Here is a 62,500-nt window from a genome sequence, read left to right as displayed (position 1 = left end):
CCCTCGGTTCCAGGACATTTATGTGCAAATTGGCCTTGAGGGGGGTCCAGGTGCCTTGGTTGGTCTTTCCCTGTAAATGTCCTCCCCACCCTAATAGTGAACCATCTGTGGTCACCATGTCTCTGTCTAACTGCAGTTATTTCCCCACCCCTCCTTGTTTCTTGTTGTGGTGTTAATCTTGGTGGCTTTGGAATTACCCTCCCCTGCTGTAAATCTGTTTTTGCACACTCCTCCTGGACCCATCTCATTTGCTCACTCAACTGAGTAGAGTGAGATCATATTTTGATTTCACATACTTCTACCAGTCCCATCTCCTCTGCTGTGTACAGAGAGAGCACTTGGGAAGGACATTGCCCTATAGTATCTTAATCTGCTCTGTTTCCTCCCTCTACAAAAAAAAAATAAAAATCCACTTAATCTGCTTTACTGTATTTGTGTTTCTTCCTACTTTATTACCTTATTTTGCTTTTGCCTCTTCTTAAAAGTACTCAATTGAATTTATTCTGCTGTCTTTATTACTGCTTGTTAGTAGCCTGATTCAATTGTAACGGTTATTCTAAGGCCTTTGGTTTAAGCACTTGGGCTTCAAGCAATTGTTTTACATTAAGGTTTGTGGCCTGCACTATTGTGGTAGGGCAGGTAGCGTACATCTTTCTAAGTTGGGAACTGCTGATTGAAGGCTCAGTGTCTGTTATTCTAAAAGTGTATTAGTTCTGGGTTAAGCACTTGGTCTTCAGGCCAGTTATTTTACATTAAGAAGGTTTGTAGTCTGCACTCTTGCGGGAGGAGAGGTTAGATTCTGCCCTTCTGAGCTGGGAATTTCTGGTTAAAGGCTTATTGCGCATGCTTAGTTGAACAGTTTCTTTATAAAATCGGTATGCCTTGTTTGCTGTAGCATAGACTAGATTCAGGCCTGCTGGAGCTAGCTTTATTTGTATAACTTGTGCACTGATCCAGGCCGTCTTTTTTGGAGAAGGTTTCTATGTACCCTAGTGGCAGACGTCTGCAGTTAGAACTTGTCTGACTGAAGACTGCTGGAACAGGGCTCAGTTTTGAGCTTTTTAACTGGTTAATTGGGTAAAGTGTTGTTTTGATTGTATCTGCTCTATTTTCTGAAAAGAAAAAAAAATATATATATATATATATATATATATATATATATATATATATATATATATATATGCTTGTTTCCCACTTTTCTGAACTAGTACAGTCCAGTTTTCAGGCCGCTGCTGAATCAAGGGCTGTGTTACAAGTTTCTGTGTTGCCCATACCTTACTTGTATAGAAGGAAGTTTCATTGTTCACCTGTGAGAGAGGGGAGCTTTGAGCAGCCTATCTGTCCCTGGAGGAGTGGTTTCAGCTCAGAAGTTAGTAGTTTATCAACCATTTTGGGCTAATTTCTATCTCTTTCACTTCCCTGGTATAAAAACTGCATTTGCACAGTTTTTTTGTGCTTGTATTCCACTCAACAAGTGTCTTCCAGGTGTTCTGCAGAGTCTATAGCAGCAGAGAGACAAAGAAGAGACTTTGGAGTGATTAAGTATCATTTTTCTGCTTTTCCTGCTGTCTTAACTAATTCCGCCTAAAATGCCAGTTTTTTAGCGAATCTCTGATTTAAAAAGTTTGTTATCGCTACATATTGTACTGCCTGCACTTGAATTAAGTCATTTTTGTATTTAAATAATCTGTTTAACTGTTGTAGGCTACACACTAAAGTGCAATAGCCTTTTCTGTGCATTTAAAGTGCTGTGATGATTGTATCTGCTCTATTTTCTGAAAAAAACAAAACAAAACAAAAGAAATACTTGTTTCCCAACTTTCTGAACTAGTATAGTCCAGTTTTCAGGTTATTGCTGAATCCAGGGCTGTGTTACAAGTTTCTGTGTTGCCCATACCTTACTTGGATAGAAGGAAGTTTCTATGTTCACCTGTGAGAGACGGGAGCTTTGAGCAGCCTATCTGTCCCTGGAGGAGTGGTTTCAGCCCAGAAGTTAGTAGTTTATTGGCCATTTTGGGCTAATTTTGATTGTATCTGCTCTATTTTCTGAAAAAAAAATATATATATATACTTTTTCCTACCTTTCTGAACTAGTATAGTCCAGTTTTCAGGTTATTGCAGAATCCAGGGCTGTGTTACAAGTTTCTGTGTTGCCCATACCTTACTTGGATAGAAGGAAATTTCTCTGTTCACCTGTGAGAGAGGGGAGCTTTGAGCAGCCTATCTGTCCCTGGAGGAGTGGTTTCAGCCTACACGTTAGTAGTTTATTGGCCATTTTGGCCTAATTTCTCTCTCTTTCACTTCCCTGCTTTAAAAACCGCATTTGTGCTGTTTTGCGCACTGGGTAGTGCCAGTTAGCTAGAGTTAAACTATTCTCGGCTCCACGAAGTGTACTCTTCAAATTTTCCCTTGAAACTAGACAAACCTTCAACTTTAGCACTCAAACCATTCATTTCACAGTCAAGCACTTGCTTAAAACTCATAGCAAGCACTAATTAACCCTAGCACTAGACCCCCGTATACTGTCCAGAAAGACAAGGCTGTCTATTCGTCCCCACCAGCCAATCAGAAAAACAGCTTACTCTACCTACTCAAGCATGTCCAAAGGGCAGTTTCTGGTGTATTCTCCAGTCCAACTGGTGAATCTGGGCATTTTGAGGCAAATGTTACAACTGCCTCATGTACACAGACAACCCTCTCCTCCTACCACCAAACACTAATATATGCGAGAGATGCAATTATACAGCTAAACTGGAGGCAAAGCTCTCTCAACCCAAGACTGGAACTGATAGTCAAGAGGAGAAGGGTAATACTTGCAACACACCACCAGTTTCATACAGACCTAATAAACCAACACCGGCAAATAACACACATAAATACATGAAAACATACTCTGAGGCTCTAAATAAAAATCTGCAAAAGCAACAGAGACCTCCAAAGCAGACAACTAAGCAAGCTCCACATCCCATCACCAACCATGAAACACATACTTCGCATAATCAGTGTGCCACGCAATCACAGCCCTTAAGGCAAAATAACATACCCAACACACTAGTAATAGGCGACTCTATAGTCAAGCACACTGATGTCCCACTAACTACGCTTACAAGGAGAAGGTTACAGTTAGCTGCCTGTCGGGCGCCAAGACCCGCCACATAACACAAGCACTCAGGTCACTCCAGAACAAATACAAATACGACTCTGTCATTCTCCATGTTGGTGTGAATGACCTCAGATGTACCTCCCTGGACTACATGAAAAGAGACATGGAAGAGCTCTCTGATCATGTAGCCCAGGCCGGTATGACCCCGAGTAGCATCCTGCCCTCACCAAGAATGATGCCACAGTATAAAGAAAAAATTATCAATTTCAACAATTGGCTAAGTTTCTGGTGTCATTCAAAGGGGATCCAGTATCTGTCCACCTGGGATGACATGCTCAACAAGCCACGTTGCTTCGCAAGAGATGGCTTGCACCTGTCACCCTTAGGCTTTTGAATACTGGCCAAGGCTCTTGCCGCCCACATAGTGCCTTTTTTAGGCAAGGCTAAAAAGCCAAACACACCACCATAAATAGCACAAGTAACCAAAAACTGCGGGTAATGCTACTCAACGCCAGAAGTCTAAACCTCAAAATGCACGCACTCGAGGCACTCCTCAGTATGGAGAACATCGACATCTGTGCAGTAACAGAAACCTGGTTTAAGGCTCCTGAGACACCCCAGCACTACTAGGCTATAACTGATACCATACCTTTTGGCCACAGAACCAGGACCGAAACACAAAAGGCGGGGGTGTATCCATATTCATCAAGGATACCCACACCTCCAGGTTAGTGGTGCAGCACAATGCATCAGAGATCATCCATGTGCAACTAACAACGGGCAAAACTGCAATCCAAATTGTACCTTGCTACAGATCACCCACCAAGACCCAGCACCCCCATTTCGCATTTCTGGAGACACTGGGAAATATGAAGGTCCTACCAAACACCCTAATACTGGGTGATTTCAATTACCCAAACATAAACTGGGAGAACTACTCAAGTACTAACTCCCTTTCCCAATGCTTCCTAGAATTTATATACTCGAATGCCCTAGATAAACTGGTCAACACCCCCACCAGAGGGAACAACATATTGGACCTGGTCATCACCAACATGGGCGACCGGTGTTCCACACCGGAGGTCAACCCCTCGCTGGATAGATCAGACCATAGACTAATCACTCTGGATATCCACATTCTGCCCCCACCCCAATCAAGGAAACCACAGTAAAAAACTTTTCAAAAGCAAACTTCACGTTACTTAAGACTGAGGAGGAAAGGTTCATAGCCCCCATGCTAAAGGGCAATGCTGTCCAAGCTGCTGAAACCTTTACAAAGGCACTCTATGAGCATCTGCAGGAATGCATGAATCGTGCTATCCCAAGTAAAACCAAGACTCACTCCTCCAAGAAAAGGAAACCAGTCTGGTGGACCCCTGCCATAAACAAGCTATACAACAGAAGGAGGAAACTAGTACAGAAAAGAGTAAAATCCCAAGAGGGAAAGACATCCCTAATCAGTATCAGCAAGAAACTATGATTCCTCATTAAATCATCCTAGGCTAGTTTCGAAAGAAAAATTGCCAATGACTCCAAAGATAACCATAAAGCATTCCTTAGCTATGTCAAGAACCTAAGTGGAAACTCTCAGATCTGCTCCGAGTTAGTGCAGAATGGCACAAAATACACTGAACCGACTGATATTGCCAACATTCTGGCAGACAGGTTTAGTGCAAACTTCACCCACCTCTCACCCCCTAAAGGGTCCATAGCCATACCAGAAGAATGTAGGCCCCATCAATCACCGACACACAGGTTAAAACAGCCCTAATCAAAGCCAAAAACACAGCTTCAATGGGACTGGACGGTTTCCCAGGCTGTGTCTTACAAGAGCTCCAAAATGAACTAACCCCTCACCTAAACACACTGTTCAAACTTAGCCTCTCTACAGGCTATGTACCCACAGAGTGGCACACAGCAACAGTTATCCCCCTCCACAAAGGTGGAGCCACAACGGACTCCGGGAACTATCGCCCTATAAGCCTGACTAGCCTGGTCTGCAAGGCTATGGAGCACATCATCATGGAACTCATTAACAGAGACATTGGGAACCTCCAAACCTTGGACCCTACTCAGTTTGTCTTTGTTAAGGGCAGATCATGCCTCCTAAACCTGGAGGACTTCTTTGAGACAGTTACCAAGGCATTAGACGAGGGAATGGAGGTCCACACAGCCTACCTAGACCTTGCAAAGGCTTTTGACACCATTCCCCATTCTAGTATTATAGACAAGCTCACCAGCTTGAACATAAACCCCTACGTCACGAGATGGGTTGCCAACTGGCTCATGGATAGAACCCACATGGTGAGAGTTGCAAGCTCTACGACCAACTCTAAACTGGTTACAAGTGGTATTCCCCAGGGCTTAGTCCTAGGACCCCTCCTGTTCGGTATATACTTCTCAGAGGTACAGGCAAGCATAGCAGGACTATGGCTGATCAAGTTCGCAGACGACTGCAAACTAGGGGCCATAATTGATTCTCCGGCTGATACAGACACCCACCAGAAGGCGCTCACTGAGACGGATAGCTGGTGCCAAAATCATGGCCTCAAGCTAAATGCAAAAAAGTGCATAGTCATCCCCTCTGGAAAAAATAAAGTACCCGCGAACTACCACATAGGTGGTAGTCCCCTAAATACAGAAAATATAATAAGGGATCTGGGGACCCAAGTAGATAGCAATCTCTCCTTTGATAATCATATTGCCAAGGTGGCTAGAAAATCCTTCTATGTGGCCCACCTAATCACAAAAGGGTTCACATCTAGAACAAAAGAGGTTATTATGCCCCTCTATTTATCACTCATTAGACCCATCATAGAATATAACGCTCCATTTGGGATGTACCTTACAAGACATCTGCAACAGCTGGAAAGACCACAAAAGTACCTCAACAAGAGGATTACTAGCCTCAAACAGATGCCCTATGCAGCCCGACTCAAGAAACTCCAGCTGTACTCGGTTGCATACCGCTTATTCAGAGGTGGTCTCTGCCTGACATACAAGGCCATGTCCAACCCAGAACTGATGGACATGCTCCACCTACAAAAATCAAATCCAGGAGAGCCACACACTCTAGAGATATAAACCTCACCCACAACGATAAATAGGACGTGCTGGAGGGATAGATTCCTGTCCCAGAGACTCCCCATGCTTTGGAACAGGATTCCAGTATACATCAGGCAGAGCCCCTCACTAACACTCTTCAAGAGAAACCTTGACGAGTGGATGGGAAACAGAAAATTTACCCTGGGGAACTAATGGCTCTGCTGGACAGAGGCACAGGGGACTAATCTAAGGGGGTGGCGAAAGCCAACACCTTCTGGCAAGGCTTATAAATGCCCTTGGGCAGATAGCCTAGTACTTACCTATGAACCTATGACAACACCAGATGTGGCAGCTTGAGCTGCCCCCTCGGCAGAGTGAGATATCAAACGCATCGAGGAGTTTGAGATGGATTCAAGGGTAGCTAGCTGTGAGGCGACAATGTCACGCACCTCATCAGGCAGTACCCCCACCAAAGAGGAAGACATTTCAGAAATTAGGTCACTTTGGAGGCAAGTAAAGTGTGCCAGATAATTCAGCGTCTGAATAGCGAAGGTCGCTGAAGCATAGGTCCGCTTCTCTAGTCTGTCCATGGACCAAGACTTCCTGTTTGCAGGCTGGACAGTGGAACTATCTTCTGCCAGTTCCCTCTTGGTGGCCACCGCCATGACCATAGAATCAACTGTCAGCTGCTTGGACCAGTGGGGCTGGTCTTCAGGTGTAGATAAAATTTTGTCCAGCCTCCAGGGGAGAGGTTCTACATTGTCCGGGGCATTCCAGGCACGCTGCACAATTAGTTTAATAAGATCTTCTGCTAGTGGGGTTACCCAGGAAATAGATGGCCGGGCACGGAAGGCCTGCAGAAACACCGATTCCTCAGAAGAAGGGATAGAGGGCTTCCATTCCCCCAGCTGTTTGAGGAGTTCAAGAATGTCTCCGGATAAAATGTCGTCTAGGGGTGAATGAGGGGCTCCTTCCCCTTTCACAATCAGTGTCTTCTGTGATAGATTCCTCCGGGGAGTCAAGGTGCTTCCTCTTGCACCATTTCTTCCTGGGTGGCTCTCCAGTGGGATCTTCTGCGGAGGACTCCGGAGAAGGGGTTCCCTTCACAGAGGGTTCTGATACTGGTGTCCTAGGGGTTGGTTGTGAGCCTTCTGAGTGAAGGGCCCTATCATCACCTGTAGAGCAGGCCCACCCGAGCCCACTTCCAGTTGAGGGGTTATGAGAGAACTGGGAGCCGTCAGAACCATGGACATAAACGGTGCCAGTGAGAAAATAGGTGACGGATTAGGTAACAAGGTACGGACAGTCCAAACACTGCTCTGAGAAAACATTGGCTCCATCCTAGCCGATGCGGCAAGGGTGGTGGGTGCCGACAGGGGATGCAGTGCTGTCAGAGCCGAGACAATATATATCGAAGCGGGTGTTGGGGGAGGATAAGCGGGGGAAGATGAGATAGAAGATTCCGAGCCAGGAGGGATGGAAGGTCTAGCTGGAATGGGCAATCCCCTAGCTACCAGAAGCTGGTCCACAACCCGCACTAGGTCTAGCTCAGAAAAACTCCTAGTGGATCTAAAAAGAGGCTGCAGGAGGGTAATCAGGTCTTTCTAGAAAGGGACTAAACCTCTGCCCCAAGAAAGGGTCATAAGTAGGAGAATATCTTGTCCTTGGCAGGTAATCGAATTTTGGAGCCAATGGAGCCAAAGAAGCTGGTAGCACCATGAATGGGGATGGTGCCAAGGCATGTACAGTCATTGGAGCCCATGGAGCCGAGAAAACTGTCGGCACCATTGAAGGGGATGGTGCCGAGTTATGTACAGTCATCGGAGCCCATGGAGCCGAGGAAATTGTCGGCACCATGGACAGGGATGGAGCCAAGGCATGAACAGTCATGGGAGCCGATGTAGGAACCAAATACGGCACCAAAGTCAGTGGTGCTGTGTTTGGAACCGAGATAGGAGTGAATACCATGGTCAGCACCGAGGGAGAGGACACAGATCCTGATGCCGAATAGGTCTGCGCCAAGGGTGCCGGTGAAGCATGGAGCCAGCTCGGTTCCAAAACAGATGGAGATGCAGGAACTGAGCAACTCCGTTTTTCCTTATATTTTTTGGTCTTGGGAGGGGGCGAGACCTCCAACCCAGACAGAGCCTTCGAGAAAGGTGTCTTGAGTAAACCTTTTAAAATAAGTTTATTCTTATGTTCTGCTAGTGTCCAATTAGAAAAACCAGCACAAAGGACACAATCAGCTTTCAAATGATGCACGCCCAAACAGTAGACACAATGAACATATATATCTGAGTTAGGCATCTTACATCCACACTTGTCACACTGTTTAAAACCCAACTTAGCTTTGACTGACATGGCAAGTGAAACAATGCTATCCTGTAGAAAAAATTAAGGAAGAAATACCAGTGGAGTTATGTTAAGGAATACCACTAGTAAAAGGGGCCTATCAAAGACAGGAGGGAGGGACAGTCAAAAGAGGTAAAAAAAAAAAAAAAAGTTATGTCCTACCATAACGTTCCATCTGAATTGTTGATCTTCTTCTAGTCATCACTGATGGGGTTCGGTTCTGAGCCCTCAGAACAGAGTCAGCCTTATACCAAACATGCGTGCACCAAAACCTCTCGCGCTAAGCTGCTACCCACAATGCCCTTCACTCAGTTACCTCAGATCGAGTTTGCATGCAACATATAGAAGAACCAGAAAGTCAGAGGCCATCTCTGTGCAGAAATCCAGAAACACCACAAAGACCCGCCAGGAGCCTTTGGTGGGGGTCAGTGGGAGGGTGTGATGACTAAAAGAAGATCAACAACTCAGATGGAATGTTATGGTAGGACATAACTTCTTTATCTGAAGTTGTTAATCTTCTTCCTATTCATTACTGATGGGACAGAATCCCAAGCTACTTGGAGAGCCTGGGTGGCCCTAATGGAAGAACATTCCTGAGAACCACTGAACCAAAAGCTGCTCTTCCCCTGGAGATCAAATACAATTTGTAATGCTTGATAAAGGTATGGGATTTAGCCCAAATGGCAGCTGCACAGATGTCATCCATGGAGGCCCTAGAATGGAAGGCAACCGATGCTGCAATAGCTCTAGTTGAGTGAGCCTTGAATTCACCAGGCCTAGATTCATTCGTAAGTGAATATGAAAAACTAATGCAATCTCTGAGCCATTTTGACAAGGTAACTTTCGATGCTACACCCCCCATTCTAGGGCCCACAAAGGAAACAAAAAGTTGGTCCGACTTGTGAAAGGACTTAGTTCTGTATAGGTAGAAACATAATTGTCTATGAACATCCAATGAATGTAGGCAGTATTCTCCCTTGTTTGAATAATTTGGAAAGAATACAGGGAGCTCAATGGATTGATTAATAGAAAAGTCGGAAAACACCTTGAGAAGAAAGGATGGGTTAGTACGACGTGATACCCTGTCCTTATGGAAGATCAGATTAGGGGCTCTTGATACATAAGGCTTGCAACTCAGATATTCGTCTGGCTGAAGTGACCACCACCAGAAATAAGGATTTCCATGACAGGAATTTCAGATCACATGTTGCTGCAGGCTCAAAAGGGGGTAGAGAGAGAGGGACTGGAGAACCCGGGAGAGATTCCATGCCTCCACTAGCTGCCTGATGGGAGGTCTGCTGTGGAATAATCCCTTAAGGAAGGTCTTGCAAAGTCAGGTGGAAATAAGTGGAATTCCATCTGACCCATTATGGAAGTTGGAAACAGCTGCTAAATGGACTTGAATGGTGGAAGCTGATGCACCATTGTCAAACAGCTCAGCAAGATAATGAAAAATAGTAGCTACAGGAGCTGAGAACGGATCTAGCTTCCAATTATGTGACCAAATAGAGAATCTTTTCCATTCGTCCCTGTAAAGTTTTCTGGTGGATGGTTTATGTGAGGCCAAGATAACATCACGAACGGATGAAGAAAGGGTTTCCTGCCTGGCAACTAATGGAAGTGGAGAAACCAAGCAGTCAGCTTGAGTGGACAGATTCAGGGGAGTCAGCCCTTGTGGGTGAGATATGAGGTCCTGATAAGTGTCTAGGATCCAAGGAGGTTGTAACAGATGAGGTCGGAGGAAGGGAAACCACACTTGACGAAGCCAGAACAGGGCAATGAGGATCACTTTGCTTCTCAACCGAATAGCTTTCTTTAGAAAAAGGGGACTCAAGGGAATCGGAGGATAAGCATAAAGGAGACCCATGGGCCAATCGTGAATCAAAGCGTCTCTCGGTGACTCCCCGTGAGGGGGAAAGAGGGCAAAGTAGCTGCTGCATTTTGTATTTGAGGGGCAGGCGAAAAGATCGCAGCATAGCTGGCCCCAACGGCTGAAGATTTCTGCCGTCACACTCGGATTGAGAGACCACTTGTGAGGACGGAGGAAGCATCTGCTTAGTCTCTTCGCAATCACGTTGGAGCTCCCCGGGATATGTGTTGTGATCAGAAAGCGGTTGGAAGCTAACGCCCACTGCCAGATTTTCATGGCTTTGCGACATAAGTGGTATGATTTGGTACCTCCCTGTTTGTTTATGTACCAGACAACGGACATGTTGTCCGACTGGATAGCAATCGTTCCGGATGGAAGGAGCGGGTGGAAAGCTTGCAACGCCAATAGCACCGCTCTTAACTCCAGGACATTGATATGCAAGTTGACCTCTATACTGGACCTCGTGCCCTGGACTGACCTTCCCCGGAAGTGGCCCCCCCACCCTATCAAGGAAGTGTCTGTGGTCACCGCAGCGCTGGGTTGGTAATCCTGGAAGGGGCGACACCAATGATTTTCATTTGTACCCATCCACCAGAGGAGATCTTGTTTGCAGTTGTTGGTGATGAGGATCTGTGAGCTTAGGGAGTGAAGACTGGATATCCACTGAGACTGAAGAAGCCATTGTAGCAGTCTCTTGTGTAATCTGGCTAGGGGAGCAATTGGGATGGCTGCAGCCATAGACCCCAGAGCCTGGAGAACTTCCCTTGCAGGCACCTTTCTTTGACAGAGTATCACTTGAACTTGTGCCCTTAATCTCTGAAGCCTGTGAGGAGGAAGAGATACCAAACTTGATTGAGTGTTGAATATTGAACAAGACTGTCCTTAACAAACTCTCAATTTGCTACAACCACATTGCCAGGTTTGCCACTGGGCTGCCTTTTAGGACACATCATTGCATCAATCTAAATCAGCTTGGTTGGCTTGAACTACCTAGCCTAATCCAGTATAACCAACTGATTATGGCCTATAAAATCCTCTATAATCCGGACAATACTCCTGCACTTAAAAATATTATCACCCCCTATAACAATCCTAGACCGCTTCGATCCTCTAACAAACTACTAATTCAGACTAGCAAAATTAATAACACAGCCGGTGATTCTCTCTTTGCAAACTCTGTAAGTAGATCCTGGAACTCTCTTCCAGCTGATATTACTTTACTTTCCACCTTAGGTCAATTTAAAACTAGACTCAAACAACATTTGTCACTTAACTGGCTATGTCAATGTATCAAGCCAGGCTAACTCGAATGTGTAAAAATCTGTTAACCAGTTTACTGTGTAATTTAATTTAATCCTGACTTGTGCTCAGGACTAACTGTAACCTGTGGAATTTGTTTAACTTGCTTACTTATGTAATCTCTGTAAATACTCTGTTTGTAATATGTAATGCTGGTATTATGTAATGCTGTATCTGCTTACCCTTGGAGCTTTTCTCCCCGGGCCTCTGCTGAAAATGGACATGCATCCAGTCGGACTATCCCGGTCAACAAATGTAAAATAGAAATAAATAAATAAAATAAAATATTGCCCCTATGAATTCCAATTGTTGTGAGGGCTGAAGGTTGGATTTTTCCCAATGGATGGTGATGCCCAGTGACTCCGCTAGTACTAGAGTGTAGCGGAGCACCCTGACCAGAAGGCACTTGGTGGGGGCAGAGAGGAGCCAATCGTCTAGATATGGAAATACCTGGAATCCCTGAAGTCTCAGATGAGCTGTGACCACTGCTAGGCATTTCGTGAACACCCTGGGGGCCGTCTTGAGACCGAATGGCAGGGCTCTGAATTGGTATTGATTGGCTTCCAGCCAGAAGTGAAGGAGACTCCTGGAATGCTTGTCCATCTTGATGTGGTAATATGCATCCCAGAGGTCCAACGAGCACATCCACACACCCTCCCACAGAAAGGGAAGGATGGATTGGATCATGACCATGAGGAACTTGGTCTGAACTACTGATTTGTTTAGCTGGCTGAGATCCAAAACAGGCCTCCAGTCCCTGGTCTTCTTTGGTACCAAAAAGAATCTTGAGTAGAATCCTGATCCGCACTGGTCTGGGGAGACCTGTTAGATGACTCGTTTTTGACATAGCTTTCGTATCTTACAAGCTGCCTCCTCCCTTTGACTGGATGGAACATCGGGAAGGGACTTCGTAGGTCTTGGATAAGATATTAGGGGAATGTGGTAGCCTCTGGTAATGATTCTCTGCACCCAGAGAGCCAGGCAGCTTAGTGCAGAGAGAAATATGCCACGTCTGCTTCCAGAGGAAAGCAATCGGGCAGCGCTTCAGGAGCGCTGATATGGTCTTCCCGAAAAGGAATCTCTAGAATCCTGATTCCTGGGATCCCTTCTGCCCCGAAAGAGGCATCTTCCATTACTGGAACCCCCTCTGCCTCTGGGGGAGTTCTCACCACGTGCTTCATGGAAAGGACCTTGAGACTTCTTGTGCCACATCTTCCCACTCCTCTGGTTCCTGGAGAAGGAATGCTGAGGTTTGGAAAAGCATAGGCCCACGGCAGATAAGGTCTTCCCATCCTACTCGCACTTGACTAATGTATCTTTGACCTTAGCACCGAACAGAGCTGATGGTTCGATAGGAGCATTTAAAAAGGAAGACATGAAGGAGTTTGTGAGGTCACAAATAGGCATCCAGGCGTGGCGTCTCATGACTATGCCTGCACCCGCAGCTCTAGCTGCTCCTTCGGTTGCGTAGGACAGCAATCTCATGGACGAATTGGATATTGACTCTAGAGTGGCAAGTTGGGAAGCAACTTTATCTCGTGCCCCATCCGAAACTTGACCAGCAAGGGTTCCAGACAGTTCGGTGACGAGATCTCTCTGTAGCCTTGTAAAATGTGCCAAAAAGTTCAGAGACCTGACTGCAAAAGTCGCTGATGCATAAACTCACTTCCCTAACCTGTCCACCGCCCGGGACTCACTATTGGGGTGGGTGAACAGCAGGACTTTCCTCTGCAAGGTCCTTTTTCATGGCTGCCGCCACCACCATAGCGTCTACTGGCAAACCTCTAGACCAATGGTGTTGATCCTCTGGAGGGGAGAGTAATTTATCTGATCTCCTAGGGATGGCCTCAATGGTGTCAGGGTACTTCCACGCCCGCTGCACGATGAGCTTGACCAACTCATCGGCAGTGGGGAGTCACCCAAGAAGTACAGGGCCAAGAGCAGAAGGCCTGCAGGAATACGAATTTCTCTGAGGAAGGATTGGTGGGCTTCCAGTAACCCCTGTTTCAAGATTTCCAGGATGTCTCCAAATGAGACATCATCAGGGGGTGACTGTGGGGATCCTTAACCATCATCATAGTCCATATCTTCCATGAGGGACTCCTCAGGAGAGTCCATGTGTTTCCTCTTACACAACCATTTCTGAGGGGGTTCTTCAGTGGGAGCATCCGAAGAGGACTCAGAAAGGGAAATACCCTGAACAGGGGTTTCCTGGGCCCTGTGGTCTTGGAGTCCTGGGGGTTGATCTTTGAAAGCTGCAGCTCTGAGGGAACTGGTGGGTTGACCGACGTAGGAGGATTGCTAGAAGCAAGCACCCTCTCCATCACCTGGAAAGCAGGCTCGCCTGAAGAGGAATGGGAGCCTGGAACCAAAGAAGACAATTTCGGAACCAGGGTCACACCCCGCTCCACACGGTCAGCCCCCAGGAATGGTGCCTCAAGCAAACTCGGGGCAGGAGTCACCCTCGAACCCAAAGACAGAATCGGCAACACAGCCAGAACCGTGGTCGGAACTGAGGGTTCCACCTCCCAAGCATGAGATTGAGGAAGGGTGGGTTCTTGCAGAACCGACACCCAAAGGGGCCTCGGAGCCTCAGACACTGTCATTTTCGGTGCCGAGGAAAAGGGTCCTCTCGGAACCGAGGGATCCAAGGGAGGAGAGTATGTAGGAGTAACCAGTGTAATAGACCCAAAGCCCAGAGTGGGATGGGGTCTAGGAAAATTTGTAATCTCCCTGGCGATCAGCAGATGGATCAAAAAGGCGCACCACATCCAATTCTGAAAGGCTCCTGGTGGACCTTACTGATGCCCCTGAGGGGGAATCAGGCCGGTCCAAAAATGGACTGAAGGCTTGTCCAACAAATGGATCCACAGACGGACAGTACTGGGTTTGTGGTGTATCACAGAATGGCATCAACGATTCCAATTTGGAAACCAGCAACAAAGGAATGATCGGAGCCGAGAACGGGCCCAGAGCAGAGGTCACAGCTGGGGTGGAGGTCAATAACGGCTCCAAAGTTGTTGTCGGAACTGATGTCGGGACAGAGATGGGGGCAGACAAAATGGTCAGACACCGAGGTTGTAGTTGGTGCCATAGTTGTTGGAGCCGGGGCAGGCGTCAACGATGCGACCTCGATATGAATCACTGGAGCCAAACTCAGAGCCAAGGTGGTCGGAACTAAGGAGGCAGTACGGTGCTCAGTCAAAATCTTATGAGCCTTGTGCTTATGGCTTTTGCCCCTATCACCGGCCGGTGAAGAGGGGTCTGAGCGAGGACATTTCTTGTCCATAGAAGGAGGGGATGATACCTCCGAAGCAGAAATAGCCTCCGAAAAAGGCGAAGGAAGCAGGCCCTTAAGGATCAATTTATTTCATTGCTCATTCAGCGTCCGCTGACTGAAGCTGGCACAAATATCACTTGGGAGGTTTCGCCGATAAATGCAGAACCCTCAAACAATACACACACTCTTCATGAAGGTCACTATTCAGGAGTTTACAAACCCTGTAGTCCCTTTCTTCTTGGACATAATAGGAAACACTCACACACACAAAAATTGAAGAAAGTGAAGAAAGAAGGAAAGAGGGAAATACCAACAATGGTATTGGGAATACCACAAGGGTAGAAGGGCCAATACCAACAATGGTAAGAAAGGAAATACCTGTGGGTAGAGCTGAGTCTAGAAAGATACTAGAAATTAGCAAACTAACAGGAAAAATCCACAAAAAACTTGTAAAATTTAGAAAAATATAACAGCTGGAGAGCTCGGTGAAACGCTGCTATACGGCTGTGTGGCAAACGAGATCTGAGGAGTAAAGGGCATTGTGGGTAGCAGCTTAGCTCGAGAGTTTTTGGTGCACGCAAGCTTGGTATGGCCGACTCTGTTCCGAGGGCTCAGAACCGAACCCCATCAGTGATGAATAGGAAGAAGATTAACAACTTCAGATATTAAATTACCAAGAAAAAGGGTAGGAAATAGGCCTAGGTTATAGGCGACAGTGATAAAAGGCTAACTTGACTAAAAATTTTGAAATTCAGAAAAAAAACTGTCATAAAAACAACAAAATTACTACTTAGCTTGACAGACATGGCTAATAGTCTGGCTAGGAACGCGGCAAACGAGATCTGAAGTATCTAGGAGAGGGGCATTGTGGGTAGATTCCTAGCTGAGAGTTTTTGGCTTGCGCGAGCTGGGAAACGGCCATATCGGTTCCGAGGACAGAACCGAGGTCCTTAGGGTTGCCACCTTTTTAAATGCCCAAAGTGGGACATTTTTGGTACAAACATCAGATTTTGCAAGCCAAAACATACCCACGGCCAGCAGTGGCGGATTTAGGCTTTGGCGCAGGGGCGCGTGCCTCCCCCTTTTTAAACTAATTGTATAGCTTTGGCTAGGGCATCGGAATACATAAAGTAGCTTTAAAAAAAAAAAAAAAGTACGTACATATTTGGTGTTGGCTCCTTTAAGGAGGATACCAGCCACTCGGAAGTGAGCTCACGGCATGTCCGGCTGGCTGCGAGCGGGAAATGTACAGTAATGGCCGAGCGAGTGGAAAACGACAGTTGCAAATTATTTAATGGATTATCGCTGCGAGCGGGAAATGTAGTTGGACTTGAATCACTTGATCAGGTAAGTTATTTAGATTAAAAATACTGTAGTACCCTTCTGCTTATGTAATTATATCTTTATAACAATGTAATATTGAGGAACTTTGTCCCCGAGGCCTTTGCTGATACCAGGTCCATTCTTTTAGCTACTGCTGATGTTTATGCTTTGTCAAAGTGCAAATTGTGAATTACAAATTTAAAATCATGTAAGTTTGGCTTTTATGTTCAAAATGTGATCAGTTATCATGAAGGTTAAGGAGAAAAATTACACTAAAGTGATGTGAAGAATTGGAGGAGTAAAGTTTGTGCAACAATATACATTAAACAAGAGGCAGCAAAGAAGACAGCCAAATTAGAAAGATTCATTCAGATGAAAACATAGCCAGCTCTGGGTCAAGCAGAAGGGTAGATCTTTTTGTTTTTTTAACATGCCTTGGAGAAACAGTAAAAACTAATGGGGTGTCTGCAAGATTAACACAGAGGGGATAAAGTGGGCCAACAATGTAAAAATGACATATGTGGAATATTTTGGTTTAGCATTTACTACTGAAGGAGGAATATGTGTGCTCAGACTGGATTTCAAAACCCCATGCACACAGCAGATTATTTCTACTATTTTATAGAAGAAAGATATGTGATTGAACTCCTAAAACGCTAAGAAAAACAGTGAGCCTTTGATACTCTTCTCATGGTCTGATAAGTAGAATTGGAGCAGGATAGTGTTATTTGTCCTTCAAAGAAACAGGGATTGAAAAAAAGGCAGAAAATTACAGGTGGTAACTTAACCAAAAGATGGTATAAATACTTCTGAAAGAAACAAAAATCAAATATCCAGAAGTCACTGTGATAAATAATAGCAAATAAGACACTGATTCACAAGTAGGACATACTGAATCAGTCTAGATTTATTTCAGAAAGTAAGCAATGTAGTAAACTAGGAACTCTGGGTTTGGCAATATATCTGATACAATCCAGTATGAATACATAGCAAGCTTTTCTTGCTAGACATGGAATACTGTGGTAACGTGACTGGTTGACAGGATGAAAAGTCATTAATAATGGGGTATATTTATTTTATTTATTTTATTTTACATTTGTTGACCGGGCTAGTCTAGCTGGATATATGTCCATTTTCAGTAGAGGCCCGGGGAGAAAAGCTCCACACAGTTTCAACAATGTTAACATAAACAACATAATAGAAAAAAAAACATATTTATACATTTTATACATTTACTAACAGGGAGTCTGTCACTTATGAGTACATAATAAGTAATGTATAATTTTAATAGGCTTAGAATAGTTAATAAGACGGTACATTTATGTGTTGCTAAAAAAGTATTAGTTGCAGGAAAGAAGTTAGTAAAAGTGTTGATATAGATAAAAGAGGAAGATAATGAAAATATATGGAGGGGTTGTTAGGTAGAGTGTGTAGTAATGATATGAGTCAGTTTAAAAGATGTAGTAGTAGTACGGAGTGTGAGGAGAGGAAGCATGGTAGTATCTAGAAAAAAAAAATAGAAATAAAGAAATATGGATAAGATAAGTTAGTGAAAGAGTAGGTTCAGAGATGAGAAATTTTAGATGAGTAAGTCAACAGTAGATAGGTTGGTCAGTCTGGTATATACTCGTTATCAGTGAGATACGCAAGGATTCAGTACTAAGACAATTTATTTTAATACAGTTGATGCTGCAGGGAGCTAGAAGGGATACAATGCATCTCTGCAGGTGATCCAAAGATGAGAAACTGGAGTAAAACCCATACTAGGCTGAAAATAGTATATCTGTATATGGCAAAACAAAGCCATAGTTAGCTATTTCTGGAAGCACAGATTCAGTGCAGTATCATATTCAGAAAGCTTAGATTGTCTTAAAGTATGCATGCAGGATGCAGGCACATAAATAAGAGCCAGAGATACATAGGGCTATCAACAGGAACATTTTATGGAGAAAAGCAAGATGTTCCCATCCTGCTGGCAGCATTCTGGTTCAGTCCCTAGCTAGAGTACGTTATTTATTTATTTTACATTTGTTTACTGGGAAAGTCAGACTGGACACCAGTCCCCTTTCAGTGGAGGCCCTGTACTGTGCACATCTGAAGTAATTTGTTACAAGAATACAGACTGAGTTGTAGAATTTGCACACAGTGAAACTGCCCTGTAGGACTGTGATAGAGCTGGAAATACATGTAAATGTCTGGGTACCCCAGTAAGATGCAGATGCTCAGGTGCTTCAGTCATAGAGCACTGGAAAAAGAAATGAACAAGAAGAAAGGCTTACTCAAATGGGTATGGGCGCTGATAGCCTAGGGAAAATGAAAGGATACCATTGCCTTTTTTTCCAAATTAATAACAGCATGAAAGAAATTATTTCTTCAGGCACTGCTGAAAATATGCAATTTCACTAATAAGTGAGACACAGAGTTGACTCCTGTGGTCAGGGACAGTATAAATTAGGTTACCATTTACTTATTACTGAGAGTTTGGTAGTGTTTTCTCATTAAATGAGTTTAGGAAATGATAAATGCTGTTATGGGCTCTTTTCTACTGGATGTCTGTTCATAAGCTCCATCTGAAAGGTGACATCTATTTTCTTAATCTGATCTATCATTCTTGTCGTCAAATGCCTCCTTTTACTTTCCCTTTTTCTGCTGATCTTACTGATTAACTCACAGATTTTGCCAACAGTCAACAGTTTTAGGAAGGGCAGTCCTAAATTTTGAGTCAAAAATACAGAAAAGTTGAGAGGTATTAGTGGCTGAAATGATTCTTTACACACTCACTCCACCAAAAAATAGTACTAGTCCGCTATTACTTTCTTAGTTTCACTTTCTGTTGCTCATTTTGTGGGTCTTAGCTTTTGCTAAACAAGTTACAGATTGTTTCCTTTGTTACTCATTCCCACTTCTGTTCTTGGGAGATGCAGTCGACACCGGACTAATAACACATCAGAAAAGCTGGTGCCCTGGCTTTTGGGCGATGCATTGATTAGCGTTTACATTTGTCAATTTGTATTGCATTCGAATTGACTTGGTCAACCTCGTATCTTTTGATTGTTAAACAATTTACTAGGACAAATCCTTGCATACACCCCCCAAACGGATCTGCCTTTTTCTTATGATTTTTTTTTTATTTAGTTTACTGTATGCTACCGAACGGAGGAGACTCCAACTGTGTTGATTACTACATAAGCCATCTTTACATCCTAATATCTGCATTCCATTGTACAATACTGTAGCTTCTCACTTACTTATTGTTTAGCCAAGGCCAGTCAACCTGTGGGAGGTAAATCGTTATGGAGTTTCGCACAAAGGTCTGGTAGACAAACTTACAAAGTGCAAACTTCCTCAGAGTAGAAGACTGAGTTGAAAGTGGCGCACAATTATTAAAGGTTGTTACGTGAAGGAACTGATGCACGTGCACCCCTCACAATGATCCTGTTCTGTACTACAAGTATTTACAGCAGTGCTGTTGTCAGCATAGCTTTCAACCAATCACGGACAAATCTGGAAATGCTTTTTGTGGTTACTAGTGACTTTTTGCACCTTCCGTTTGCATTTGGTTACAAATCTAGAAGTAGTTTGGCGACGATAAGGGACACTTTAATGTGAACAATCCACAACACTGTGAATGTAGCTTAAAACCTAAGGCATATATACACTTTAAAACAATGGATTATATGTATGCCATGCTTTAAGACATTCCTTTCACAAAGTTAGTAAAATAGAGTAATGCACACCAATTTTATGAGTAAGTCTGCCGCCCTTGCAGAAAATGTTTCTACCCTCACATTCATTAATCATTATCATCTTCATGTGGCCAATACTCCCAGTAACACAATTGTACCATATAAGGAAAAATAAAAACAAAGTCTGATACCATCACTATAGTGAAACAAGAAACATAAGTGCTCATTTCAGACGTACAATGATCTGAAAATGTAGTTGACTTTCTGCTTTTTGCTTAACTATTTATGTGGAGCACCATGTTCCTGATGGCAGTTCCAATGAAATGTTGTAGGTGCAGTGTTCAAATCTTGTGAAGGTGTTGATAAACTGGAAGTATGAATAATTAGTATACTTTTTTGTTAAAACCCACAAACTTAATAAATCAGAAAAGACTGATTTATCAGTTTTATTTGCTTCATCCTTTGTGCATTAGGCATTGCAGTTTGGTGCCAGTTATCAGTGTCCTTTATTGAGTGACATTTCTCATCCTATGGGGAAAAAAAATGATTCTACATGGGCAAAGACCTGGCCTTCAGTCACATAAATGAGACTTAACAGAAGTACACACTACAAAGCATACTGAACATTAATGAATGCAGAAAATTACTTTTATCTTTAACTGCCTAAATTGTGCTATGTGTTAATGAAGTACGTACTGAATGACAGTGTAATAGATGCAAGGTTTTAATCCACATAATGGATACTGCACCTATATATTTCTATGTGTCATAATAATGTGATGTAATGTATCCTGCACTTTCTAGACACACGTGCAATTTATAATGGTGATGTTGAAATATATTTGACTGTGGGTAATAAACCTGAAAATGTTACTTGTATATCTCCTGTAGTGGTCGCCTCACTAATAATAGTAATAACAAATTTCTGTGTGCATGTACAAAAATGAGAAAACATAAGTATCAAGGTACATATGAAGAACACATCAAAACAACTTTGAAAATATGCATTCACACTGCTTCCCCTCATGTACAGTCTGTATGGTCCTTTCCTCAATATTTGTCTCTCATAAAATAATGATGTCAGTTAAAACAGAAGCACATCACACGTGGAAAAGAACAGCAAATGCTATGTTTGTGTTCAGTCTTTGTACTGCAATTGGCAAACAGCAGTACCAGTAGTCAGCAATGGCTAAATCTACCATAAACACATAATGTTGTGAATGCTAGTTCACTAAAGGTGACACATGCGATTGATAGCAATCAAATTTCCTAGCTTTTAAAATATATGGCTGTTGAAAGTTGGAGTGTGAATGTTATTTTGCAAGTTCAGACTATCTTGTGATTCGGTATTACATGTTGGGTGTTAAAGTATAAGTGAATAACTGTCTGACTATATTGGTTCCTTTTGAATTATTCTATATGTCACTGTTCAATCTTGTGTCAGTATGTATAAATGATGCATGCAGAGTCATTGCCCTTCTTGCAAAAATGCCTGGTGACTTATTTCTTTGTAGTATGTTGTGCTTTTTTGTTTATGTTTTACTGTGCTCTGTTAGAAATTAAGCAGGACTTGTGGTGCAGTTTTGACATCATGTATAACTTTTGAATATGGTTGGTGCATAACTTTTTCCTGACTGGCCACACGTTTCAGCCAATAGTATGAAGATTACCACCCTGGCCTTTTACTTTCAAGATTCTGCATCAGAAAACAGTAGCCAAACAGACCAAAAGCAAATTAGTTGCATCCTAGTTAAGACAGCTATCCCATATCATGTTGAATTTTATGTTCCAAACTATACCAATGTAAGTGCAAAGTTGTAATATACACGCCAGCATGCTTCACACAACCAGGCATTCACTGTTTTATTTCCCTGGTGTTAACATGTTAAATATTGGGCCCTTACAAATGTCTGATGAAAAATTAAAAGGTAGTTTTGATTTCATTAGTCAGATTCATTGTTTAGACCAGATTAATCCCTCTTGTCCCAAAAACCTTTTGTGGCGAACATCTACATAAGGATACAAACATCTAAATACTATTTGTGAAATGACAAACCTTTATAAGATATAAGGCTTAGAGTTGCTGAATAACAGATCTGGGAATTTTTGTGTCAGTCGCAGACAGTGAACTGAATATGAAGTTATTGCAAGTGAAAAAAAACATTCTGTTTCTGCAAATGATGTACACACAAAAGGTGTCCATGCCCTTTTGCAGCAGTCATTATTCAATATTCCTGAAAATATGGCAACAACAAATTGTCAGGCCTTAGCCTTTGACTTCTTATATTCTGATATTTTGATTCTAGCTTTCATTTTTATGCTTTATTTTAATTTTGCTGTTTTGCTTTTATTTTTTTTTTCTGATCTAAATTAGTCAGATGTATTTGTTATTATGGGTGATCAATTTTGCTGACTTAACTTTTTCCTCTAGTTTATGGTCATACACCTCTTTTCTTGCTTTCGCTGTGTTGCTACCTGCTGGATAAGTGTCTTTCAGAAAGGTAAAGCTTCAAGAAATTTGTTCTCTTGAGTTTTGACTGCTTCCTGGAGTGAACACTTACATTATGCAAACCTTTGGCTCTCTGGATGTTGTTTATAAAAATATTTTATTTGCCAGTAGCTGAATTGGCAATCATTGTACTCTGTCACTTATTTCTGGACTTGGACCACAGTTTCAAAGCAGAACTGTTCCTGTCAAAAATTCCATATTTTGGTTTGGAGAATACATTCAGACTAGATGTACCTCGTTTTCTTAATACTGTATACTGGATTTTACAGCTATGATTTTTTTTCTTTTGTTACCAGTTACCAGTCTTGAATTATGTGACAGACCTTGGGGGTTTGCATTTTTGCCTTTGCATCTGCCTGTTCAGCTGCAGAGATATGTGGTGGTGTTTGTCTTCGTCTCACTTGGGAAATGTTTGCTTATTTTTTTTTTTTTTGCTGAGAATGTTACTGTTTTCAACAAGTTTTTAGTCTGGGTTGCTTTCTCACACCCTAAAAAAATAACTTTTTTTAAAATGTATTGCAGTACTTTAATATCATAACTTATACTTTATTAAATTGACTAGATAACACAAATGAACTATGATGATTGGATCAGATGCTGCTAAATAAGCCTAGAGTGGCACAGTGGTGCAGTGTATAGCATTGTCCCCTCATAGCAAGAGATTCGCCAGTTCGATTCTTGCCTGTGGTGCCTTCTTAGTGGAGTCTGCATGTTCTCCCTTTAGTCTGTGTAGGACATATTGTTTAGCCCTAGTATCCTTTTAGTAAGGCTTCTTTGTGGGCATTCCAGTTGCATGTGTCTGGACAGATACAGGCCAAAGGGGGCATTATGCTCGATGACTGGCCTAAGGAGTGCTGAGTAAAGGAGGGCAGTGACATCCTAGATCTAGACATAACCCATTTCTTTAAGCTGTTTAATACAGAAGCACTTTCTTACATAAGTAGACATACTGGTCAAAATTTAGGTCACTGTCCAGATAAGTTCCGAAAACCCAAACAAGGTCTTATTGTCATCATAGTTCTGAGGTAGATGACTTCCAAAGGATACAATAATGCATTTACTGGCATTTCATTTTGTTCCATGATTGTGGCACCAGTTGTTTGGGACAAACTGTCCCGCAGGATGGCTGTGCAATTTGGGGTTCAGTGACTGCTCCTAACTTGTAGTCATGCGCAAACTTAGTCATTCAGAGCCCTTTGGTATTGGCTTTTACTTCAGAAAAGTAGATGTTAAACAGGAGAGGCCCCAGCACAGAACCCTGGGGACTCCACCAGTAGCTCATCTCTTTCTGGAGGTAACTGTCAGTTTTGCTTTACTGCATCTCATCTGTGAGCCATGTGGCAATCCAGTAGGTGACCATAGTTTATTCCTAGTTTATTTAGCTGTTCTGCAATGCCTGAGTGGGGGATTGTGTCAAAAGCTTTAACTAGGTCGAGGTATGCAATGTGTACCATTTTGCTTTCCTATATTGCATTGGTGACCTTTGCAAAAAAGTACATTAGATTTGGTAAGCATGACCTGCCATTGACAAATCCAAACTAAAATGGAAATAGTATTCTGAGGGTTGCTGTTTCCTAATAAGGCTTTCCATGGCTTTGCATATTAGGCTGGCCAGACAAAATAGATTTTGTGTTGCTGTCCTTTGGGAAATGCTATAGTACTTAAATTTGGTTTTATACATTGCATATAATTTAACTGACTTTTTTAGGAATTTTTTCATAAAACGTGTATATCCTTAACTTGCAATGTTCTTTAACTGAACTTCACTTGCACACACAAAATTAATTACATAAATTAACTTTGCTGGTTTCACATAAATCATTATTTACTTAAATTGCTTACATTTGCTGTGGGTCTTGGGGTGATATCACCTTCACTGGGATTCTTTGCAATGTTATCATAATGCTTATGTCAGGTATGCCATATAAAAGAACTATGACTTCATATGGGCAACCAAACATATCCTCTAGGTATGTCTTGAAACAACTGGTAATGTCTGCTAATATGCTGTGTGCTGGATAGGAGTTATGTACCTCCACTAACACAACCACACCAGGTTCACTGGATCATACGAGAATATTAGGCTAACTGCCATGAATGGTAATTATAAGGCTAGCTAATAAGCTGAGATCAGAATCGAACACAATACTTTGTGTCTGAGGTGAAAACCTTAACCATTGTGCTCAATCGACCCGCCACCCCCAATGTTTTGCAAATGACTGTATGTTGCTGTGTTTTCACACATGCTGATACAGTATCATAAGGTGATCCTTCACATCCCCCTTCCCCAGTGTTTTGCTTTCCTGCCTCCCCACCTCACTTGTCGACTTTCCAGACTGCCCCCCCCCCCCCTTCGTAAAATCCTGGATCCGCCACTGGCCAGTACAAAGGACAGAACTTACCTTTTTTGCCTAAATAAAAGGTTATTATTGTAGCATTTTAGTTGCTTATTCTGTTTCTTATAGCATTTAGGTGTTTCAGATACAGAATAACTGTTTTATGCAACTATTGCATAAAATATAGGAAATAATTTTGTCCTAAAATCTCAGGACAATTCCCATTTTTACACTTTTTTAGCAGGACACAACTGCCCGAAGAGGGACTGTCCCTCGCAAAGTGGGACAGGTGGTAACCCTAGGTCCTAACAGTAAAGAATAAAGATTTACAACTTCAGATTATGTTTTCCATGTAACCCCTAACAGATTGAGAAAAATGCACACTTCAATTAGAAACTAGAATCTGATAAAAGTATCTGTCCTCTTGTCAGAACATTGCTTCATTAAAGTAAAACTTTCATACTCCACCTGTTGTCAGAAATGGAATGTAAAACGAAACAGTACCCATAAAAATAAAAATTCAGCACAGCAACGTCATATTAAATATAATTTACTCTCGTTTCAAGGTCCCTGAGGTATTACTCGGAGAGCTTTGACAGCTAGAGAAAGGTATTCCATTTTGCCGAGAAAGGTAAATAGTCCTGAAAATTGCTATCGGAAATTTTATTACACAGAATCTACACACATCTATACACTGTTAGTATGATAATACCCAAACTTGAACAGCATTTTAAATATAGACCTCATGAAAACGTAAAAAAATAACAAAAGTAACAGTAAACTGAATTATTATATTGTTAAAGAGAACTGATGAGACAAGATGCCGCTGCTTACTCTGTCTTGGCTGTGAAAAGCCACCTGCCCCGCAGGCCAGGTGAGTCTGACATCTGCCAGGCTGGGTATACGAGTGACAGCGGACCAAACCAATTAGCAGTACATGGACAGGGGACTTGTAGTCACCTCTGGACAAAAGTTTGGAGCCAGCAGACAGTTCGAAGTAAATTGCTCGTATTAATATTGCAGGGTACCTCATTCGTCATGTCGGTTCTTAAAAAGCTCTTGTTCCTCGAAGTTCCACATTGAAAGGGTCTGTCAGACATTCAGAGTTAGGAATTTTTTAACTGATATGTATTGTAAATAGTGCTGAAGCATATTAATTCATCAAAAGAACGTTTATGAATATAAAGTAGCATATTTTAAGAATCATGTGAGCTTCCGATTTGCTGCTAATCAGTTAGCAGGTACTCCGCATTACGAGAAGGGATATTCCTCATTCTGGAGATGGAAGGTTGAGAAGAACTATGGCATAAAAAGAAATATAAAAAAAACATGACGGATAAACAAAAGCGCGTGGTAGCTGCTGCTATATTTTTAATTGTAATGAGTGAGGATGTGAAATGCGTTTTTAACCTGACACAGAATTTCTCCCGGTGCCTAACGACTGACTGCAGATAACGGTCTATTACAAGTAATCAGGTGACTAACGTAAGAGCCTGGGAACTGGTGACCGTGACATCACAGCTTTGAGTCTTTGACCACTGCAAACCCTGGGAAAAAAAGCTCAGTAGTAGTGCGGTAGAGTTACAAAGCTATAGGGTATAAATTGTAGCTCCGAGGTGCGGTATATAGAAGGTAAGGCTGAAATACAAAGGAAAAAAAAATCTCTTCACTAGTATTGTAAAACTTAAATATTTTATATGTTTAGAATTGGAACGTTTGAGTAATCGTGTTTAACAAGAAATGCTGAACAAGTGTCTTGGGTAATTCGGTATGGGGGAGGGGTGGTTGATGGGTGTTGTTTATGGGGAGGCTAGAAAAGCACTAACTTGATTATATGTGGACCCTTTTAAAAGTTTCTGCTGGCATTGTAAAGTTTAGTTACATTTTTAAGCTTGTGTAGCGCACTTTTTCTTTGCCACTTGCTCTGCTATAGCTTATTGTGGCGCTATCCTTATTGTAGAATGTTTACTTGAGCCGTTTATTTGTTTTTAAATGTAGTTGTTTTTATATTGCAGCTAGTTATTTTGCGACTTGGCAGCCTACTGCGGCATTTTAAAGTTTGATGATGATTGGGTTACAGACAGTTATGGGTTTGCAGTACTTCAAAATGGTACAGTAAGTTGTCAGCAACCATTAAAATAACCGCATTGCTCTGTCCTTGAGTTAATTAGAAGTAAAGCAACATAAACGTAACCATGGTTTGTTTATGTAAAACACAAAGACACGATTGAAAGATTAGCAAGTTAAATGTAAAGCAGCAGGTTAAACGTGCAAAATCTAAGCGAGGATGAGATCGCACTGTCTTGTAAAATCGGGGATGCATACAAAATTATATTGTTCTTTTAATTGAATTCGCTTCTCATTTCGTTGGCTCGGTGAATGTGTTACTACTTATTAAACTTTGAAGTCCTATTAGGGTCAGTTTCATACAACGGTGTGTGTTAATGGGCTAGGGAGCCTAAACGCGTAAGGCGACCTAGATGTTTTGTGTGCGTGTAATTATAAATGCGCAGAACTTGTGTGTGTTAATGATTTACACCGCTGACTCAAAGGTATTGCATAACACAGGAAAGGGCGTTATAGGGGGTAGGTGTACCATGCTAGTTTCTGCCAAGGTTTTTATGAGTAGCTAAGGTAGGTGCTACGTTTAAATACAATGATTTATTGCTAGTCGATATGATTTTACAGAGGAAAATATCTTGGCCAAGTTTAAAGTATTAATAACCATTAGATTTCTGGAGTCATGTATGTAGAACAGGTACTGTAGAGCAGCTGTCCTTATTTTATTTATTTAAATTTGTTGACCGGGAGTGTCCGACTGGACGTAGGTCCATTTTCAGCGTAGGCCCGGGGAGGAAAGCTCCACATTAAAATAAACGGACAGTACTTGCATTGGATTACATAGCGATTAACAATTTAACATAGTAATTACTTACTTCATATTTACCGATGAAGAACATAGTACATCAGTAGACAACTAGAATCTTTATCTGTGAAGTACTTAACCGACATTAACAAATGTTACAATAAGAAGTTCCTGCTGTATAATAAGTAGTAGGCTTAAGAGCGTCTGAGCTTGCTCTAATCAAGGTAGTTAGTGGAGTGGAAAGAGAGGTAGTGGTTGGATGGGGTGGATGATGAGTGGGAGTTGCAAGGGCATAGCCAGCATGCTTTTAGTAAAATTTTGAAGTGGGTGCATGATGGTATAGAGGTAATTGTGGGTGGGAGTGAGTTCTATAATTTGGCTATGGCGCAAGAGAATAGTGCTTCACCAGCAGAGTTATTGGCTTTAGTGATCTGCAAGTGATTTTTGTTGCTGGATCTTAGTGGTCTGGTGGTGCGAAAGGGTTGGAGTAGATTCTGGAGGGATGGGACATTTTAGTGGATGGTTTACTAGTTTGTGGGCGAGTGAGAGTTGATACCACTGAAGGAGGTGAGGGAGTTCAAGCCAGCCCAGTTCAGCAAGTGAGACAGTGGTGACTACGGTAGGATGCCCCTGTGCCGAATTTGGCGATTTTGTTGTAGCAGGTCTCTAGCTTGTTTAGATCACATTGCCTTAGGTTGGTATATATTGGAGAGGCATAAAGTAGGGTGGAGATGAGGTGGGAATTTGCTATTGAAACCTTTGCTGCTTTGGTGAGAAATTGCTTATTTCTGTATAACGCTCCTAGTTTTTTGTGGACTTTTTTTATGGTCATGGATATGTGAAAGTCAAACTAAAATTTGACAATTTCCACCCCTAGCAATTTGGTGTGTTCAGTTGGGTATATAGTGGTGTTGTCTTTTGCTGTGATAAAGTGAGAGTTGTTTTGAGTATGTTTGGTGGGTTGGAAGATGAGTAGTTCAGTTTTGTTTGGGTTGGAGTATTAATTGGGCATCAGATAACCATGTTTCAACAGAGGAAAAGGCTTCCTGTGTGACATTTTGCAGTTTGGTAGGGACTGTGCTGAGCAGATGATGGTCGAGTCATCTGTGTATTGTATGAGTGTGCCATGTTTGGTGGCAGAGGCTAGATTATTGGTGTAAACAGAGGAGTAGGGGTCCAAGGATGGATCCTTGGGGAACCCCTATGGAGACAGGTAGTTGGGGAGATATGTCATTCTGCCATACAACAGATTGTTGGCGGTCAGACAGGTAACTCTGAAACCAGTTGGTAACTGATTGTGAGAAGGATAGGTTATTGAGGACAGAGATAAGTTGTTTGTGTGGGACAGTGTCAAATGCTTTAGATAGGTCTAGGAAAGTAGCAGAGGAGAGAGGGCCATTGTTTTTATGCTGATGGATAGGGTTAGTAAAGGAGAGCAAGGCCGTGGTGGTGCTGTGGTTTGGTCTGAAACCATGCTGAGTACAGGAAAGGAGGTTGTTGGTAAGGAGGTAGTCTTGAGACCTGAGAGTGTGTGCATCTCTCTAGTATTTTGGAGAGAGGAGAGAGAATAGCTATGGGGCGGTAATTGGTTAGTTCTGCGGAGGGTCTGCCTTTGTGGAGGGGAATTATATGTGATACTTTCCACTGTGTGGGAATGTAACTTTCTGACAGAGATCGGTTAATCAAGATGGATACTGGGAACATGTCCCAAGAACATTTAGGGATATAGTTTAACATGGTTTTTAGCAAGATCAGAGCCAGATTTTATTTGGCAAGTCTTTCAAGGTGGCTTTGAAAGATTGGAGGGAGAGTACTGACTTGTTAGATAAGGTAGTGAGTTCCAAGCCTTAGCAACCTTGTAAGAGTACAGAAAATGCTCAGCAGATAGTTTGTAGATGGGAGTTTCTGGTCACTGGATCACAGTGACCCACTAGTAACTTAGTTGTGTAGAATGTTTAGTGCTGGATAGGCTGATGGATGCTGGATAATTTTATAGGTGGTAAGAAGGTGTGTGTGTGTGTGTGTGTGTGTGTGTGTGTGTGTGTGTGTGTGTGTGTGTGTGTGTGTGTGTGTGTGTGTGTGTGTGTGTGTGTGTGTGTGTGTGTGTGTGTGTGTGTGTGTGTGTGTGTGTGTGTGTGTGTGTAATAGATGAGGCAGTTGGTGCAGTGTTTTATAGTGGAGGTCTCCGAGATGAGTTGTTTGCTGCAAATTTAGCAATTTTGATATAGCATTGTTCAAGTTCTAAGTTTTGTGATGCCTAGCGGTTAGTAAGGATGGGAGTGCTATAAAGACGTGTGGGGAGGAGATGAGTAGTGGTAGAGTAGTTTTAGATGCATCAGTGATAAAGGCTTGGCTCTGTAAAGTATCCCTAGTTTAGTTGATTCTAAGCTTAACCTCCACTACCCCCCCTAATAATTTGGTATGAGAAGTGACGATACTGTAATTGAGGGCCTCACCAGATTCTTTTGCGCATTAGTGGGCACGTCACAAATTGAGTGACAATCCGCTCTGCATATTTAATTTGCTTGTGCATACATAACACATAAAATATTAAATGTACACAAACATAAGCGACACTTTTAAGGGCATGAATGGCACACCCGTCCGCACATGGTGCCTAGCTTACCTGGACGAGTTTATGTGGAGGAGCAGATATGGCAATGACTTTGATACTTTGTTAATTTGCTGAATCACGTACGCAAATTCCCAAGAAGCTGTTCTTAGTAAAGCTCCTGCCGATGACACCGAGGAAGAGTCAGCTGTGACACCAGCACCAGAAAAAGAGTCCGTTTGGACATTAATTGGGACACTGAACCATCATCGCATTCTGACTCTGATAAAGAGAACTATAATGCTAACTTCACGGTTTCGTTTCTTTGCTGATTATAGTATAATAATAATTATAATATGAAACTTGTTAATTACAGATGTTGGTATATGTATAGTGCGGTATTAACATGTCGGTTCACTTTCTTCGGTTGTACATTTGGAGGGAAGGTATATTCATGAATGGGTGGGTTTTGGGTGGGGCTTGCTACTGCGCATCTGGTGAGTCCCTCAACTACAGTATCGCCTGAGAAGCGACTTCAGTGGTTGTATTAAGAGGAAGGACTTTAAATTTTGTTTTTTTAATAAGGGGGGTATTTTTTTGGGGGGGGTAATGAGTTTGGTGGGGGGTTTTGGGTGTAGTATGAGTTGAGTTACAAAGCTACATTTCAGTGGCTGTTAAAGCTTCCCGGAGTAATTTATTTGCAGAAGTAGGGGAAAGTGGAATTATCTGCATATTGTATTAGGGTGGCCTGTTTTGTGATGTATAGAGGGTGTTGGTGAAAGTGTTAGAGGAGGGGACCAAGGATAGAGCCTTGTTGCACAGTGGTGGTGACTAAGAGGTAAGGAGAGAGGCGTAGTGACATTTTACTGACTGACGCCTATTGGACAGGTAGCTTTTGAACCACAAAAGGGTGGGCTGGGAGAGACCTGGCGGAGGACATTTTAAGTAAAAGTTTGCTGTGACAAACTTATGTATCAGAGGCTTTTAAACAAGTGTAGAAATAAGGAAGAGACTATCTCTGTTGGCAGTATCTATCTACAATTTAGAAGAGCAGTGTTAGTACTATGGGAAGAAAGGAGGCCATGTTGTATAGGGGCTAGACTAGGAGGCCATGTTGTATAGGGGCTAGACTAGGAGGCCATGTTGTATAGGGGCTAGACTATCTCCTGCAGGATGAATTCCTATCAGTTGTTTTGAGTACAGTTTTCAAGTGTTTTGGGAAGGGAAGCTTGTGCTATAGATATTAAAATACTGATGTCTTTTGAATTTCCTCCTTTGTTCAGAAGGATAAAGTGTGACTTTGGGGAATGTGGGATTCCTGTGGGTTGACCTATTTGTAATTGAAAAGAACACGAACAAGAGCAGCCAAACTGGATTTTTGTCAATTTTTCTTTACTGCAATTCTGGTACCTCGGCCTTCGCCTTCACATGGAATGTCATCACATTGCTTAAACCAGTATATATACACCCATTTAATTCACAATAATTAAACAATTGATCAATAATACAATAAATCAATTAAATACCAACAATATCATTTTATACAATTGTATCAAATCTATAAATATGATCAAAGTTCCAAATTCATTCCACTGGGAAACAGAATCCTATAATTGATAATAAATCTAGATTCCATATCTAACAACTTGCGTTGAAAATTGATATTTGCTTCCCCTCCCTCGTAAGGTTTAGCCAAAATGCTAAATTTAAGATCCGTGCATTCACCACCATGAAATTGATGGAAATGGCTAGCCACGGGACTATCCAGTCTGCTATTTCTAATGTCTCCTAAATGTTCCATGATTCTTTGTTTGACCCTACGTTTAGTTTGTCCTATGTACCATTTTCTATCCTCACAATTACATCCTATAATGTATATAACCCCAAAGGAGTTACAATCAAAATAATCCACCGCTTGATATAACACCCCTTTGATTTTTTTGACCATCCAAATTGATGATTTTATTACAAACTTTGCATTTTCCACAAGCAAAAGCACCTGCATTACTTACTTTTTCTCTCTTGCCCTTGCTTCTAACTAGTTCTTTCAAATTTTTACATCTGGAATAAGAGAAAATGATATTATTTGGTATTATGTTTTTCAAAAATTTGTCAATAATAATGGGCCACATATTTAACACTGTTTTTTTTTTCAAAACTGGAGAAAAGGGAGAAAATCTATTCACGAAAAATATTTTATCCATTTCCATAAAACTGATCCGATTATTATATAATGATTCATTAACTCTCTTCCTTTTGTACTTATCACAACGTCCATTATCTTTGATGTTTAATGTTTTTTCAACCTTGGATCTATGTGTTTGAATATTGTCCCATGAATAACCTCTATCACTTAACTTTTGACAGATAATATCAAATTCCCTTGAAATATTAATAACTTCAGACGTATTTTCCGCTATTCGTTTAAATTCTCCCAAGGGCAATGAACTAATCAAATGAACACTATGCATGCTGGTAGCATGCAAAAAAATTATTCACTGCCGTGCTCTTGTGGAAAGGCTTAAGTTCAATTTTTCCATCTGAGCCAACATAAAATTGTACATCCAAAAATTGGATGGTATTGGTGTCTACTGTACAAGTAAAATCTAAGCCACATGGATTTGACCTTAAACTAAAAATGAACTCATCAAAATCATTGGGATTTCCTCTACACAAAAATAAAAGATCATCTATAAATCTTTTATAAATTAATACATTATTCTGAAAAAAACTTATTTGTATACATAAACAAATTCTCAAAATATCCCATGAAAATGATAGCATAGGACGGTGCAAAACTAGCACCCATAGCTGTTCCTTCTTTCTGTAAAAAATACTTTTTGTCAAATTCAAAATTGTGTGTAAGGCAAAATTCTAAAAGTGAAATTATAAAATGAGTCCTAGGTCCTTCCCCTAAGAAAGTATATATAGCCTCCAAACCCCACCTTGTGGAAATGGATGTATACAAAGAAATTGCATCTACACTAGCCCAATAATAGTTGTCTTGCCAGATTTTCCCTCTGAAATTATCACAAACTTCTTTAGTGTTTTTAACATGTGAAGGAATTCTTTTCAAATGTTGTTTAAGAACGGAATCCAAAAAAATACCAACATTTTGTAAGAATGCCCCCCTACCTGACACTATTGGGAGTCCAGGGGGATTTATCAAATCCTTATGTATTTTTGGTAAAATGAAAAACCTTGCATTGTTTGGACTTTTTATAAATAACTTTCTAACATCCTCCGGGGAAAAAAATCCTAATCTTTCACCTCTTTCCAAAAGCTCAAATAAAGCATCATTATATTCTGTTTTGGGATTTGTAGATAATGAAACGTACACATTTCTATCTGATAACATATTTAAGGCTATTGAATTGTATCTTTCTTTGAATTGTATCTTTCTTTACTAAACACAACCCAATTGCCTCCCTTATCTGATTCCAAAAAAATGAAACCATCACTCATCCTTCTTATTTCACACAAAGCTTGCCGTTCTTCTCTACACAAGTTATACTTCCTCATTTGTTTTTTAAACAAAAAATATTCTTTGGTAATCTGCTTATTTAATACTTTTTCAAACAAGTTAATGCAAAAGTTATTACACAATGGGTTAAATTCACTAACACATGGAACTTTTGGAACATTAAATTTGCAATAACCCGTATTAAACACAGAACCCACATTACTATCTTCCTTGTCCCTTTCATACATATCTACATATTCATTTTCATAAATAGAAATGTCCATTAAAGAGCTCTCTAAGATAACATTTAGTTTACTATGAAAAAAGACTTTTAAACGTAATTTTCTACAGAAGTTCTTGACTTCCAGTAAAATTTCCGCCAAGGACGGAATGTGTGTGGGTATAAACTTTGTGCCCTTATACAAAACCTTTCTCATATTATCCGTAATCAAACATTCAGAAAAATTAATGATATTTAAACCACCATCTGTGCAAACTACATTGTGTGCATTAACTGGAACATTTTGAACAAAAGGAGAATTGAGTCTTTTCGTAACAGACCTGTTAACAGTCAGTCCATGTCTATTTCCTATTTCCCCTCGACTGAAAACGCCAATTTCGACCCTTGCGTTGGTTTGATCCTTCATTCATTGAAATACTCGATTCAGCTATTCCATCCGAACTTAAAGTTCCTTCAGCGTTTAAGTCCTCAAAGGACACACTCTTTCTGTTTGTTGAATTGGCTTCCATAGAGGAAGCGGAAGTGTCCCTGGGATCACGCGATCCGTTTCTGCTGTTCTTCAAAGGTGCTCTTCCCCGCCCCTTCTTAAAGTTATACTGCCACGAAAAGATTTTACCAGTTGTATAATCATTTTTATCCCTGGCAAACTTCTTCTTTTTACGTGAAATCACTTGCTGCTCAATTTTGGACTCGTAGTTATTTCAACAATACTACGTTCACATTCCGATTCAGAATATTTAGAAAACAGCTCACCCTGCATATTCATGATGTCTGAACGAATTTTGGTAAGCGCTCTTCCGTTGCGCTTAATTAGTATCTTTAACCAGCCCAAGGTGCATTTTAAGGACACATCCTTCCATTCCTCGAATAAATCAGAATCCTCATCGGAAAAGTCATAAGCAGGCAAGCGGTCCACCCTGAAGACCCCTAGGGGTGATATTAGATTCAACATATTTTTCAAGTAGTCTAATGTCATAAAAGAGTTGCCTCTTTGATCATTAACCTTTCAAGTTCTCCAAAATGTGCTATTACCTCGGGAAAATGAGACCATGAGTCAGATGAAGCAAATTTGTTTTCCCTGTCTTTCCAAATGGAAGAAAAATCCAAATTGACTGGGGTCCTATTGATGACCCCCGGTGCTCCAGCTGCTCCTGTTGCTCCATTACTATTCATCTTGAAAAAACACTTTGGGATGCGAACATCCAAAATAAGTTCCAACACCAAAAAGAACACTAACAAGAGCAGCCAAACTGGATTTTTGTCAATTTTTCTTTACTGCAATTCTGGTACCTCTGCCTTCGCCTTCACATGGAATGTCATCACATTGCTTAAACCAGTATATATACACCCATTTAATTCACAGTAATTAAACAACAACTATTTATAATTGAGGCAGGACATCCATTGCTATTGGCTGCTAAGTACTGTCTTGGAAGGTCATCAGCTGAAGAAGAGGAGGTTGAGGGTAGTTTTATATAGGATGTGGGCACAGGCTTGAAGGTGAAGTTGATCTGGTGATATGTGGCTGCAGGGCAGGGTTGGGATTAAATGTTGGAGTCCTTGGTTAAAGATGCTGTACTAAGAGTTGAACTGTGCAGTTTAAGTGGCGAGTTATCTGGAGAGGAGTTTGGGTTGAATTTTGTTTGGGATGTAACATTTCTTTAATGGATGTCCAGAATGTTAGGATTGTGTTTAGTTTAGTTTTGTTTTGAAAGTAATTATAGTATCTGTATAATTTTTTTTTTTTTTTACTCATTTGCTTTAAGATTATGAAACACTCCAAAAGTTTCAAGATGTTTAGGTGTTTTATATTTTTGCCATTCTTTCCATGCGTTTTTTTTTTTCTCTATCCTGCATTAGTATTTATCTCTTTGGATAAACAGATTGCATTATTTTATTTATTTTTTATTCTCCTTATTTCGAGGAGGTCCAAGGCTATTTAGGATATTTATAAAAGCTATTGAATTCATTTACAGCATTGTCTAAGGGGAGGATTTTTAGGCAGTTCAAGTTAATAGATGTAATGATTAACATTTCTGGGGTTAAAGTTGGAAAGGTTGCATGTTTTGTAAATATCCTGTTTAACTGAATGTGTGAGAGATCTAGTCATATAGATTGGGGAAATAACTGAGTGAAGTGAGTCTAACATTGTACCTGTGGTGGTGCATTTGTAAGGATTTGATACTATGATCCAGTTTAGTAGTGAATTTGATGTCTTGCTATAATGTGTGGGGCTATTAATTTTAGTTGTGTGAAACCATACAGGCTCACACGACATGTAGAGGAGTTAATGTCCAACCAACTTACTTTTAAATTATATCATGTTGTATATATTTTTATTGTGGAAATGTTATAATGTCCAATGCAGCACATCTTCCAGTGTAGCTGTTTTGTTGCTAGGTGGGATGTAAAGGCGGTAGGAAATATTTTTTGAGGAAAGCTAGAAGAAGCTCTGCTGAACTGAATTTTGGTGTTGGTTTGCTGTAAGGGGAAATGTGATTAGGTGTTGGGAAATAATAAAGCAATTCCACTTCCTCCTTTTCTTTACACAGTTGTTACTGTTGATATAGCCGGAAGGCATAACTTCAGAGTCGTTTATGCTGGGTTTAAGCCAAGTTTCAGTTACAGCAAGAAAGTCAGATTTATGTTTGGTAATCCAGGCATGTAGTTCAGCAGTTTTATTTCTTGTGAAAAAATTAGATCACCAGGGTTGGGGCTTGGTGGTTGTTGAGTTAGAGAAGAGTGTGGGAGAGGATTATCTTCATGTTCATTGTGATAGGTGGGACAGTATTAGGGTGTATATCTCCTCCTAGAAGGGGTTTAGTGTATTGTGAAATGGCCACTGGGGATGCACAAGCCACTGCATTTCTGTGTGTCGTTCCCAAGCCCAGGATAAATGGGGAGGGTTACATTTAGGAAGCTCATCGGTTGTAAAACTTTTGCCAGATGATACATGCAGACAATACAGATTTCTGTACTGGATTGGTCGAGGCCCGGGTTAACAGTGACAAGCACCAGTATTGTTAGCCAACAGGGTGTTGGTGAAAATTGGGATGCTTTTGGCCGAAGGAGAAGGGGGGGTATGCCCAAGGGCAGGAAAAAAGGAAGGTTAGGAGTATGGTAGTGAGGGTAGGAACTTTGAATGTTGTTTGTAAGACTGGTATAGGGAGAGAGCTAGCTGATATAATGGAGAGAAATAAGATTGATATATTGTGAGTGGAGGAGACCAGATGGAAGGGGAGTAAGGCCAGGTGTATCTGAGGTGGGTTCAAACCATGGTGTGGAAGGGGAGGAGAAATGGGATAGGGGTTATCCTGAAGGAACAGTATGCCAAGAGTGTTTTGGAGGTGAAAAAAAAGTGTCAGAGTTGAGAGTTATGAAGTCTGGAAATTGATGGTGTGTGGAGAAGATTTCAGTGGGCATGTTGGTGAAGGGAACAGAGGGGATGAGGAAGTGATGGGTAGGTATGATGTTAAGGAGAGGAATGTAGAAGTTCAGTTCATAGTGGATTTTGCAAAAAGGATGGACATGGCTGTGGTGAATACGTATTTAAAGGAGGAGGAGCATAGGGTGACCTTACAAGAGTGGAGCAAGATGCACATAGGTGGATTATAGCCTATGCAGAAGGGCCAGTCTGAAGGAGATTGGAGATTGTAAAGTGGTGTAAGCAGCATAGGATGATGGTCTGTAGGATGACATTGGTGAGGAGGAGAGTGAGGTCAGTGCCAATAATCAAATAGTGGAAGTTGAAAAAGAATGATTGTGAGGCGAGTTCTTCAAATTAAGACCGGCACTGGGTGTCAGTGAAGAGTTACCGAAGATTTGGTTAACTACAGCAGAGCTGGTAAGGAAGATAGCTAGAAAGGTGCTTGGTGTGTCTTCTGGACAGAGGAAGGAGGACAAGGAGACCTAGTGGTGGAACGAGGAAGTACAGGAGAGTATACAGAATAAGAGGTTGGTGAAGAAGTGGTATTGTCAGAGAGGTGAAAGTAGACAGTTTTCACTATACATCACATCATCTGATACTTTCAGAAATGGAAGCATTTATGCAAAAATGTTTCTTAACCTTCAAAGGGGTGTGTTAAACAAGTAATTAGTAGTGGTTGACTTTGGGATTGAGGCCTGAAGAGGAACAAGGGTCAAATTTTCAGCTCCGCTGGGGTGTGTTTCACTAGTTCCATTACCTGCACAGTGCTGCACTGCATCTCAATTCTTGAGCAGAACCCCTCAGCAAAGGCAAGTTAGTCAGGGATATACCATGTAACACTCCCAATAACATACATTACAGTAAGTCTCTGTCGTAATTATTTAGTACATTTACAATAGTAATACTGAACTCTGGCCTCTTCTCATCGTCACACTGTTGTCAACATCTGTTATCTTCTGGTGTACACCACCTGCTAATCTTCAGTTTTCCTACTCTTACAGAATGCAACCATTGCCTTAAATTACATATAAAAATAACAGCATTGTTAATGACACTTGGTTACCTAGCATAAGTATGTCATACTTAAGTACATAACTGAAAAACTACAATACCGCCAAAAACATCAGTACCCCCAACTTTCCCTATTAAAAATGAGAACTGAATCAGCTGTCAACATTATCCACCTTCATGGTGTGAAATCATTTAAGAATGCAACAGTTCATTAAACATGGATTAAAAACCTTGGTTACAAACAGTGTACCCGATGCAAACTTTCCATTTCTGCGTTTTCCTTCTGTGAACGACTCCTCTTCTGTAAAAGATGCCAACAGACAGTATGAGACCAGCCAAGATTTTAACTCAAGCGTGAGTTTGTAAGGCACGCAAAACAAGTACAGGATTTCTTAAACTGTTCCTGTCCCTGAAAGTAATGTAAACATTTTGGCCAGTAGTAAGAACTATGATCAGGAGTTTGAAGGGTTTCAGGCACTCGTTTGTCTGCAGGTATGCACTTTTCATAACTGCAGAAATGTGGTTGCGACAATACGCAAGTACCGGCATATGGAGAGTTGTATGAAAGGTTGGACACTAAGAGAGGAAAGGACCTGTTCCTGTTGGCTAGACAGAGGGACCGAGCTGGGAACGATGTGCAGTTGTAAGGGTGATAAAGAATGAGGGAAACTTGCTCACAAGCGAATAATGCGTTGAGCAGATGGGAAAGAGTACTTTGAAGGGCTGATGAAGAGAACGAGAGAGAGAATGCTGGATGATGTGGGGGATAGTGATTCAGGAAATGCAGTGGATTAGCAAGGAGAAAGTAAGGACAGCTATGAAGATGATGAAGAATGGAAAGGTTGTTGGTCCAGATAACATACATGTGGAAGCATGGAGGTGTTTAGGAGAGATGGCAGTGAAGTTTTTAACCAGATTGTTTAATGAAATCTTGGAAAGTGAGAGGATGCCTGAGGAGTGCTGGTACCAATCTTTAAGAATAAGGGTCATGTGCAGACCTGTAGTAACTACAGAGGGATAAAACTGATCAGTTTCAGCATGAGGTTATGGGAAAGAGTAGTAGAAGCTGGGTTAAGAAGGGAGGTAATTAGTGAGCAGCAGTATGGTTTCATGCTGGGAAAGAGCACTACAGATGCAATTTTGTTCTGTGGGTGTTAAGTACAGAGATGGTCAGAAGGAGTTGCATTGTGTCTTTTGTGCGTGGACTTAAAGCATATGATAGGGTGGTGTGATGCCCATGCCCTGGCCCAGCAATCGAGGAGCCTCAATCCTCAACACTAACACCAGAGGGGCGTCTCGTATATGAGAAAAGGATAACCAACCAATACACACAGTAAAGTGCAATTTCCCTTAAGAGCACACAGAGAGATCAATCAGTCCAGGGCTGGTCGCTCCCTTGGTCTCCAATAAGTCTCCCCATTGGAACGGCTATAGGGTCCAGATCTCAGCCTAGCTGGGCAAGCTAAAATCTCCAGCACCCTCTCTGTCCAGCAAGTGCTTTGTGTCCCTTCCCAAGTAGCTGACACACGCACTAAGATACATTTATACAACCACACACACTCCTGGGAAGACTGGCACAGGTTCTCCAGCTGTGCCCCCTTTTCTAGACTATACAGTAGTACCCTGCCACCACCCAGCTAATAATTATCAGCTACTCGAAGGCCCTTTAAAAAGGTGTGTAATATTATCCAATTGGTAAGTATGACTAAACAGTCGAAGCTTATTTGGAGTGACTTGGACAGCAAATTCAATTTAAGCTTAAGTACTTTTGCATATTTATAATCTCTACACAAACCAGCCACAGTTAAAAGGTTTTAAAATATTTAATAATAAATTAAAACCCCAAGACAATACTTCTACTACACAGTCAGTGGTAGTCAAGAGTTAAGAGATTGCATAGAAATGCTTGAAATAATTCAGTAGTACAGTTCTGATATCATGGAAAAACACTTGGTTGAATATTTCTAGTTTCCAAGCTATTTCTAAAAGAAAACACAAGTCTAAGATAACTTACATAAGACCACAGACAGTGCTGTGAGTTGGATGATAAAGACAAAAATGCTTAATAATCGCTGGTTCTCTCTGTTTAAATTGAAATTGCAGTTCTGATAAACATTGTCATTCTTTTACACTTTCCTGGAGTTCCCAGGCTACACTAACTGCATTTATATCTTTAACATCTCCCTTTTATCTTGCAGCTGGTCAGGAAACAGAGCAATAAAAATACATTTGCATGTTTAAATATAGCAATTTAACTCTTGGTTAAAATAATAGAAAGTGTCTTCATGTAGACAAACCTGGAGCTGACTTTAGATCAGAGGGTCACAACATGCTTTTACTGGGTCAGGTCAGTATAGAGCACTTTTGCCACATTTTTGAAACAGGATTTTTCTTATTTAAGACAACAAGCCTGTGATTCACATTATTTCCTTTCAATTAGGAAAAGAAGTCTGTAGTTCAACATTCATATTTACAAATGAATTCTATTTGACTAGGCTGGAAGCCTTCACCCATCTCTACTAGTCTTCACCACCCCCCCCCCCCCCGGAGAACTCAAGCTAGTTTTTTTCAAGTGACCCTTGAGAAACGCTGCTTGAGAGAGTTGGGTGTATCTGAGTGTACCTACCCCATTCCCTGTCTTGAGAGGCCGCCAGCATTGGCATTGCTACTCCCACTGCGGTGCTGCACTGAGCAACCCTAGGCTCCACCTTAGCAACTTGGCATCTTGCTGGCTGGCTGTGTTTAACCATGTTAGGGGGTTGTAATCTGAATTTTCTTCCATACAGATAAGACTGACGTTTCTGCAATGCCCACACTGTAGCTAGACATTCCTTTTCTACAGCTGTGTAGCATTCCTCCCTGGGTTGGAGCCTCTGACTGAAACCACTGGGTGCTCTTCCCCCCTCTGAAGAAACCTGACTAAGTACAGCCCCCACCCCATGGTTTGAAGCATTCACCTGCGCAACAAATTCTTTGCTGTAATCTGGATTGGCTAATGCCAGGAGTCCTCCCAAAGCTTCTTTAAGCTTCTGGAATGCCTGCTCACATGTTGGAGTCCACACTACCTTATCTGGGCTGTTCTTCCTTGTCGGGTCTGTGAGGGGAGCAGCTATGGTACTATAACTGGGGATGAACTTTCTGTAGTACCCTGCTGTCTCTACCAAAATGCAGGTGAGGGCATTTTTAATCGGTGCAGGCCATGCCTGGCTTCCACTTTGGCAGGTTCTGGCCTTATCTTACCACTCCCCGCTCTGTCCTAGGTAGGAGACCTCCGCCATGCCCACCTGACATTGCTAGGCTTAATAGTCAACCCTGCCCTCTGTAGTCCACCCAGCACCTCCCTGACATGCTGAAGATGCTCTGGCCAGGAATGGCTGTAGATGGCAATGTCATCTAGGTAAGCAAGGGCAAACCCTCCTGCTCCTAGTGTATGATCTGCCAGCCTCTGGAAAGTTGCTGGGGCATTCTTCATCCCAAAGGGCATCTTTGTGAACTTGTACAAGCCAAAAGGAGTCACAAAGGCTGACTTCTTTCTAGCACTGGGAGTTGAGGGCACCTGCCAGTAACCCTTGGTAAGATCAGTGGTTGTAAGATACTTAGCCCAACCCAGCTTTTCCTAGGGCCTCATCTGCCCTAGGCATGGGGTAAGCATCCGACTCTGTGTGACTAATAATTTCCTGTAGTCCACACAGAACCTGGTGCTGCTGCCATCCTTCTTTGGCACCAGCACCACTGGGGAGGCCCAGGGACTGTTGAACTCTTGAATCACCCTTAGTTCCAACATCTCCTGTACCTCCTTCCTCAGAGTCTGACTCTCTCAGGCACACTGTAAGGGGCCTGCCTAATAGTTTTTTGGGTCCTGTGTCCACCTGGTGCTGCACCAGGTGGGTGCACCCTGGTTTCCCAGTGAACATGTCCCCAAACTCCTGTAACACTGCTAGGATTTCTCAAACCTGGGTAGGAAATAGCTGCTAGGACATTGCTACCCTTCCACTGAGGTGTCGGTCCGAGCCTCACTCCTTCCACTGAGGTGTCAGAGCCTCAGTGAGATCATCAGTCACCAGATCTCCCTCACACTCCTCCTGCAATCCACTGCAAATGCTCAGCACAAGGACCTCCCTATCATGGTAACATTTCATCATGTTAACATAGTACAATGTGTGCCCCTGCCATCTGCGTAGCAGTTCCACCATGTAGTTGACATCACTTAACCTTTCTTACCACCTTGTAGGGACCCTCCCAAGCTGCTTGCAGCTTGTTGTGTCTGACGGGAATGAGAACCATTACTTGCTGCCCTGCAGCATACTCTCTCTAGCTCGAGCATTCCTGTCATACCACACCTTTTTCTGTTGTTGGGCTTCTGCCAGGTTCTCCTGGGCCAAGCCCATGAGTTCCCTGAGCCTGGTCCTGAGGTTTAGGATATATGCCACAACAGACTCCTTGTGAGACTCGCCTTCCCACTCATCTCGAATTAAATCTAGAGGTCCCCTCACCCTATGCCCATACAGTAACTCAAAGGGTGAAAAACCTGTGGAACCTCTCTGTAAGCAAACGGATGGGTCAAATATTTGTCCCACTCCCACTTAAACCGAGCTGCAAATGCCCGTAGCATGGACTTGATTGTAGAGTTTAATCTCTCAACAAGACCATAATTCTGGGGATGATGGGGGGGGGGGTGGTCTTAATGTGATTCACCCCACAGGACTTCCACAGACAAACCAGCAGGTCTGACATGAAATTGGCACCACTGTCAGTCAGTATTTCATTTGGGAAACTTACCCTGCTGAAAATCTCTAACAAAGCATTTGCCACCTTCTCTGCCTCAATGGAGGACAGAGCCACTGCCTCAGGGTATTGTGTAGCATAATCCACTACCGCTAGGATATACTTTTTCCTTGTGGAACTTTGGGTACTTAGAGGACCCACAATATCCATAGCTACCCTCTGAAATGGCTCCTCAATCACAGGCAAAGGCATCAAAGGAGTGCTCACCTTGTCTCCTGCCTTGCCTACCCTTTGGCACTGCTCACAGGTTCTGCAGTACCCTGTTGCATCTCTGCAAATTCCAGGCCAATAGAAGTTTTGCATAATACGCCTCTTTGTACGTTTTATGTCCATATGACTGGCAAAGGGAATACCATGGGCTATGGCTAGAAGCGCCAGACGTAGCCTCTAGGCACTACCAACTGCTGTACTCGCTTTCTAGCCCTGCCTCAGGGGTCCACTCTCTGTATGGTAATACTTTTGTCCCAGTGTACAGATTTCCTTGAGAATCAAGTGCCTCCCTAGCTACCTGCCTCAGGCCTTGCAGGGTAGGGTCTGAGAGCTGAGTCTGTCTCAACTCTCTCCTTGTAACCGTTCCCAGCTCCCCTTCCACAGGAAGTCTGGCATCCTATGACACTGGTCCCTCACTGTCAGCCTGGATGCTACTACTCCCCTCTACTTTTGCAGTCACTCTGTCTAAGGGACCATCAGTACCTACAAGCAGCTGTGGCTCACCTTCAGTTTCACTGCTACAGAGTAGCTCCCTCCCTGAAGTAACTGCTTCACCAGTCCTGGCTGCAAGTATGCAGTCTGTCTGGGTCTCCCCCAGGCTACCAGACCCACATGTCTCTCCTAGCCTGCCTGTGTATAACTGCATAAGCACATGGTACTGCCTCATCCAAATCCTTCCTCTCGGGACATCTGCAGGGTGGTAGTTTAGTACACCTGTTGTCTCAAGACAACCTACTATTGGCATTTTGTCTTTCCCACTTACTGGCTCCCTCACCTTTTGTTCCCCACCTTGCCTCCGTGGACACCTGTATGCCACATGGCCCCACTGGTTGCATTCAAAACATTTAACCCTAGCTCCTGGACGTGTACCTGGACTAGTGGCTTCCCCTGCTACTGACAGATTCTGTGGTGCAGTCTGTGCTGCCCACCATGGGCTCCTTATGAGCAGTACTGGGGTCCCCTTCCTGTGCAGGGATTCCCTGCTTACCAGGTATAGGTCTCCCTTCTTCCCAAACTCATCTGAAGAAGCACATTGTCGCATCAACTAACCAGATCCTCATGTCCTCAGGCAAAGTGCTAAGAGCTTGTTTTCCCTCAAAGTTCTGCCAGCCCTTCAAAAGTGGTGACCTGACATTAACTAACCCACCTATGGAGATAAGTGCTCAATTCAGCAACATATTCATACACTTTCATCTGCCTTGTGTCTATGCTCGCAAAACTTTTTCCGATACGTTTCGGGTGTAGCTTACAGTTCTAAAAGACTATTTTTTACAGCAGTATAATCAAAACGTGCAACGTCAGACATTTTAAATAAAATAGTTACAGCTTTACCATGGAGTAAGGGGGTCAGGAACCGTACCCATAGCCCTTGTTCAACTTCATACTGTTTACATACCTTCTCAAACATATGAATGAAACCATTAAAATTATTCCCCTCTTTATATAAAAAAAACCTGCGATTTCCCCATTACCTCCATGACTCTGGCGAAGCATCTCCTTCTCATGCTGCCTCTGCGCCTCTTTCTTCAGCTTCTAGGTGTAGCAGTTTCTCATTCTCCTCACTCTGCAAAACGTGCTCTCATTTGCTTCTAATTCCATATGCCTGGCCTCTAACTCAAGTCTCTCTCTTTAGCAACAGCTGGATTTTTAAGTCCACTGCAGAAAGGGTGCGCTGTCCATTCTCCGAGGGAATTCTATCTCCACTGCCAGTCTGATTGTCCTCCTGGTTGCTATTTTCTGATGCAGCTATAACCAAGGCTGCAATCGGGTCTCTTAGTCAGGTTTCCATGCACCAGTCCCCTAGCCTGGCACATCTCTGCCATCTGGCTCCTTGTCAGCTTTCCATATTCCTTCTGCTGACATGCTGCCTGCTAACAGAAGAAATAAAACAATTGTGATCTGAACCAAGTATTCACTGCATGGCCGAGTACAAAACACCTTCAAAGCTCACTGTACACAAGCTACAGGATTCACTGTACCCACACCACTACAAGCCAGTTAGTATTTGCCGACTAATGTGGGTATCCCACCACTGCCAAACAATTAATATGCAAGGTGGATATCCAAACCACTGCCACCAATTAATATGTGACGTCCGTGCCCTGGCCCAGTAGTCATGGAGCCTCAATCCTCCCCACTAATGCCAGAGAAGGGCGTCTCATACATGATTAAAGGATAACCAATACACACAGTAAAGTGCAATTTCCCTTAAGAGCACACTGAGATCAGTCAGTCGGGGGTTGGTCGCTCCCTTGCTCTCCAGGTCTTCAATAGGATTCCCCACTGTTACAGCTATAGGGTCCAGATCTCAGCCTAGCTGGGTAAGCTAAAATCTCCAGCACCCTCTGTCCAACCTATGCTTCGTGTCCATGCCCAAGTAGCTGACGCACACACTTAAGAGATGTGTTTATACAGCCACACAAACACTCCTGGGGAAGGCTGACAGAGGTTCTCCAGCTGTGCCCCCTTTTCCAGACTATATGGTAGTATCCTGCCACCACCCAGCTAATAATTATCAGCTGCGCAAAGGCCCTTAAGAGTGTCCAATTATTACTGTATAATGTTATCCAATTGATAAGTGTGACTAAACAGTCAGAGCTTATCTGGAGTGACTTGGACCATAAACGTTATAAATATGCAATGTACTCTAGAGCTTAAGTTATCTTTACACAAACCAGCCATGGTTAAAATGTTTTAAAATATTTGATGATAAATAATTAAAACCACAAGACAATACTTTCTACTACACAGTCAGTGCTAGTCAAAAGTTCAGCGATAACACTGAAATTAAAAATTCAGTAGTACAGTTCTGACGTGTCAGAAAAACATGTAGTCTAATCTTTCTAGTTTCTAACCATCTCTGAAAGAAAACACAAGTCTAAGATGTCTTGCATAACACAACATGCAGTGCTGTGAGTTGGATGATCAAGACAAAAATGCTTAATCTCTGGTGTGTTCTGTTTTTTAAATTGGAATAGTTCTGATTAACATTATATCATTCTTTTACACTTGCCTGGAGTTCCCAGGCTACACATTAACTGTGTTTTACATTCTCAACATCTCCGTTTTATCTTGCAGCTGGTTAGGAGACAGAGCAATAAAATACATTTGCATGTTTAAATCTTGCAATTTAACTCTTGGTTAAAACAATAAAGAATGTCTTCATCTAGACGGACTGGTGCTGACTTTAGATAAGGGCCACAACATGCTTTTACTGGATCAGTAGAGAGCACTGTTGCCACATTTTTGTAATGGCTTTTTTTCATTTAAGACAAGCCTGTGATTCACATTATTTTCTTTCAATTAGGAAAACAAGTCTGTAGTTCAACATTCATGTTTACAAATGACAATTCATTTGACTAGGCTGGCAATCTTCACTGACAGAATTATGTACCAAATTCTGTTTGACTAGGCTGGTTGTATGAGGAAGTTGGGAGTGGCCGTGAAGTATGAAAGAGTGGTACAGGATATGTACGTGGGTAGTGTGACGGTGGTGAGGTCTGCTGACTGTGAGGTCTGCTGACGGTGAGGTCTGTGGTAGGAGTGATGAATGTGTTCAAGGTGGAGGTGGGATTACCTCAAGGATCAGCTGTGAGCCTTTTCTTATTTGCAGTGGTGATGGGCAAATTGATAAGACTATATCTGATGGGAGTCCAGTGGACTATGATGTTTGCGGATGATATTGTAATCTGTAGTGAGAATAGGGAACAGGTTGAGGAGACCTTGGAGAGTCAGAGATATGCTCTAGAGAGGAGAGGAATGAAGTCAGCAGGACTGACAGAATATATGTGCGAATGAGATGGAGGATAGAGGAATGGTGATGATGTGAAGGTGGATGAGTTTAAATACTTGGGATAAACATTTCAGAGAAATGGTGAGTGTGGAGAGAGGTGGAGAGTACAGGCAGGGTGGAGTGGATGGAGAAGTGTCAGATTTGTGACAGGTGGGGATTGGTAAGAGTGAAAGGGACTGTCTAGAACATGGTAGTGAGACCAGCTATGTCTTATGGGTTGGAGACAGTGGCATTGACTAAAAGATGAGATGGAGGTGGCAGAAAGATGTTTAAGATTAGCATTAGGTGTGACAAAGATGGACAGGATTAGGAATTTGTATATTTGGGGGTTAGCTCACATTGGATGGTTTGGAGACCAAGCCAGAGGGGAGAGATTGCGTTGGTTTGGACGTGTTGAGGGATGCTGGGTATATTGGGAGAAGGATGCTAAGGATGGATAAACCAGGTTGGAGGAAAAGAGGAAAGCCTAATGGATGTGGTGAGCGAGGACATGCAGGTGGTTGGTGTGACAGAACAAGATGCAGAGGACAGGAAGAAATGGATGGTCCACTATGTGGCCGAAAGAAGGGAAATTGTACATACTTTTTTTGCAGAGAAGTTTGCACTTTGCTTTGGTTTATCAGTCTGTGGAGTAAAGGGTGAGGGGCAATATTAAATAGGTTTGATACAATGTGTGGAAAGTGTAAAAAGGAAGTGTATGGATGGGTGGTTGGGAGAGAGTTGGAGAGATGTTGAGACGTATTGAGTCTTGGTAGGATGTAAGATGGCACAGTAGAAGGAGAATAGATGAACTGAAAAGTAGCATAATTAAGTGCAGGAGTCTGTATTGTTGAATAGCAATGAAGGAAACCAAGAAGATTCAGCAAGGGTGGATTCTTAAAGCTGATAGAGTATAGGTAAAGAAAAGTATTTTCTGTAAGAGAGTTGTGGTGGTCTGGTATTTTTTTCTGGAATATGGGAGAGAGGGTATGATGGGCTGGAGTGTAATTTTTTGTTTTCAAAATAAGAAATGAGGTTTATTTGAAAAACATAAGAGACCATGTAGAATAGATGAGTACCATTAGGGAGGGTTGTAATTATGAGTGGATGTAGTGCAAAGCACTGTGGAAGGGAGAAGGGCAGTTGGAAATGGGGCTGAAAATGTAAATGAAGATGGGGAAGTAGGAAACAAGTGTATGCATAGAAATAGTAAGGTCAAATTATAACGGAGCAGTTTATAGCCAGTACAAAGCAATTAAGAGAGATGGAAGGGAAACGGATTTTCTGTCATTTCCTGAGGCTAAATAACTGGCATATGCAGTCTAGTCTACTGGTCAAGAAAAAGGGGGACAGTGCCCAGCTTAGTAAGAGATGCTAGAGTGTACAAGTTTCACAGCGCAAAGTTCTTCATGGTAAATATGCTTACATTATACGATGACAAAATTCTTGATAAACTAGTAGGAGTGGGGCCTTGTGGCAGAGCGCCTGCAGTATCGAGGTCAAATAGAGAGGTACCTGCAGTCCCTACTTGATGGAAGATGGTAACTGAGTGTTGGAGACAACACTGAAGTGCTTGTCATTTAGCTGGCGTAACATTTGACTGCTTCGGTTTCATTTTATAAACCCATGAATTATTAGGTCTGATCCTAACGGAGTATTTAATGTTGACTGATTTCACATATTTTTGTAGTACTGTGGACGTTTCAGAAGAATGGTGCAAACATTTGAAAATGCTAATGTCTTTGCTGAGCAAGACTTCCATATTTTGAATGTAAACAAGATGGAATGAGAGGTGAGTAGTATAGATGCTGTAAGGGGAATAAGTGAGTAGTACAGTTACTGCAAGGGGAATAAGTGGTTTATGTAGCTGCTGGTCTAATGATCCCATTGCTGTGTGTTATGATTACCATCTGTCCTCTTTGCAAGGGTCTGTTCCTCTTTGGGCATTGACGTGACCCCTGACCCCATGTGTTAAAATGGTTGTGGCTGGATTAAAGAAAACAGGAATATTTTTTTTTGACTTAAAATCTAAGGACATTTTCATTTTTTTTTTTGTTTTTTGCAGGACAGAAATACCCAAAGAGGGACTGTCCCTCACAAAGTTGCATGAAATGGTTGTTTTATGTCTTAATTGTTTTCCTCTTCTTCAAAAGTCCCACTTTTGGTATTTTAAAAGGTGGCAACCCTAGTTTGAAATGCCAGGTTTTGCATGCATGCATAACATTTTAAACAACTTGGTGAGCTTGATTTTATTTATTGCTTTTGTTCACTGGGAAAGTCTGACTGATAAGTTTCCATTTTCAGTGGAGGCCCAGGGAAAAGCGCTCCATTTTACAGCATGGGTAGAAGGCAGAGCTATACAAGATTTCCATAATAAATGTAAGTGCATACTTGATGCATAATGTATGTATATAGAATTGTAATGCTATGATAGTTAATGAAAACACGATTGTTAATGAGCAATACAGTAAAATATTAGCTTATGTCTAGCTACTTTCAAAATGGAATCGGCTGAAAATAAATATCCAGTAGGACATGAAGTAATTATAGGATGAAGATGGCTATGGACTATGAAGGAGTATTGAGGGAGGTTGAGGTAAAAGGGCGATTGAAGTAGTAATGGAATAGATGATGGAGGTTGTGAAAGGAGTAGCTGTATTATGGCCAGATACATACAAGTGAAATAACAAAATGTAGAAGATCCACCACTGAGACCCATAGTGGCCGTTAGAGGGGCTAAAACATGCCCTTTAGCCACATTTTTAGATTTAAGAAAATTTGGACCACTGCAGGAGGTATTTTAAAGGATTCTTGGGACTTCCTGAAGTATTAAAGAAATGTACAGAGATAACATATTTGTAACTTTAGATATACAGGATCTATTTAACGTGATACCCCACCAGATTGGTTTGGAGTGGTTTGAGGAAGCATTACATACATATGGGAATTTAAAACCAGATAAGTTTTTGGTATATTTGGAGCTAATGGCACTAATCTTAAATTACAATTTCTTGGTTTTTGAAGGAGAGTTTTACAAACAAACACAAGGTGTGGCTATGGGTGCTTGCTCTGCCCCTACATATGCCAGCATAGTACTTATGATATGGGAAGAGAAATATGTATTTACTTCCCAATATGCCCAATATTAGAATTTTTACAAAGTTACCTAGATGACATTTGTATTTTCTGTACAGGAACGGAAGCCTTATTGATTATCTTAATCAAACCACCGAGTTTTTGAAATTTATGCATCATATTAGTTATAGGGACATGAACTTCCTAGATATTACCTTACAGAAGCTTCCAGAACAGCAATATTTTAAGTCTGTGGTTTACAGCAAGAGGTTCACCGGTTCGATCTTTGGCTGGGGTGCCTTTTGTGTGGAGTCTGCATGTCCACCCTGTTGTCGGGTGGGTTTCCTCCGTGTGCTTCAGTTTCCTCCCACATCCTAAAGACATGCTGTAGTTGGATTGGACACTCTAAAAGTGTCCCTAGGTGTGTGTGTGTGTGTGTGTGTGTGTGTGTGTGTGTGTGTGTGTGTGTGTGTGTGTGTGTGTGCCTTCTGTGGAAGGTTGGGCGCCGGGCTGGCAACTCGACACTGTAAAACTCCACCGACAATTATGAGCAGACAGGTGATCCACTGTGGCAACCCCTAACTGGGAAAAGCCGAAAGAAGATGGTTTACAGGAAAGGGACATTTTCAAATTCCTACTTACATTTTTCCAGTTCCCACCCTTGTGCACAATTTTAAAGGGATAGTTTATATGTAGTTTTAGAATGACTTTTTGTGATATAGATTTTGAAATGGAGATTAATAAATTGAAGGTCATGTTTACAGAAAGACAGTATCCTGTTGATCTAATTGAGCAAACAGTGGCTGAAGTAAGGGTGGGTAGAAACGGTAGGTTTAATCCTATCCTGGGTATGAATCTGGAAGTTAATGAGGATGGAAATAACGCTACAGTCTTAACCCAGTTAGAACCCCTAGAATATCAAGGTAGAAATAATAGAAGGAAATAGACAATCACCCAGCGGGAAATTTTGTCCTACAATATTGTATAGAGACACCAGTTATCAGAGGCATTATAGCCGAGCACTGGGGAAAGTTTAGTGGATACTCTTGATTTGGAAGTATTGTTTAAGGCTCCTTTAAAATGTAGTTATAAGAAAGGAAGAAATCTTAAGGACCTTCTGGAACAAGAAAAGAAGGTTATTAGTCGGAGAAGGAAATGAACATACAAGTGTGGTTCCTGCCCGCAGTGTCCCTACATTATTAATCAGGGCAAGGTGTATATTGTAGAGAGAGGGCAGATAATTGAAGCAGACACCTTTGCCAGTTGTAATAGCGAGGGGGTTGTTTACCTCGCTTTATGTAAAGTAAGTGGGCAAGACCACACGTAAATTAAAAAGGAGGGTGTACGAACACATGAATGCTGTAAGGATACAAGATCATAATAATGCATTATATAAGCACACACTGGATTGCAAAAATTCTAAATAGACATTTTTTTATTTTGGAAAAGATAGTCCCTGACCCTAGGGGTGGTGCATGGGAAATGAGGATAGATGTGCGTGAGCTTTTTTGGCAGTTGGTTTTGGAGGCTAATAAGCACCCAGGAATTAATGAACACCTATCTATAGTACCCATTTTAAAGATGAGAGCTGCTAAATTATAAATAAATTGTAAAGAAAAAAATCTTGGCTGTAGAAAATAATAGGTTAAAGTTTGAACACTTAATGGCGTAGTTGGGATGTTTGTTTTATTTATATATATATATATATATATATATATATATATATATATATATATATATATATATATATGAAAACCATATTGATAATGCATATATAAATTTTATATTTTTTCATACATTTCTATATACATTTTTTATATAATTTTATACATATATACATATATTTACTTAATATTTATATATTAAATGTTATTTATTCTTAACATAAGTAGTTTATTATTTATTGTTGGTACATTCTGTAACGTGCAAACGTTAATTAATTAGTTTATATTAGTTTGTACTTGTCAACATAAGGTTCTTTTTTTAAATGTATTTCACTTTAAGAAACGGAATGATTTTAAAGCATTGAATTTTATTGGTTGAGTAAATAATTGTATGTAGTTTGTGTGGTATGAAAGGGAAGTCACAGCTTGGTAAATCTGTTTTGCATCTGAGGAAGTATAATTGAAGATGAAAATGCTATTGTGGTGTAATTGCGTTTATGCAATAAAGCTGTTGGTTCCACATTTCATTGTGCTTAAGAAATTTTATTTTCAACCTCCTAGAGTGCCGGGACTATTGGTTTCGTTTACTTGTTACTTTGGGCACTCTTTCCTCTGTTCCTTTTTGATATTTAATGTGACACAACAATTATATACTTAATGAAAAGATCTTTTCTATGAACCTATGTACACAATTTCAGACACATTTATTACATAAGTTATCTTTAAATTTTTTACACAAATGACTATTTTAAAAATGTTTCACTAACTTTACTATGGTGATGCTTTGCTTTTTCTTTGTGATAGGCTATTTATGTAATTACTCAGTATGGTTAGAGTCAAGTGTTTTTCCTTGTGGTCTGAGGAAGTGATCCAGAGGGATCGCAAAAGCACTTACCACCATTTTCTATTTTATTTTGTAAGTGCCTTATAGCTAGAGTTCCGCTTACAGAGCTTAGTTTTGTGCTTTGTGGATTATTGCAAGGACTTCTGTATTATGTTTGCACAGTCCCAATGCGACAGTCTTGCCACATTATGCCTTTCAGTATACAGTCCTTCTGCTATTATCACAACCAGCAACAAGATGTGACTGTTTCCAATTCTGTTTTACAAAACCTACATTTGTCTTGTTTTCTCCCACATGTTCAGTGGACTACGTACATGTTTATTTACAATCTTGGGCTGCCAATATTATGATTTACAATCTTGAGCCGCAAATATTAACTTTTTGGCTTAAATTAGCCTCTCCGTAACAATTCTTGTTTTGATCCTGATCAATACGAGGTTGTTCATGAGTTTTTCTATACTTGCCACTGTGTTTGTGCCTTTTCCACATTTCTTGCCTTCTCATCTGATCCTTCATGTTGTACCCCCCCCCCCCTGCAAATCATCAGTTGCTGCTTTCCATGATTGCAGATCTGAATATGTATTCAATTTCGAGGAGGCCCATGCCTCTTCCAGAACACTATGTCCAACTCATCCAGCACCTTTTGGGGACAGTCGGTCACTCCAAAACTGTAAGTTAGGACAGGAAGAGCAATTTGTTTTACAGCTTGGACTTTGTTCCTATATGTCAACTCTGTTTTCAGTATTAATGTTAGTCTTCTAAAATATTATTTTGAGTTTTGCGTTTTGTTCATGTATTATTGTTTATCCTTCATCAGTTCCCAAATATTTATACACACCACCTCGCTCAGCTTTTTATATCGCATTTCTGTCCCAGACTGATTGTTTTCAAGACTAGATGATATTCTGATAACATTTTGACCACTTGCAGTTGTGCTTTCGGTTCCTTATCTGATGAGCTACAGATTTTAAGTTCTCTACAAAAAAAGAGTCCATCTGTTGTTTTCTGGGAGTGAAATTTTAGCCATGTCCAAATATGTTGGGTAGACAGCTTAATGGGTTGAGGGCAAGACAAAAGCAGCAGTGACAATCGCCCTGGTATATCCCCCTTTGAATTTTTATCTGTGTGATGATTTGCCCTTTAACGGCTTAACTGCAAAGTGGATTGCCACTGATTTGTGGTCATAATGTAATTGATCAGTGTAGGTTGTATCTTTTTTTAAGCCCTTTGTTTTTAAATCCATGAATGTGTGATACTGTCAGATGCTTTTTTGTAGTCTGTCCATGCCATAATTAGATTCTTTCCCTTTTTACAGTTCTCCATTATGACTATTTAATAACAAGTGATTCATTGTTCCATATGACTGTTTTAATTAACCTTTTGTTCTATTGCCATGATTGTTTTCTTCTAAATGATTGACTGTAAAATGTCGGCATTCGTTCCAGTAGTGCGCTCTAGCTTGCAGGTTCACTCTTTAAGTTGGAGTATTGTTTTTCCTGTTAACCAGACTGGTGTCTTGTTTGTTTGGGGTGCACATATAAATAGTTCTTGCTCATGGGTAAATCTTCATGTAAAGACTGTTAATACTTTTTTAGCCAGAAGTTGGGTACTGTGTCTGGGCCTGTGGTTTTCCAATTAGGAGCTTTTCTTTGTTTAAATCTCTCTGGTCGTTATTTCATCCCATTTCATGTCCTGTACATTTGAACTACTTGTGTCTTTCTTTTTTCCGTCTGTGCTGTACTTATTTGCGATAGTGCACTATAGATCCTGATCTGTTCTGATGCTGCACATTGCTTTTATCATGTCTGTCTTTCTCAGTATTTTGTTGATCTGTTCCCTCTTGTATAACAGTGACACTGGTCTTAATATCTTTATAATTTTCTCTAATCAATACTTCCATGATGGCATTCGATTTCTTCCCTTTTACCTTACTACTCAGTGTTGTGGTAAGAATTAATAAGCTACACAGTAATATAGCCTATTTTATTCTGTTATATCACATTAATCTCTATGGACAGTCCTAATTATGGTTTCATATTTTCATCAAACTTCTAACTTTTGGCATTTTTTTTTTATTGACTTTCTGTAGTCTATTGTTTTCATTGATCATATATATGCCTGTCCATGACTATTAAATCAAGCAACTCCTTCTGTTGGATCATTCTCTTTAAACTGAGTATTTATTCTATAAAAAGTTCCAGAGCATATTCCTGACTAATTTCTCTTTAGTTTGGGGATCTACTGCTCTATCCTGCTGTGATGTTATCAGAATTATATTCTACACTAAATCCTTCACTTCACAGGCAAACCATAACCTTAGGTTTTGTTTCTTTAACTTTAATCCTCTCTTCTACCTTTCCTCTATTTTATTTTTTTTTTGAATTGTAAAATTTTCCATGTCTGGATGTGTTTGCTTGTGTTTCTCTTCAAATATCTTTAGGCTTGCCGTTTTTTATGATTTTAATTTTGGCTTTCTTTTTTCATAAATATTACACCATATCAGGTCTTTCTTTCACGTGTCCATATTTCTTTTTTATACCTTTGAAAAGTCTCTCTAGATTTTGTGTTTTATTTTCACATTTCCTTGGTCACTTTTTCCCTAAACAGCCCAAGGTTTCTTGGTCTAGATAGGTTTTCATAAGTCTGTTGTATTGATTTAACACTTATTTGAAGCTTCTGACAGTTGTGGACGTATTTTTTTTTTTCTCTCCATCTTTTTGTATACCTTCTGTCTGGAAATTCTGGGCTTTTCATACACTATCATTTTTATGGCTCTCTTTTGGCCTGTCAGTTTTTGAATTTTTTTGGACTACAACGGGGGGGGGCATTCTCCCCCAGGGATGGCTAAGCCCCATTGTAGGAAGGTTTCCATGTCTTGAGGATTCTACACTTTCCAGTGCACTTACTAGGAATGGGGTCTCTCTGTCTCTCTGTCTCTCTGTCTCTCTGTCTCTCTGTCTCTCTGTCTCTCTGTCTCTCTGTCTCTCTGTCTCTCTGTCTCTCTGTCTCTCTGTCTCTCTGTCTCTCTGTCTCTCTGTCTCTCTGTCTCTCTGTCTCTCTGTCTCTCTGTCTCTCTGTCTCTCTGTCTCTCTGTCTCTCTTGCAGGATTTAGTGAGGTGAAGGGAAGAGTTCTGATTTGCTAGAAGAATAGTTTGGTGCAACAGGTATTTGAAAGTAGTGGCCTGTAAGGGTTATGTAGTTGTATGAGGTTGGAAATGGGTAGACAGGTTTACATACAGTGTACTGGATAATGTGGGAATTCAGCCACTGTAATTCCCTTAGGGTGGAACAGTGGTTTTTGCTATTTTTGTAGTAACATTGCCCATGTTTGTTTAGCAAGGTCACTTGGGTGATGAGAGCAGAATACATTAGAGTAGTCAAGAGAGGAGAAGAGCGAGTCTGCTTTCTTCTAGTATCCTAGAGAGAATGAGGGGTTGAACTTTCAAGTTTGCGTTTTTTTTATCTTGGATGAAGTGACTGAGTAGAAGGTTTTGTTGATTTTCTAAGCTGTTTGGGCAAAGGGTTTAGTTGGAGTTGGGTTAAGAAATTGCTGGGCAGATTTCAGCCAGGCTTCTATAGAGGAGGACTCCATGCAAGTTCACGTAGTGTGCCCCCCCCCCCCGATACAGATGACTATGGCATTATTTGTAAAATGTAATCCGTAGGTACAGTATGCAGTCTTTTTATGTAGATTATTAATGAAGTTGATGGAGAGAGTGGATCTCTCGCTGATCCTATCCCAGTCTGTGTACCACAAGGGAAGAAGGATGAGATGTCTTTGCTACTTCATAGCTTGAACTTTTTCTTTTTTGAGGTAGCTATGAAATTGTGATATAGCCGTGGTGCTGAGTTTTGAGAGACTGTCTGATACCTTGGATAAATCAAGGAAGAGGGCGGGTCACTAGGCTTCCGTTTATTCCTATCTAGGTTTACTGCGTTGGTGAAACTAAAGCAGTAGAGGTACTGTAGTAGGGACAGAAGCTATGCTGTAATGAAGAGTTGACTGTTTGCGGTTTTTGAGGGTGTTTGATTAGAGGGGAGAGGATGGCAGTGAGCCTGTAGCTGGAGAGTGCAGATGAATGCAGTTCTTTTGTGGAGAGGAAGATTGTGTGTGTTTTTTTTATGTAAGTAGTGGGAACTGGTTGGAAGAAGTTATGAAGAGGAAAGGTTGGTGATGCTGTTGCTATTGGGGGAATTTTGAAGTAGTGATTAGACTGAAGGTTAGGCATCAGTACAGTTGGTAGAGGAATTTAGTGTTGTGTAGGAGATTGAGTGGTGTAGTGCTGTTGAGAGAGAATTTTAAAAAGAGCTACTGCGTCTTCTAGTGGAATGTATTTTGGAGAATTTCAGTTTAGTTTTAGGAGATAACCTCATACCATTTCAACAAAGATTCCTTTGTGCTGTGCTGTAATGCGGCTGATTTTGAATGTTCCCTTTCATATGTAGATAGGGTATTTGGAAGGGTACCGGAGGTAAAGATTTTATGATGCATAGAGGTAAGTATCTAGTCAATTAATGTTTTTATTGTGACCGGTGGGAATGGTGGTTTAGCTGTAAGAGACCATAGAAGTTTATTGATTGGTGGCTAGGTGAGTTACAGAAGAGGGAGAGCTGGAGACAAGTCAATATTACAATCACACTAAGTATTTATTTCTCTTTGGAGATGTTGCAGATAAGCACCTATGATATGACATCTCATTTTGTTTGAGTGTAGTCTTGAGAATTTCTGCCAAGTTGTGGACTATTTAATGGTGAAGGGAGTAACCTGCAGATAATTTTTGTGTAGTATCTCAACTCCACTGGCCGCTTATTTTTTCTATGTGCTCTTAGTGTTATAGTTTGGGGGTAGAATTTCATTATCATTTGTGGGTATGTTTTTGTTTTTTATGTTTAATCTCCTGTTTCTGTGCATATATATAAAGGGTTGATCCGTCATTTATCAGGATGGAGTCCATATCAGTCGCTTTGAATTGGAGACTGCTGGTCATTTGTTTTATAGATCACTGGGAGATGCACTTCGGGGATACTGTGGAGGGATGTCCTCTATAATTGGAACACATTTCTTGTACCCAGTTGGAAATGGTAACTACTAACCTAGTTTAGCTGGCTTCCAGAGTTTCTACATAGAGTTCTACACAACACTGCAAAGGTGTTTTTGGTTGTGAAGCTGTGTGTAGCGCCTTCAGCATTTCCACACCTGTCCTCCCAGTCTTGTAGACTTGCCATAACTGAGATATTTAATTGCAGAAGTAACATAATTTTACTGAAAATTCTTAATAGCTTTGAATGAACCGTTATGGGAGTATTGTGGTTTACTGTTTGTCTGCTCCTTGTCTGACAGTTTTGCCAGGGGTGAACTGTCCATGAGCAGAAAGCTGAACTTAGCATGGCTGTTTGCATCGTAAGAGTATCGGCATACTCTATCACCATGATAAGGTTGCAGTCCCCTCAGAGTTAAATGATGTCTTTAATGGGGAATGCTGATAGTCTTCTTTTATCCAGCTCTGGACCCTTCCAGTGGAGTCCTTGGGAGAAAATTCCCAAGTTTAGAATTGTGTATAGACGCTATAGCAAACTGGGTGAAAGCTAAATGTAGTAGTGACAAGGAATTTATTTAAACGTAGTACATGCCGAATAAGTGTACATAAACACATTGATGCATTTATATTTTTAACACCTGATTAACAGGCTAGCCACTTAGTTGGCAAGGTATTTGTGCATTTTAATAACAGCATAGCAGAACAGTAAGAGCTCAGGACAGTAAAAAGTAGGAAAGCTCTCAAGGTAGTAGAGCTAGGAAAGGTGTTTATCTTTGTATTATTGTGTTTACTAAACTGTATTAATAGAGAAGAATATGTTAAAAACGGGATTATATCGGAACATCGAATTTTCACAATTTGTTGCATCAAACCATCAAAATATCGAACTGCTGTCAGTGGCAGTTTCCAATGGGGGCATAGCACATTAAGGGTATAGGCAGGGGGGGGGGCAAGCCCCCTGCTTCCCCCACTACTTAAATATGCCAACTCTGAGATCGAGCTACAGTGCAGGAAACTGAAATCTTTCATTTCCACACTGAAGTGCAATCTCCGAAGTGGTATATTTAAGTGGCAGGGGGTGTGGGGGGTGCAGAGGGTCTTGCCCCTTGCATGGAGCAATTTCTTTTTAACATACACTCTATATGTTGCTGATTATTTTAGGGTTCAATGTTTTCATTTTGATGTAACATGATTCATAATTATGGGGTTTCGATGTTGATATAAACCTGTTAAAAACAGCAGCACTGAAGTTAGGATAATCCAAAGATAAACTCTATTAATAGAGAAGGATATGTTAAACAGCATCACTGAAGTTGGAAATTTTATTGATGAGAAGTTTTTAATTTAAAAAAAAATGCAGAAAGTTTGTAGAGATGACATTAAATGCAACTAGTATTTAAGATCATGCCACTAGTATTTAAGATTATTATGCTAATATTGGAAAGTCAGTAAATTACTTTACTTTAAAAAAAAAAAAAAAAATCTGCTATTGAGGGTGGTGGGTTTGTCTTTTCTTTGTGGAATCTTTGAGTGGTTGTTTGAAACTTTATTTGCATCCACTAAAACTCTGGAATAAACTAGCCTTTATTTTTTTCTATTAGAATGTCTGAAGCGAATGACAAAATCTTTGCATCAGTTCTGTGAGGGATGGCTTGTTGGCAACTTCTTTAATCTTAGCTTATGAAGCGATCAAGCTATGTGCATCTCCTACCTTGATGCTACAAATCGGTTCTTTTGGCATACAGGTTCCATCTTGTATAAAAGTGGAAACTGAGGGTCTGCATATAAATGTGCTGCATACCGAAGTTGTGAAAGGGAGTAAATATCAGCATGGCCAACTTAGAATTAGGAAAGGGAGGAGCTTTGTATGTATAGTGTCCATGGTGTTTAAGGTCTGGTATGACACTGCAGTGTTCAGCTGGTTATGTACTGAGAGTGATGACTGTCTGCTTTGAGTATGTTATCCAGTGATTTGGAAAGGCAGTCGTTAATTTTAAAGAGTTGGTGGAGTATTTTGTAGGTGGCTTTATGTATGTAATGTACGTGATAAATGTACTTTTTTTTATACTATTTCCTAAGCCTCACCAGCTCTGACTAATCCCTGCTGCCTTTATAGCTTCTTTCTGGCAAGCTGGTCACATCCATTGACCATGTGAGTTGGCATCCCCTCGACTACTGTTATCTGCCTATTGGCATAATCATGAAACCTTTGGAGCAAGGACCTAGTAGCAGATGTGTGGCAGGTGCCATTATGTTCCAACAACTGGTCAAAAATCTTATCCCCACTTTGAGGAGTAATGGGCAATGAATTCTGACATCATAATGCTGACTTGCAAGATCGCTGTTCTTCACTAGAGGTTGCACGGGCAGGGAACCCTTCCCTACCCTCTTCTTGGAATACGAGAGCAGGCTGTTGGCTGCTTCATTGTGTCCCATTCACCACGCACTTCTTGGAATTGGAGAATAGGTTGTTAGCTTCGTCCTGTCCTCTGGTTCATCCTATCCTCTGGCCAGAAGCTACCAGAGTCTCTTTCTAAATTTGGGCCAGTAGGCGGTACAGAGGGATGCCTTGATTTTTTATGCCATCAAACTGATGACTGTCTTGTGGTCCATTTTCTATTTCTATTCTCCTTTTGTAATAAGACCCTCTAAGTACTTTACACCAGACAAAGGAGGTAATACCTCTCTGGTGTTGGCAGGCACTATCATTTCTAGTTTGTCTTTTTAGGCCTGATTCGGAGGCATATTTATGTAAAATATTGTCTGTGTGAAAATGTTGGGTTTGAAGGGAATGTAAGGGAGTTGCTAACAAAGCTCTTTATTGACTGTCTAAAGTAATGGATTAGATAAGTGACCAGTCTCTGCGTAAAAGTAATGTCTTGTCTTTTGGCTTTGGCACATCAGAACTCCGGTCCGCTAATTGTCGGTGGATTTTTACGGTGCAGAGTTGCCAGCCTAACACCCAGCCTTTGAAAGGCACACCCATTCACGCACCTGCATGTCTTTATACATCACTTGACCATGGGAAGGACATGCAAACTCCACACAGAAGGCGCTCCAGCCAAGAATCAAACTGGAGACCAGTGTCTCTGCATAATGTAGTAAATATATATAGGTGTAAGGGATATTGGTATAAGCTTTACTTGGATAACTTTACTCTTGAGGAGGGTTTGGCATAGTGGTTAAAGGTACTTTCCTTACAGATACAAGGTATAATGTTTGATTCTAACATCAGGTTTTTGTTTACACTTGTAATAGCCTGCAGACTGCCTATTTTACTTATGGACCTATGGACTGTGGTAATACAGCTGTTATAGAGTCCTGCTTGGTTGAAAGGGTTCTTGAAAGTCTTTAAGTTTGTTGCAGTACAACACATCAGTAGGTTTGCTGTCCTCCTCCTGTTTGGTGCTGTAGTAACCTTTGCTGTTCATTTTACTACTGATTTACACTTTCTGAATGTGGACTTTCAGTGGTGTACAGATCTCTGTAGAAGTCTGCCATCTGCTGGTTAAGCACTTTCAGATTTAACTGGAGTGCTGCAGACTTATTGCGGAGAGAATCTTTTGATATTCTTGCTTTAAAATGTGTAAGAAAATAGTTTCCTAGGGTGCTCATTTCCCATGCAAGAGGTAGGGCATAAGCGTAACATGATGACTTTGGCTCTTGAGTAGAGCCAGCTCCTAAAGTTTTCTTTGGAAGTGTGCCTGTAGGCTACAAGTGTGTGTCTGAGCTGGACTGTTGTCATATTATTGCATTGTTGCTTCAGCTTGTGTGTATAAGGCTTTAAGTCTATTTTCATAAATTCCCATATGACCAGGTGTGGCATGGCTGCAAATAGCTGCTGCTTTAGCAAATCCTGTAGTCATTGTTTGTGAAATGCTTCATCTAATCTGCACGCTGGTTTTCTGGATTTTTTCTAAACGTTTAGAATTTTTGCTTAAAGAAGGAAGATGGTTTCAGAAGCTGTGGCATGTTGCTGAAACTGTAAATAGCCATGCTGTCTTTGAATCATTGGTGATTCCACTTGCCCAGTGTCTATTAGATTTCAACTTTGTCTCCAATAGCAGTAGCACTTGGAAACCTTAATTTTTATATTTGTGAAACTGCCATTTGTTTTAGCTTGTGTTGTCAGACCTCTTGCATTCCATGAGTTCAATGTGTATTTATGCCCAAACTTCACTTAACCCTGCATTTTGGCAGTCCTCCAAAGCTAATTACTGAGCAAAAATAGCCTCTGTAGCCAAGGATAATCACAAGACATACTTTAAGTCTGAAATTTAAAGGGAATACTCAGCTATGTGCTGAACTGGTTGTGGATGGCACAACCTGTACTCCACTGGGGGTAATGGCCAACCTTCTAGCTAACAGATTTGGAGCAAACTTCACCCCCTTGTTCCCTCCAGTGTTCCCCCAAAGTATACCTGAAACCATTCCTCAGCCTGTTATCTCAAGTGAGCAGGCCATCTTGGCACTCTACAAGGCTAAAAACACAACATCAGTGGGACCAGAAAACATCCCAGGTTACCTTTTAAAAAACTTAAAACATGACCTAGCAGGCCCACATGGATCCCTGTTTAACTACAGCCTGCAAATTGGCTGTAGTCAGCGGAATGTTGGACTGCAGCAGTAATGCCCCTGCACAAAGGGGGACCATTGGCTGACCCAGGGAATTTTAGGCCCATAAGCTTGACTAGCATCTGCAAAGCCATGGCACGAATCATTGTGCACCTTATTAGCAAGGACATAGTC

General features: G+C 41.3%; 1 long non-coding RNA gene across 1 annotated transcript; it reads left to right on the top strand.

The window, feature by feature from the left end:
* Window positions 1-25,429: 25,429 nt before the first annotated feature.
* Window positions 25,430-49,510, top strand: LOC122800202. Its single transcript, XR_006364554.1, has 3 exons — window positions 25,430-26,435; window positions 48,820-48,921; window positions 49,434-49,510. It is a non-coding gene; the product is annotated as an uncharacterized LOC122800202 (long non-coding RNA).
* Window positions 49,511-62,500: the final 12,990 nt, after the last annotated feature.

This window comes from Protopterus annectens, chromosome 4.part0 (assembly GCF_019279795.1).
Source record: "Protopterus annectens isolate FY-2018-M chromosome 4.part0, PAN1.0, whole genome shotgun sequence".
NCBI lineage: Eukaryota > Metazoa > Chordata > Ceratodontiformes > Protopteridae > Protopterus > Protopterus annectens.
This window is presented reverse-complemented; position numbering and strand designations above follow the sequence as displayed.